Source organism: Salarias fasciatus, chromosome 23 (genome assembly GCF_902148845.1).
Source record: "Salarias fasciatus chromosome 23, fSalaFa1.1, whole genome shotgun sequence".
In the NCBI taxonomy this organism is placed as follows: Eukaryota; Metazoa; Chordata; class Actinopteri; order Blenniiformes; family Blenniidae; genus Salarias; species Salarias fasciatus.
This window is the reverse complement of record NC_043766.1, coordinates 21,193,969-21,265,907: the sequence shown is the minus strand read 5'-3', so window position 1 is coordinate 21,265,907 and position 71,939 is coordinate 21,193,969. Positions and strand designations below refer to the sequence as shown.

General features: G+C 40.8%; 4 protein-coding genes across 4 annotated transcripts; 2 read left to right on the top strand and 2 right to left on the bottom strand.

Annotated features, from left to right (window-relative positions):
* Positions 1-21,777: 21,777 nt before the first annotated feature.
* tmem59l (transmembrane protein 59-like) lies at positions 21,778-35,450 on the bottom strand. The gene is made up of 8 exons (XM_030083262.1): positions 35,195-35,450; positions 33,752-33,857; positions 32,764-32,858; positions 32,478-32,630; positions 26,949-27,054; positions 26,692-26,806; positions 24,710-24,827; positions 21,778-23,288 (listed from the first exon to the last, which is right to left on the bottom strand). Exons 1-8 carry the CDS (start codon positions 35,357-35,359, stop codon positions 23,130-23,132), a joined length of 1,017 nt encoding a protein of 338 aa, XP_029939122.1. The 5' UTR covers positions 35,360-35,450; the 3' UTR covers positions 21,778-23,129.
* Positions 35,451-41,572: 6,122 nt separating this feature from the next.
* On the top strand, positions 41,573-53,268 carry crlf1b (cytokine receptor-like factor 1b). The gene is made up of 8 exons (XM_030083463.1): positions 41,573-41,638; positions 44,573-44,851; positions 45,494-45,623; positions 45,858-46,030; positions 47,835-47,992; positions 48,999-49,167; positions 51,979-52,164; positions 53,047-53,268. The coding sequence occupies exons 1-8, from the start codon at positions 41,578-41,580 to the stop codon at positions 53,061-53,063; spliced, it is 1,173 nt and encodes a 390-aa protein (XP_029939323.1). The 5' UTR covers positions 41,573-41,577; the 3' UTR covers positions 53,064-53,268.
* Positions 53,269-53,672: 404 nt separating this feature from the next.
* Positions 53,673-60,504, bottom strand: rex1bd (required for excision 1-B domain containing). Its single transcript, XM_030084021.1, has 5 exons — positions 60,371-60,504; positions 59,885-59,967; positions 55,357-55,561; positions 54,382-54,470; positions 53,673-54,144 (listed from the first exon to the last, which is right to left on the bottom strand). Exons 1-5 carry the CDS (start codon positions 60,407-60,409, stop codon positions 54,072-54,074), a joined length of 489 nt encoding a protein of 162 aa, XP_029939881.1. The 5' UTR covers positions 60,410-60,504; the 3' UTR covers positions 53,673-54,071.
* A 3,689-nt stretch (positions 60,505-64,193) lies between these two features.
* On the top strand, positions 64,194-67,388 carry fam78bb (family with sequence similarity 78 member Bb). The gene is made up of 2 exons (XM_030082495.1): positions 64,194-64,615; positions 66,827-67,388. Exons 1-2 carry the CDS (start codon positions 64,239-64,241, stop codon positions 67,347-67,349), a joined length of 900 nt encoding a protein of 299 aa, XP_029938355.1. The 5' UTR covers positions 64,194-64,238; the 3' UTR covers positions 67,350-67,388.
* Positions 67,389-71,939: the final 4,551 nt, after the last annotated feature.

Here is a 71,939-nt window from a genome sequence, read left to right as displayed (position 1 = left end):
GGTTGTCTTATTTATTTATATTTTTTTTATTACTGTATTCTTTCCTTTTTTTCCCTTTCCCTTTTTAGCTGTTTTAAGGCTTGAAGGTTGCTTCCATATTTGATCTTTTGTACGTACACAAATCAACACTCACCGATGGCGATAGTTTAAGGCATTCACAGACCACAGTAGCATATTCGCGTTTGGTGTTTTACCTGAAAACCCCTTCAACAGAGATTCTAGGACAAGGTGCTGGCTCTAGCTAAACCAAATCCTTGAAAACTATTAGTTTACTCAGTTTCCATGTTTACATTACCACCCAATGACTCCAGCTCTGACTGTTTATTGCAAACCACCTTAAAAAAAAGAAAACTGCTTGCCTCTGTCACTGATTTAATTTTATTTAATGAAAAGCTACAATAGCTACCTATATGTCCAACAAAGCACAAATTGACCAATATCACCAATTTCCAATGTTGTGTGCCTTGGTAACCACACCTTGAGTTGAACTGGTCAATTTAGCTGTTTCGTCAGATTTTATCAAGCCATGAAATTTTTGCAGGTCACCACATTTGTGCTGATTTCACTGCAGTCCATCGATCTTGGATGACACACTCCAGTTACATCTTCCTGAAATCACCCTGGCGTCCCATCACCATTGGCCAAGTCACAAGGAACGGACCAGCTCCAGGAAGTGTTTCTTGATAACATCATAGCTTATTCAGCCCACACAGCCATTCCTGTCATTAATTAGGCTTCAAAACAGAGCAGAATAAAATAGAATAGAGGCCACTGAAAAACACTATGCATTTTTAACATAATTCACCTAAGTGATTATACTGTCATGCTAAGTGGGACATTACAATGGTGGCATATTTTGGAAAGGAACCAAATGTTCTCTGTGCATGTGTCATCACAAGCTCTCATCACATTATGATTATATCAGCTGAGGGATCATGCCAAGCTGCTGTAATATAAACCCTGTGCTGTGCCTTGTTCAAACACCACAGTTCATTAATAAACTTGAGCATTGTACTTGTTCTTGATTTTGTGTGTGTGTGTGTGTGTGTGTGTGTGTGTGTGTGTGTGTGTGTGTGTGTGTGTGTGTGTGTGTGTGTGTGTGTGTTTGGAACCGTTTCTGGGGAAACAGTAGAGAGGATTACTAAGTCTGCAGACTGTCTGAGGAAATGCATAAACAATGTTGTTTAAATGTGTTGCTCTGTCCCCAACTGCCCACATCTGACTGCAAAACAGGATTGCTGACATGCTCATGTGTGTATTTTACTGTCTGCTGAAAAGACTCTTCCCTTGTTTTGTCTTGCTATCGCTATTAATTGTACCATGAAGATGCTATATAAATAAAATGTTGCAGCCAGGATCAAATTCAAATCTCTCCTCCTGGCTTACAAATCGCTTACAAGAACGGCTCCGGCCTACCTGGATTCCCTGATCCAGGTCTACTCTCCTTCACGCCCTCTTCGCTCTGCACGTGAGAGACGTCTGGTGCTTCCAGCCCAGCACAGCTCTAAATCTCTTGCCAGACTCTTCTCCTCTGTTGTTCCCAAATGGTGGAACGAACTACCTAACTCGGTGCGTTCCGCCGAGTCTCTTTCTACTTTCAAGAGACAATTGAAGACTCAATTGTTCAGAGAACACCTAGGGACTTAAGCCGACCCCATGTTTGGGGAAGAATAGGTCAGGTGTTCTAAAACCCAACACTTATGTACCACTGACTAAGTTGACACACACACACACACACACACACAAAAAAAAAAAAAAAAAGGGGGGGGTAGTGGCTCCTCTTCTGCAACTTGATGGCAACTCCCTTGACCAATCGCACTTGAAGCAATTGAAGCATTTACTAATGGTTTCTTTCTTTCTTATGTCTGTATTCTTGCTTGTGTTGTACGTCGCTTTGGACAAAAGCGTCTGCTAAATGAAATTGTAGAATTGTAGAATTGTAGAAAATGTGATTGGTTTATTGGTTGAAAACAGACTCTCTGGTATTTGTCCCAAACCTCAAGCCTGCAACCTAATAAAAACTTAAAATACTGGATGCATTTAGTAGATTTCTTTTGTTTATTCAACTATATGCACTATATTTAGTTCAGTATGAACTTCAATATGAAGATTCCCTGGATTAACACTTCATTAAGCCGCATTCAGCACAGTTTGATTAACATGTTTACTATTTTTATAAGATTCTGCAAAAAAAAAAAAGAAAAAAAGAAGTAGTTGAACCCTATGTCTATCATGTTGTTTACTGCAGGGAAAAGGTCAACTAACTACCATCAGGTTTTCGGTCTTCACCCTGACAGGGCCTCTTCATCCCCCGCCCCCTGTTCTTACACACAAACGCACTAAATCTCTCTTTCGTCGTCTCTCTCACACATAAATACATGGACGTGCATGTACCACTCACAAACACATTCAGAAAAATGCTCTAACACCTATTGTGCACACAATCTGCAAGTTTATGCAAAAACACACACACACACACACACACACACACACACACACACACACACACACACACACACACACACACACACACACACACGCACATTCCTACCCACTCTTTCGAGACGGTATGTGAAGAAACCACAGGCAGGGAGAGGTAGAGAAGACTGGGCCTCCGCTCTTACTGATTACAGCAAAAGAGAAGAGAAGCACCAAAGCTGCTGACAGCTCCACTCACTCACAATAACCTGTACAAGAGAACACGTATAGGAAAAATACATACCTAGATGGACACATATATGCATACTAAGAAAAAATGCATTTTTATTCCTGCTTCGTATGTACTGATGCACACTTCGGAAAATGCATTTTCCAAAGATGTTTCGAGAGAAGGATGGAGTTAACTCGGGCTACTGACACACCCCAATGTCCTCAGAGGCAAAGCCAGCATATGCGCACCATTCACACAAACATAAACATACGTGCACGCTTTCACAATACAAAAACAATATTCGACTTGAAACATACTCTGCATAAGTCGCACCATTACTTAAGTCCAGTGTAAAGGGCAGACCAGTCTGAATGAGTCATATCGCTCCCAAATTCATCTAACAGGTCAATAATTGATTATTTGTTTCATTCTGAATGAATTGATTTATTGCTTATTCTTCAAAATATAGGTAAATGTTGCAAAAAAATGTTCACTGGTGGTCTGGGTCCTGAGCCTAATGTCTCATTTTTGCTCAACTGAATATTTCACGGCCAAATTCATTCCAGCAATTACCACAGATATCTATGATAGTCAAGAAATTGGAATGTGTTCTCCTCCTCATTGAGATGAGCCAATTGAATAGTTTTGGCAATCTGATTAGGATTCCCCGAGACATGGCCAACTGGGAGGAGGCCTTGAGCCGAGAACCTGCTGGAGAAATTTTATCTCTCAGTTGGTCTTGGAGCCGTTTTTGGTTTCATTATATGACAAGGCTGAAGAGGGATGTCTGGGTTTCTTTGATTTTCTTTGGACGGACGGACAGACGGACGGGTGGATGGATGGATAGATGGACAGGTAGATGGAAGCCATAATGTGCAAACAGTTTATGGGATGCGGCTGTTCATTTCATTAGTAAATGACAAAACATTTCTCTGTAAATCGATATAGGCCATGCAGTTGTCGGTATGGAGAGTGATATTGATGATATCTTCTTGTTAGTCACAAATTGCACCTAGAAATTGGAGTAGAGGTGGGTTGTAGTCATGTGGGACCAGTACAGTCCAGGTCTCAAGGTTGTCCTGTCCTCAGACTATTTCACAAAGCACTGCTTCAAAAAAAAAAAACAACAATTTTTCAAACAGATATTGAAATATAAACTTCACTTGGTTTGTGAACATCTTTATGATACATTCACAATATCTCTTCAATTCATTCCAACGTATCTGTAACGCAATCAAATTAAACAAAATGTTTCTGTTGTTATTTACATGTCAGCAATACTTTTATTTAAAGTATCTTTTAAGGCTTCAGTGGTTTATTATGTCACGCATTACTGTCTTGATGAGCATCACAAAATCTGCTGAAGTTAGAGAAAAGAGAGTTTACAGCCCAAATTAAGACCATTCAGCTTTGAAACATCTGTTATTAGAGACTTGACTATCAGCTGTGGTGACCCACACTCACACACACACACACACACACACACACACACACACACACACACACACACACACACAGACGCGCATGCACGCACACATGTAGGCACGCACGCACGCACACGCACACGCACACGCGCGCACACGCGCACACACACACACACACACACACACACACGGATGGATGGATGCATATTTAAAGGTTTTAACATTTACATATTTAAATAAATAAATCTGTGGAATTTATAGCTCTCACTCTGCTATTAACTGTCCAAACTATTCAGTATTGTTTGACTGAATGAAACATCCGTTTTCTTGGGAAATGTATTGCTCCTGCTGTTGTTTCAGCCTCGATATTTTGGAAATTGATATTTATTCTATTTTTGGGTCATTTCCTGTCAACAAAATTGAGAAATATAATTAATTCGTTATAGAAATGTACTCCAATTTTCTTAATTTACAAATAAATCAGACAATAGGCAACCACCTCATAGCACTGACACCTCATGATATGGATTCTGCCATGCCTGCGACAGTGTGCTATGGCATCTAGATCTACGGTGTTTGAGACAGATCATCTAAGAAAATTTCGTTTGTGTAATTCCAGACATGGAAGCACCCCCCCACCCCACCCCCATTCCTTCCCCTTCTCTGGGAGGTCATCGGTCACTGAAGGGGGGTGAACAGCCCTCTCACATAGACTGCCTTCGCCATCGTGTCATCTGCACTCTATTAAAGTGAAATAATTAAGCACAGTTTTTCATAAAAAACAATTGTTTTTGTTTGTTTATTTTTCGTTTCAGATTATTTGTAAATATGGTTAATGCGTGTCAGAGAGGCCCTTTGGAAATGTTTACAAATCGATTCACAAATCTTCCCACACGGCTAGTGGGACTGGTTAGCGACCGGCGTGTAGCAGTAAACTGGTGAGCGGCTGTAGAGAGTGCCCGTGTGGCTGTCTGGGTATTACGTCATTCCAACTGCAGTGACCACTCACCAGATCACCAATCTCTTTACCCGTGCAAGTGATCTTGCGGTCGGCGCCAGCAATCCGTTCCCCAATTTTTCAGTCACATCGCAAAGTGTTGCATTTATGAATGCTCGTGCTTTCTGGGTTGCGGTAGCTTGAAGTCCTTGATACTGCGAGAAAAATTTGCAGCTGTAAAGTCAATATCACAATCAATTACCATGTGATCAAAGTTCCAATTGTGAAACGCGCATGAAGCATGAACAGGTGATGGATGTGTGGTATACTGTCCGCCAGAGATTATACGCTCCAACCTCAAATCAAGCCAACACAGACTGATAAAGCATGGTCATGTTTAGTTTTGGTCCTACTGGAGAAAGTTAATTATGCTTTTCTGGTTTTCAACCCTGGTTTTTGCTCTTAAAACTCACAGAGTGACGTACCTTAATGCTTTTAGTGCTCCCACTGTTGTACAAACATTTAAACTGGCTCCCCTTCTTCCTCACCTCTCCAACCTCTTAAACTCCTGTTCTAACACCCATGTGTTTATGAAGCCAGTCTCACACACATTCTCATGTATAACACACAAATCTCTTGTGTGCTGTGCAAGGCATGTCTCACACATGGCCGTGCGCCTGCACACACACACACACACACACACACGCACGCACGCACGCACGCACGCACGCACGCACGCACGCACGCATACACGCACACACCATGCAATTCCCAACAACTTTACAGTACAACTTCCTTTATATTACTAAACCAATGAAATCTGGGAATAAGATATGTGGAGAGCCATTTCTACTCAGTATTTTCTCCCGGTTAGACCACAACACTAACAGAAAACTTTTTCCTCTGACATTTCTTTCATGTGGGCTGATGGGGAGTAATATAAAGAGGAGACCAGAAATTATGTATTTGTATTTGTTTTGTTGGGCAGCTGCGGTGTGGTTGGCAGAGTGATTGTCTCACAATTGGGAGGTTGTTGGTGGAATTCCCATCTCCCTCTGTCCAAGTGTCAGTGTCCTTGAGCAAGGCTCCAAACCCCAAACTCCTCTCAGTGGAGAGCGCCTTGCATGGCCAACACCTCCACTGGTGTGTGAATGTGAGAGTAAATGGGTGAATGTGATCAACAGAGTAAAGCACTTTGGGCTCTGCTCAAGCAGTGTAAAAAGTGCTATGTAAATGTAGTCCATTTACCATTTGTTTTAGTGATTTTCTTACTTATTAAGAAATGCTGATTTTAGTGTTAAGTGTGTATACTGCTTGGTGTTGGGGTAAGTAGCGTATTGGTTTAATTTTCAGTATAGTGATTTAAGGTATTTAATCTTTTAGCTAGTATCACACCAAGTAATGAAACTGTTACTTTAATGTTTATTGTTGTTCTTCAATATTCTGCCGTATTGTAAAACTTCAACTTGCTTTTCAAACTTGTGTTATGCTGTTTCATGGAAATAATTTGATTTATCATCACTCGATCAAGAATTAATTTGGGGGACAGGAGAAAAAGGGATTTGAGTTATTAATATATCAAAGTTAACTGAGCAAAAGAAGAGGAAGTTATCCAGAAAACTGAACTTAATTCTCACTACAACATTTTTGTGTTGAACGCTCATTGGACAGAATTTCAGCAGCTTGCCTTTTGACCTATTACTTCAATAAAGAGCATAAAAGCAAAATCAGCCTCATTGTTAAGAAATGGATTTGTGGGCAGATGAAAGATTCAGCCTTGCAATGTTTACCACAAGACAATGCATCTCAGATGTTTCAGAACAAAGTAACTAATGATGTATAGCGAACTGTGTGATGACCACCAAAGTAAAGAAATACATCAACTTTTTCAAAGCTGAGAACTTCAAGGTTAACAGAGCAATGTAGAGCAACTTTTTGTAGACTTTTTGAATAGTAAGGAGATGCATGGTTCAACCTCTCTGAAAATTAATAATGACAATCAAAATTCAAACATTTTCCTCCTAAATCAGTAATGTAGGCATGGAGTTTTACTTATTGGTACTCAGTGTTATTCAAAATTCAAAATAACTTTTTTTGTGTGTTATAAATGGATCAAGCTTAATCTAACCTGATGAACAGCACAGCATGCTGAAAGCACAAATGAGGTAAAACATTAAAAAATTTATACCAATTACTTACAATGTAACTTTTAAATAAGAAAAAAAAAGGACTTAAAAGATACAAGTTTTATTTTCCTAATAATTACAAAAGTAGTTTCGGTTTTTACATTTAATGTGTGAAGTGCTTTGTGGTGTAGTCTAGAAATAAAAACGGCATTTGATTGCAATGTTGAATCTGTATTGATTGAATGTAATGTAATTGAATTGTCATGTCAACACCCTGACTCTGGTATTCAATGAACTGATTTTTAATATTATTAAATTATAGTGTTTTTTTTTTTATAATCAAAAAATGTCCTCACTCTGACCTAAGCAAGAACCTACGAGAGAGAGAGAGAGAGAGAGAGAGAGAGAGAGAGAGAGAGAGAGAACAATATCCTCTTGAGGATCCATGTGTCCCAATAAAATCTGCTCCAGACAGGAATCTCTTCATCCAGCTGCCTGACAGGCAACCAAAACCAGAGCCCATGTCTCAGGGCTTTATGTGTTTCTGGGTTTTCCACATACATGCTGGAGTGTCTTTGTAACTGTTGTAAGTGTATGTGGTGTTCACCAATATCAAGGCTAGGCCCTAATTTCTGCACGCACCAGGATATCTGTTCGTCTGTTTTGTTGTCTCTCCTCAACTCCAAATGTCCTTGTATTTATTCTGTTTGTTTTATTCTCTCATTGACTTTTAAAAGAGCCTAATTGTACGTACACACAACAACTCTTAGAACAACAGACATGACTTCACCTTTCGTTTGTCATCAATACAGATTAGGTTTAGCAAAAACTGAAGATCATTGAGTCTTCTTCTTCTTCTTTTTTTTTTTTTTTAGCACTGAGAAAATGGCTTAATTAGAGAGCTCAACATCTAGTGTCATCTGCATTTCTGTGTGCTTTGTGTGAGAAAGGTATTCAGAAGCTAGGCATCATTCTGGGAAATGTGACTGAAAAAATAGCTCTGCTCATTGCTTTCCCATCGCTCATGCATGCCACCATTTGCATGTATATTGCAGACAGAGAAATGCATATGGTTGAGAGGTTTCTAAACTCCCAAACCCTATCTCCCACCTTCATTTTTCTTTCTCCCTCTTTCGCTTAGCTCCACATCACTTCACCACCAGCCATCACAAAATCTTTGCAAAAATCTTTCCATCACCATTTTGACTGATATCTTTTTTCCTTTTGTCTGAAATACATTAACGTACGCTTCTCTACCCTTTCCTTCTCTTTCTCTCTCTCTCTTTTTATTTTTTGTTGCTTTCTTGCTTGCCTAATTTCTCTTTCTTTTGCTCCTCTAATGCAGCTTTTGTCATGAGCCCTGTCTCTTTTTTATTAGCAGTCCAGAAAGCGTGACATTTATGTGAACTGCTTTTGGAGGTTCTCGTCTCTATTGTCTATCGGGAGCTGCAGAACCGTCGGCACTGTTTCTCCACACAGGGTCAGCTCTTACCCCGTGTCTCCATTCATAATTCTCATATCAGCCAGCAATGAAACTTCACATCTGCATATCTTCAAATCAACGATCCTTGCCTTTTAATAATACGGGAAATTGCTAGTCTAGGTAGCTGCTTTGAAATGAATATTCTTCATCAACATTAGTTGAGTTCATTAAATCTGAACAAGTAAAGGAAGAAAACATTCTGTTAACTGTTGTTTATTGAAAATATTGAATGTCATTTACAAGTGACAATGATGTTACATTTTTTCATGTACACTTTGCCTGCAGCACAAATGAATTCATACAATCTCACACATGCACACAAACACCCACTCCTTTCACGTGTGCATCACAACGGTGAGTGCTGTCTCTAATGACCACAAAACATTTCCCCACCTACCTCCAAGTCTCCTCCAGAAAACAACCTGGAAACTAATTGAGTGTGTGCGTGTGCGTGTGTGTGTGTGCGTATGTGCATGCATGCATGCGTGCATGTGTGTGTGCACTGGGCGCATGAGCACAGGCTTGCATTAACAGACTCGGCTCCTGGCTGATCTGTTTAAAGACACAGCAGCCACTCTGATTACTGTCTCCATAGCCAGACATAAATAATGGGATTTAGCTCAATTAGGATCCTCTTGAGGTGTAAAATAAGTGGAGAGGCTACAGTTAGCCTCTGGTAATCCACACAGCCTCTGCTTGGCCTGCTAGTGGATTACAACCCCAGGGTCACTGTTTATCCTTTACGTAAACTTGCTGCTGTGTGCAGTGCTTAGGCTACAGAGCAGAACAGACAACTCCTGGGCCGATAGCATCTGATCTCTCCACTCCTTGATGAACAACAGGACACTCTGGCTTTCACCTTCCCCCAGCAGCAGTACCATCACTGCCAATGCCTCATCCATCTTCAGCTCTTACTTTGGATCACTATCTACACGGCTGAGACACGGGGAGAGGAAGGGCAATCCAATCTCGGCCGTATCTGCTGGGAAATGGTGATGGTGCCGCAACCGCCGCCCCATGTAGTGGGTGGCAGGCGGTGGCTTACATGTGTGTAGCACCACAAAGGAAGTCCCAGACATGAAAGAAGACCTCTGTAATCCAAATAAAAGTTTTACACAGAGATCTAGCAACACTGACGTAAAGAAAACCAGATATTACGTCAGCTTTGTTTTTTTACACGTCAATCAAACAAAGATCGCAAAATCCCTCACGAACAGATAGCATGCTTTCTGTAATCAGAGGAACAACAAGTAACACAAGAGGATCTACTTTAATTCCTGCTACAGCAGCTCTTCCCGCCACACAGAGGTCACTGAAGCCCTGTGGGTGTCCCTGCTGCTGGCTTACAATTTGCCGTCATACCATATTCATACCTTTATTACGAAATGGCAATCTGTAATAGTGTCCTTCTTCTTTACCACTTTGTCCAACTCCAGGTCGCAGAGGACTGGAGCTATCCATTCATCCATCCAATCTCCGATACTGCTTCATCTTGTTGTTCGGGGTCGTGGGGCGCTCTAGCCGATCACAGTAAACCAAGGTTGAGGGCAAGATACACCTGGACATGTTGAGAGCCCCCAAAAGACAAACACAGAGAGACAAGACGACCGCACATACTCACACTCATACTACGGACAGTGGATATTTGAAATTATAAACCAACATTACCTTGAAGGTTCAAGCAAACAAACAAAAAAAGGAAGACAGAACCAAACTTTTCATAACAAAGCTGGACTCTGGTATGTTTTCCTTTAAATGACCGTCTGCACTGGTCTTCTCTAAAGTTAAGTCTATAGATCAAGTTTTCATACCTTGTGTAAATGGAATTACATTACTAATTTTTCAGAAGAATATTTGTCTTCCACTGCAATCCAGCTGAATGACATCGTAGATGTATAAACAAAGCATACTAAGTTATTTCTTAACTGTTTCCCCTATTGGGAAGTTTGAGATAATCCACAGAAAATCCCAAAATAAAGTAACAAAATCAATCAACCAATCAATAATACAGCTTGTAAGTGGTACACTGAGCGCTGTTGTGTAACTCGCTAGTTAATACTGTAAACTCTCCAAGTTCCTTGATTTGATTTGGTGTATTTATTTGAGCAACAGCTCAAAATAACAGAACATAAATACAATATAGAATCATAATGTTTTTGCTCAAATGGAGTAGAAAGAAGTAAAAAAAAAAATAAAAATTATAAAGCCCTGCCGCACTTCTTTCTCATTTATAAAATCATGCCATTATTGCTATACAATACTGTCACAAATACAACTTCAAATGTAAGTGTATGCATGTACAATAACAATTAAGCAGCTGAATTTCCTAGTACTCTTACATATGTAAACAATCATCGTGAATTAAACATAAAATGCACGCTGTCAGATAAAAAGGTTTGCCTATATTACAAGCTATTAGTAATTATAGAGTAGGTGTGTATTTGCCATTGAATACCAACACATGCATACCACCAGTTGGCAGATAGTATAACATTTATTTAAACTTTTAATGTTCCTTGCATCAATTATTATTTACCAGTCACACACATGTACATGCATACAGCTGTATGCATGTATGCGAATACCAGTTGACAGAAAAATAATGCTTTACTGAAAATATCCTAAAAATGAACTTTTCAGGATCTTAGCCACTGTTATTATTAGGCGTGCGTATGTCCATGCATACAGACACATGCATGTGCATATGCATACCACCACAAGACAAATACATAGAAATATTTACTTATGTGAACATTTAGGATTTTTAACAACAGCTCTTATTAGGCGTGCAAATGTCCATGCATACAATACCTGCATGTGCACATGTACACCACCAAGGAACAAATAATCAGATAAGGCCAACATGTAGGGAACAGAACATAGGATTACTCTTTACAATGCCACAGAAATGGGGATTTATGTGACAATTAAAGCTTAGTATTATTTAAAATTTTCTTATACTTGCTCATCATTAGCATATTTTTCAAACATTATTTTTGTACATAACCTAAAGTGATTTAGATCAGTGCACTGTTTTAGATTATCCTCCAGACTGTTCCACAATGTTACTGGACAGTGTGATATACATTTTTTTTTTTTAATGTAGTATGAGAACAATGTTTATTAAAGTTTAATTTTCTCTTCAGTTGTATCCTCTTTCCCAATCCCAAATCACCCATCTCCAAACATTTTTTGGATATTTAATGCAAGTATATTTTGACTTGCTTTGAACTGTATTTGAATAGTCTTCAATTCCACATAATCTCTAAATTTCGACATATCTGATTGTAGAAACAGAGTATTCATATTATCTCTGTATCTAGCTGTGTGGGCAGTTCTAATAGCCTTTTTCTGTAGTCTAGAGACCAATGCATCTGTGTTGCTTTTGAGAGTGTTGCCCCAAACTTCTGCACAATAACTGAGATAGGCATAATGAGTGAACAATAAATGGTTTAAAGAGCTTTCTTGTTTGGAAAATATTTAACTTCCCCCATTAGGGACACATTTTTTGCAATCTTGGTTTGAACTTTGGTGATATGCGGCTTCCAACTGACTCTGTGGTCGAGAGTAACACATAAATGTATACTTGTAAACTTTCAATCACAGTATTATCAATTTTAATCTGAACATCGGTACTAACCCCACACTTTCCAGAAATCATCAACTTGGTTTTAACTACATTCACGGATAATTTATTCTTATCAAACCATTGTTTTAAGTTACCCATCGTTAGTCTTGATCACAGGTTGTTGTAAGTTCTACCCAGAGCTTATTATAGTGGTGTCATCAGCAAAAAATAACAAGCCTCTGAAGTTAAATATAAGTTATAAATGTACAGAAAAAATAGTTTAGGTCCAACGAGAGACCCCTGCAGGACTCCACAGGTAATGGTTTTGCAGATACCAATACTCACCAATCTGTTCATACTGTTTTCTGTCTGTTAGATGGGGTTTTACCCATATAAAAGGCAATTCCATGGATTGCGTTTGCTTCCATTTTTCATAATAAAATGTAGAGGTTCATCATATACAAAGCTTTTTTCAGATCTATGAAAATTCCAGTAGAGTGTTTTTTTCTTATTGAAGTTATTTGAGATTTCTTCTGTGAGTGCAAATAAGGTTAACAAGGTCAATCTGTCATTTCTAAATCCATATTGGTTGTCTTTTAGTATTTTGTTTTTCTCAAAGAATGTTTCGAGTCGATAAGCAAATAATTTTTCCAGGATTTTTGAGAACTGTGATAAGATTGATATGGATCTATAATTAGAAATATTGTATTTCGTTTTGTTTTTGTGTGTGCTTTTGCAATTTTCGTTTGATCAGGGAATTTGCCATTCAAAAAGAATAGGTTGTATATGTGTGACAAAGGTTTCTCAAAGGCATTAATGCCATTTTTGATTATAATATCAAGATCTGGAGGATTTTTTTGTTTGTTTTTATATTAAATTATATTATGAATATTTCTTTTTCAGTTAATGCTACAAGAAAATAATTTGGTTTTGTAGGGAGACAATCATTCTTCCAATCTATGCTTGATGGTACGGTAGTGGCTGCCAGTTTGGGACTAATATCTCCAAAAAATGTTTTGGATATTTACAATAACCTCCATATCATCCACTTTTCTGCTATTATGAATAAAGTTGGTTGGAAAAGAACTGTAGTTTGATTCCTTTGGGGTCACATTATTGATAAAACTCCATAGACCTTCATGTTGTTTCATCTCTTTATTGTCCATTAACACAAGCCCGTCACTTGTCTGTACCATTGTTCTTGAGCCTGGTTCTGGAGGAGGTTTCCTCCCTGATTGAGGGAGGTCGTTGGCTCCAGCTTCTCAACAATGATTCCCTCAGATATTCTTATTGAACAAATTACAATGTTTGATCCCTTTAGGCAACTTTTTTTCTGTGCAATGTCCCCCACCAAAAAAAAGGTAAGAAATAAATTACTTTAACTTACAAGTCGACAGTTAAGTAAACAGGTTTTCTTTCAGCACCACAGTGTAATACACGTATTGACAACGCTTGGAGTTAGTTACTGTCCTGTAAACGATAGTGAAAGATGAGCAAAGAGCTAGAAAGGGTAACCAAACATTCCGATGATAACACATCATATTTTCACACAATTCCATAAATCATTAGAAAGCAGGCTGTTGTGTTTTCTTTCTTCACAGGGTGACTGACAGTTACAAGGCTTTGTAGGTGAAAAGGGCCGCAAGCTTCTCATCAGAGTTTTGAGAAGGCATCGGGCAGTTTGTGATTGAGACTGCAGGCTTGCATAGAGAGGCAGGAATGTCTCCCAGGAGGTGTGGTCTGTCTGTCTGTCTGCCTGTCTATATGTCTCTTAGTCTTTTGGGCTCCCATTTTATGGCGTGTTGGTGAGGCAGACACAGATATAGTTTCACTCTGCTTGGCAGAGCCAGGCCCCGGCGCTGACAGCAGGTTTTATTTGATGTGGACGTCCCGTGTTGGGTTTCAGAGCTGGCTTCAACATATGATCTCAATTATGACCAGAGAAGGAACGCATGCTGCTGTATGACTGGCGACTCCAGGCAGACAGGAGAGGGGGGTGGAGGAAGAGATGGAGGGAGGCCAACAGATGGAGAGTGATGTGCAAGGAGGGAGAAATATAGAGATGGAGAGACTAATTGATCAGGTGGGAAAAATGAGAATAAAGATCGGAATTAAATTAAAAGAAAATTCATAAGAATACATTGAAATGGATGCAAGTGAATAAGTGTGAAAACAGAAAAGGATGTGCTGTGAAGAATCAGGATTTCAATGACTTTCAGACTTTGCTTCTATTAACGTTCAGGCAGACTGTGTCTCATAAAATGTTCTAATTTGCTCCCATTGTCCAGTACCTCACAGATAAATACAGTTCAGGAGAAAATATATCACAGAGCGTTCAACACAGAACTTGCTTTGTTATTTTACAATCCATGGTCAGTGGTTCAATTTGATTTCAAGGTCTTACATTTAGTGCGTAACAGATGTTGATGACACCAAGGAAATACATATATGCAGATTACAAGTTTACATCTTCCCACATAGACATCATGTACCATCTGTTCATTTATTACATAAAGACAGCGTCATTAATACTGTTGGCATTATTGTCGCTTTTCCATGTTGAACATGGACTTGAAAAACACATAGATGCTCTCAGAAATTCAACTGGTTTCGCCAATGTAGTTTTACAAAATGAAGAAAATGAATCCATAAATTATGGGCTAGAAAATAAAAAAGAGCAGATTGGCTTAATTTAACAGTTATTTTGTTTCGATTCATATGTACATTTACATTTTTTCGATGTGATATATTTAGGCTCATTTTCTATTTAAACTTCACATTTAAAATTAGATTCACTGTACTGAAAATGAGCAGGTTGTAAGAGAATTACATTTCATACAAAAAACAAAACCACAAGGATACAAGTTGCTAATCTGATTCAGTATACAGCTCTACTTAATTATATGTTGACACAACAATGAGATGTTGCTAAACTGCTCTATGCACAGCCCTTTAAAATCTGGAATATGTTTGCCTAATGAATTCAAGGTGTTAGATGGCTTTTTTAAGTGAGAAAAATTAATTACACACAAAGATTTACATAGCATCTGCTGTTAAAGGTCATAAAGGTAAGTGACTTAAAGTGGCAAACTGGGGTTTTGTTCAACAGATTTAATAATTATAGGTAAGGAGGATATCTAATAAGTTCACTAGAAAATTTTACTTTCAGAAAATAACAACCACTGTTTAATGAAACATTCCTAACTCACAACAAATAATTTCCAATTTCTGATGAGAAATTGAGTTGTTGATGATATTATCTTCAGTGGTCTGACAATAGGCTTTGATATCAGGAAGTGAAGCCTCTTAAATAACATTAATTCTGAGATATATTAATCGGATATTGAGCAGAATGGTTGATTGCGGTTACCTCTCACACATCAAGGAAGAGACTTCCAGTTTGCTTGTTCTTTCTGTGTGCACACTTTGTTTTCTGGCTATTCTCACATACATATTGTAAAGCCAATGCTTGCTGGATTACTCAAAATTACCTGTAGGTGTAAAAGTGAGAGTATATTATCCATCGCGCTGCTGTCCTGTTGGAGGTAACAAATTCCAGAATGTCACATTAATTAGGTAATATTTTCTTCTTCTTTGATGAGTGTATTTTTTCCGGTATTCAACTTTCCTTAAATGATTACTCAGAGAAATGCAGTTTTCAGTTTTCAAACACCATAAGTTGTGATCAAGTACATACAAATACATGAATTCAGTGCTTTTGATTTGGATTTTTGTGGCCAAAATATTTATATAAATGTTCATTCTCTAAGCAATGACAACTTCCTTCTTACACACACGCGCGCACACACACCACACACACACACACACACACACACACACACACACACACACACACACACACACACGTAATACTACTTTGTCTGAATGAAGTATTTTGATATTCAGCAATAAATATTGTTCATAGATAAATTGAATCACACCTGTTCTATTCATAACACAACTAATTACAGTAAATAATTTAGAGAAAAAGGGTTTTGCTATTTTAGTTGAGTTTTTCTGGCAAAAACTATTAACTGTCGTACCTAATCATAATTTTGCAGCATGTCTTCCACCTCTGATATTAGATTAGTGTAATTTGCACACACTCCAATTTATTTGTGAATGTGTGAGAGTGATTACTGTCTCTATTGGTCCAGTGATGGAATGGGTGTACGCTGCCATCGCCCAATTCTTAGCTGGAATAGGATCCATTTCTTGTGACCTCTGTTTGGAGAAAGTGCGTCTAGACCATAAATGGATAGATAATATGCTATGACTTCTGGGAGCCTGAAATTTAATTCAGACACCAAAAACTAATTTCACAGCATTATATGTGTAATTGTGCATTTACATCATGTTACTTCATCCAAGTGAAACAGATCTCTTGTAATCCTTCACAAACTTCCTTGTCATATGTTTATTTTCCCATATCTTAATTATAACTTGGTCCAACTTTGCCACAAATGTTTTTTTTTTTTTTTTAATAAACAGAGGAAGGGAAATAATATTTATTGAATTCAACTGTTTATGGAGGTCTCTCTCGCTCTTCTTTTATATTGAGACTGCACACTATTTTTTAATTCCTTCTTATCGGCCAGAGGCTTTAGTTATTTACTTAAAAATGGACTAATTTCTTATTCCAGCGGAGGGGGGGCAGGCCGCTGACTTGAACAGCTGCTTCATGACCCAAAAAACTGTCAGTCTTTCCCTGGAATAAATTGTGGAATATTCCATTTTGGACCGCGGGGGTGGACTCAGCAGGAACGTGCTGCAGCTCCACCTCAGCCGCTGTGTTTTTTACATCCCAGTTAAGCAAGCGTGTTTTTTCGTCCGTGTCAAGATGAATGGCGCAAACCGTTGGGGGAGCACCAGGAGTTTCGTGCCCTACCGGAGGTGGCGTTAGCTGCCGTGTCCCCCCTCACGCCTCTGAGAGCAGGGCTTCGTGTAGGCTCATAGTAGAATCAATTCACAGAGAGGGCAGCTTGAAACCGGCCGCTCATGCCTGTGCGCTTAGTTTGGAGAGAGTGGCGTGTCGGGCAGCTTGGAGTTTAATAGTCCGCGTAGCATCCGTGCTGTATGTACATGTCTGTCTCCCCATGTGTACGTGCATGGCTAGTGCGGCAGTAAAAGACCGAGAGACAGAGCAAGACACAGGCAGGGAGAGAGGAGGGGGTAATGTGGTCGGAATTTTAATCTGACATGTTGTTCAAGCTTTCCGTTAAATCTTTGTTTTAGGCGCCGCGGAGGCTTATGACAGATGTGCTGGTGAAAGTTGCAGTTGGTGGATGTCTTGAAGCTTCCGTCTGTCTGTGGCGTTGAGCGTGGATTTTAAAACAAAAGCGACTGACAGAGATGAAGAAGAGTGCCTTCTTGAGTTCCCTCTCCTCCTTCAGCACACACACACACACACACACACGCACACAAACTTCATGTCAAAGCTGGTCTTACACAGCGTCACAGTGACTGACACTTGTCACACATACTTGGCGTGACTCCAAGTTGACAGGTGTCGTACCTAGGTCCTTCTGTTCGTGATCCTTTCACTTCAAAAGGTCTTCCACCAGTCAAAATGCAAATTCCAGAGACACAATTAACCACCCAGTAGTAAAAAAATTCCAAGAACAATGTTATATCTTTGGAATTGGTTGAATTAGAAGTGCCTACCTAAAGTGTAAGTTAAAACTGTGTCACCTGTAATATTAATATTGCAAAAAGCAATTTACACTTTCCCATTAAAACCATTTCTACCGCCATTAGTGCAGCTTTATTTAGCTTCTCATCTCCAGGTCACTTCCTTAGCACAGGGTATGTGGAAAGGATTACTTTACATTTTCATCATTTTCTGAGAGTGTAATATTTGAGATAAATTATTCACAAATATACACTACAATAGAGTGTCCAATCAATCCACCTTGATGAACTCCCCCTCTCCTTCTCCTAAAAGTCTCTGGCTGCCGCTCCTGTCTCATTATTCTGTTCATTTCCACAGTGTCTTGTATGCATGTGTGTGTGTGTGTGTGTGTGTGTGTGTGTGTGTGTGTGTGTGTGTGTGTGTGTGTGTGTGTGTGTGTGTGTGTGTGTGTGTGTGTGTGTGTGTGTGTGTGTTGGCTTGTTTAATGCACTGCAGGTTGGCTCCTGCAGCAGGTCTGGCCAGATAAGAGCAGCACACAGCTTTTCTGCTGGGAGGGAGAGCGAGAGAGGAACATTGCCTCTTCACTCACATAAACCATTAAATTGTAATAATGGGACTACCGGCTCTCAAACCTGGTTCCATAGCGCCCCCTTAGGGTGATTAACTGAACGACAACCCGGCTTCTGAGGACCGTACGTGATGCGTTTGAGCATCCTTTGGAGATCAATGATACTAACAAGTGTTTGAGGTTGAATGCAGCTTGCAAAAGGTGAAGATGATCAGAAAAAGGCTAAAAGACGATTTTTTTTAAACTGTTGTTTTGATGAAATCTGTGATTTTCAGTTTCCCTTGAGACACTAAGGAAATTTTGCTTGATTTGCTTGATAATGTAATACCTTCTTGAGTTTCAGAAAAAAACAATAATTTTGCATTGTTCTATCATAATTATGATGATATGAGGGAGGAGTAGGCTTTGAGACTGCTTTGTGAAAACAGAATATCAGGAACTTCAGTTTCAGGTCTGAGGTTGAAAATTATATAAATGCATTGTGTGGAGCTGCCACCACTTAACAGTATGATCAGATGGTTGTTCCTGAAAAGCTGGACCAAGGCCCAGAATTGCAGGATGGTCATCCACACATTGTGCTCACAGAACAGTTAGACCTTTCTCTTTGGTTCATAAATGTGGAGTTTTGTGAAGCATGTCATCTGGGCCTCAGGTTGTGAACAAGAGCAAATCTATACCATTCCCTTCATCAGCAGATTAAATTGATGGAGGCATCGAAAGAATACAACAACAGAACTTATCTGCATTAAATGAGTCAGTGTTTTAGCTTGATATGATGGAGACACACACAGGAGACCATCCTGCCTCTCTCATTTTCTCTCTCCATTCTGATGCCAATGGGATCCTGTAGTTGCCAAAGCCATTCACTACACACAGAGCGAAGGCCAGTCTGGTCAAGTTACTGAAGTGGTACTACAGCCAGCAATTTTTCTCTCTTTACCTAAAGTGTATAAATGTATGGCAGAGAAATCAGAGCACTAATGCACCCCCTGAATATCTGAATAGTAAGTTAACAAGACATATTTTCACACTGGGCCCAGGCCCACACAATAGTTCATGAAGATGTCCTGGCACGACAAAACAAAAAGTCAGAGGGTATGCATGCTCCAAAATAGTTGCAGGCCCAGTCCTTTTCAATCCTAACAGATCCTTTTTCATGTTGGCATTAAATACATCTTATTTACCTCTAATCCCTTTCAATTCAGCTCGCATTATCTTCCATCACCTGTTGACACACAGGCATGTGTAAATGCAGTGTGTTACATTCACAGACGCAGCACGCGTGGTGACCACCAGCAGCAGCAGCAGCACCACCCACATCAAATTGTATCCTGCCAAAAACATCATGGGGTAGTGTAATGTAACACCCTCATGTGGGTAAGCTCCTTTCCTTTGATTATGTGTCACAGCTGAGGCATGTTTTGATATTTCCTTCTGTCTGTCTGTCTTTCACAGAGCCAAGCAGCATGTTATGCTAATTGGACACACACACACACTGGAAGCTCTGTTGTGTTGCCCTTGTTTATAGCTGTTTGATTATGAATTCATTGTATCTAGTTCTGTTTTTGATGCCATGACAAATTCCCCTTAAGTGAATTCCCCTATCTGCTCTTCTCTCCTCTTTTTCTAACTAAGCTGAAAACCTTCAGCACTCTATTGTTTTTCTGTCCTGCAGGTGAAGGCCGGTATGGTGCATCACCCTCAGCAGTAGTCTGGCCTGCAAAAAATGTGCTCACCTGATGCTCAGAGCACTATCTGTTGTGCATTTTCCATCTTGTTATCATTACTTTTGAAACAAACTTTACGTCTCATTTGTCTTAATAAACAATGTTGGTGACTGTTTGTGTCTTGCACAGTTATTTCTGTTGACATCCTGTCATGTGGCGTTACAGCACAGAGTTTGTCTTCACAAACTTTCTGTGACATGAGCACGGTGAAACAGTGTTAAATAAATAAATAAATAAATAAATAAATAAATAAATAAATAAATAGAAAACCCCATCCTCTCCAAAAATATATGAATGATTTCAGATAAATGAGCATGAGGCTAATTTAAATCCAAAACTGGCTGAGCAGAGAGGATTAAATGCTGCTCATCAAACGTTTTAAGCTTTGCTGCCACCAAGTGGATTAAAACTCATATTACAAAAAGAAGAGTCCGCTCAACTTGAACTTGATACATTTTCTGAAGTCCTGGAGACAGAAGTGGAGCTGTGTGTGTGGCTATTTAACTCTTACTGTTTAATTAAACCTTAACCGTTCTCCTGCTGTGTTGCACTTTAAGACTGCTCAATTAGCAAGTGTTCCACAAATTAAAAATCTTCTTCTTCTTCTTCTTCTTCTTCTTCTTCTTCTTCTTCTTCTTCTTCTTCTTCTTCTTCTTCTTCTTCTTCTTCTTCTTCTTATTATTATTATTATTATTATTATTATTATCAACTCAAACACAAAGGGAGGTAATTTGATTCATCGCTGCATATTCTAGGCGATACTGCCTTCGCCATTATTTGTAAAACCCTGGGTAAGGCCCATATTTTCTTTCTTTTTTGTTTGTTTGTTTGTTTGTTTGTTTTAAACATAGTACATAACAAAATGTTGTAATGAAACATAAAAGAAAAAAAAGAATTCAAAGAATGATCTTTTTTGTTGTTTGTTTTGCACCTTCACTGTCCTGCAAACATCAGGCGTAGATCTCCTTCAAAACAACTGGTCCTCAGATGTGCATTTGGCTGATTCATCAGGATAATCACTGCCTTTCATTTTTGAGGATATGATCTAAAATCACAAATGTGAGTACTGATGATCACATTATCCATTTAAATGTAGGAGTGTTTAGTTAGACTACCTTTTTTTACGTTCTTGCACGTATGCAAGAAAGTAAAAAAGTGTGGTGAGGCTACTGTCTCGACAGTGAATCATTTATTGCAGTGGTCTCCAACCTGAGGTCCGAAAAGGAAAATCAGCCTTTCTTTGAGGCAAACTTTCCTCTCAGAGGGAAAAAAATAAAGATTGACCAATCATATTATCTTTCTGTTCACATAAAATACAAAACATAATATACAATTGATTTATTTACAATGAAAACACTTTATTTATTCATGTTATAAGTATCATTTAGCTGAAAATAAACTGACCAGTAAAAATGAAACAATACAGTTTGAAATTTATATCAGATTCCTTGTGACGTACCATTAGCTGAACCAGAACGAGTGTTGATTGAATGGCTTTTAATTTAGAGTCCTTTCTGTCAGATCACGAGAATACTGTCATTCATCGTTTTACACATTCTAGTCAATGTTATACAGTAAATATGAACACAAAAAAAATCACAAGTCTACAGTAGAGTTGTGCCATACAAGCATGGCAAGCGGTTAGGATAAACTAGCGCAGAGTCCACATGCATGCAAGGTTTATTGTCTACACAGCCTGGATTAAAAGAGAGCGTTACAGGACACCAAAAGCACTGAAAGGGTAACAGAAAATCTTCTCTAATACTGTGCAACTCTGTTCAATAACAAAGGTCTATGTTAAAAGCTTTGCATTACACGTTGTTACAGAGGTTATCCTTCAGTATGTGCTCCTAGGACATACAAAATAGTCAGCTATTAGAAAGCACATGGCACATATAACAGCTAAGAACTCCTTTAAGTGATATGAGAGCAAGAATATAATAATCATAGTACAACAATAGGTGCAATCTTCCTTTTGTGTGTCTCTTTCCAATCTGTGTTACAATGTATTTTTACATACAGAGCAATTACATTTGCATGATGAGTTAACTGTACATGGCACTTCAAAAACACTATTGAACAAATAAATCATGGCAATGACACTGGGGACAATAGAAAACAAAATAAATAAAAAGGTGTTGTCCTTGTTCAGTCTCAACAACAGTGTCCTGTTACAGTTTTAATTCAGCTTGTTTGAATTTGTTCACTGCAAACTCAAGTGTGCTGTTGCTGATGAATCCAAACACAGAGACACAGGAACAGGGCGAAAAGACATGTTGAGCTTGTGTTTCTCTGAAGAGAGTTACTCTACTACACACCTTTTATACAGTCAAAGATGAACAGCACAACTTTCAATTTCAGGAGATTTTCGAGACAGTATTACTACACAGCTCATACTGCTGATTATGTAAACAGACTGTTAAATGCGAGCTACAGTATCTGTTTCCTGCAACACTCGGGAGAGTACTCTCAAAGTATTCAGCTCACTTTCAATTAATCTTCTCTCCACAACTTATTTTTCCAACCCTCTGCTCAGAGCAAGCCACTAATTAATCAAAAATCTCTGTGAGAACAAGGGGAATTTAAACTAACATAAATGCCAGTGTCTGTCTTCTCCTGCCCACACTAGACATGAAAAAATGATATGGAAGCTATAAGCAGTAATTCATCCTCTTGGTTTGTCTCATAGTGCGAATCTGATGCAAGAGCACTATCTCAGGCAACAGCAAAGAGCAGTTCGATCGTTAGAGATAATCTGAAGACACCTGAACTGTTCGATGAAATGAGATGCATAATGGGCATAACTAACGGAAACCCCATCTAACCAACACGAGCCTGATGTTTGGGTTATATTATCTGAAAGGCGGGAGGGTGCCATGCTCCTAAGAATATGTTAAAAACTCTGCTGACTGAGTAAAAGAGATGCATTCTTTAGTTCCTTTCACAGATGGGCCAAAAAGTTTAAAGATGGTTACCCAGGAAAACCAGACAGCAGTTCTTCCGCTGGTCTATTCCTAAACACACGTTTTGTTGAGGTCAACTTTCACTGGCAGCGGCCCTGCTTCCTGGATCTCCTCTGATTGTTTCACGGTGACGGCGATCACAGGGCTCAGGTGGTATGGGTTGACTTTGTGGGCATTGTCCAGAAACTCTTTATCGCCATTGATACTCAGCTGAAAAGATAGACCAAAAAGAAGTGATCAGGTTGAATAAATGAGGCGAACTTGACCCGCAACAATGCGGGTGCTAAGTCTGGTGGATTTCAGGGTATTTTGTCAAAAAACTTGATTAGAACCCTTGAAATGCATCCATGCCTAAAATGTAGTGGCGTAATGCTTTATTCATTTCAAGCTTTCTAAAATCATAACAACATGTCCAGGGTGTAATCATAGACAACGTGGATTGGTTACAGTGTCTCTGCAACCTGGATTTGATGAAGAAGTTTTAAAAAACGGATGGGAAAAATACACGTATCACAGAAAATACCAAATGTCACTATGTCATTCATTTGATGTCTATGTGTTGTGCTGTGAGCATAGGTGAGCTAATAAGCTCTCCAGATAATCCCAGCTTGTAACTTCCCATAAATGAGCTGAAAACTCAACTGAAGCTCAAAAGTGGCATTACTTAAATTGACATAATTGCAGTTTTAACAAAGCGTGGTATTTTCTTTTTCATGTTGCTTTGTCAGCCTCTTTATTCAGTCATCTCTAATCATTATGAAGCACAGCTGGCAACATATCAGGCACAGCAATAATTGGCAGACGGCTGGCTGATTCACTACCTGACCATCATGATTGTGGTGTAACTGCAAACGCATGCTTGCCTAGGGCTTCAATTTAAAGGTTTTCATGTAAAGGCTGCAAATGTTATTTCAGTAACATCTTCAATAATTTCTCAGAATTTACATTAAAGTTACTTTACATTGCGCTCAGTTCTAAAAATGTTTCAATAAAACAAATAAGGGTTTTACTCTCCACTTGTTCCTTTTTCATCATGTTTTTTTTTCTCAAAAATTGAATATTACAAGGAGAAAGACGTGCTCTGAAAAGCCCACTCTTTACCTTCTACCACACGAGTCATGTAAATGTTTGAAATCACTCGAGTGTGGACTGCTTGCAATATGTTTCAGTGATATAAACAGGCGGATGTGTTTTTTAACTGTATGTTTTTACTCAAAGTCAGTGGTCATTATTACTAACAAATAAAATATATAAAAACTGTATTGAAGTACAAAAACAATAGAATACGCAAAGTATCGATGTAATTCAGCAGCTCAAGAGAGGTGGTAAAAAAAGTAAACGAAACAGTCTCAAGAAATGTAGATTAGATAGCCGGTAAGTGTCACTCGAATAAGAGACTTTACATAAAATACACTCTCAATCTGCTGTGAAAGAATAAATTCAAATGAAAGAAATGTAAAAAGTAAAGCATCCTAGATGCTCTTAATGTGAGATGCTGATAAAAACCAGATATAAAAGTAATCCATTGTTCTTCTTTCCTCCTCGGCTATTTTTGTGAGAGAACTGTCAAAACAATCACAGGTCACGTGGTGAGGTGAAGCAGGTGAATTAGTTTGTTCACATGTGCATACCTGAGTTTTGATGTGCTGCTCCGGCGCGGTGACGAGGCTGGCACAGCTGAGCCACAACATGACCATGATGGAGAGGAAGAGACAAGCGGCTAAAATCCACCGTGGGAGGCCTGAACGTCTGGAGGGAGAAAGAGCAGGGTAAAACGATGCTGTGAGATATAAAGTGGAATGGCGTGCGGGCTCGGTATTGAAAATTGACTTAAATGTATATATATATATATATATATGTGTGTGTGTATATATATATATATATATATATATATATATATATATATACATATATATATATATACACACACATATATATATATATATATATATACACACATATATATATATATATATATATTATCAGTAGAATATCCGTCTGCTAATGACAGCTTCAAAGTGCTTTGTGTGTATAGAAATTAGTCATATTCATAGCTTACTTATGATTTCACCCCATTATTTCACTCGAACTGTGATGCTTGGGTGCATTATTCTTTTCTTTGTACTTTCTAATTCCAGGTTTTATTGAAGCTCTGCACAAGTGACTCTTTGCTCTTGAACAGCTCCTCTGACAACTCTGTTGGATGCTTGCTTAAGAAATCTTGCAAAGAGCTCCTGATCACGGCCAGTTTAAAGAAAATCAGAATTAACTCTAGTTTTTTTGATTGTACGTCACACCAGAGAAAGCCAGCTCAACTGTTATGCAGGACTTCTTTCTAAATATTAGCAGAATCCATCTGGTTTCCTTTACTTTATGTGTTCAATTCATATTTCCTGTGCCACTCCACTTTGTTGGACTTAACCTAATTAATGAGGTTTCTTGTTCTGACACTTTATATGTGTGGAATATTTGAGTTGTTGAAAATATCTGGTGAAAAACTTTGTTGCAGTACTTATTCTCCATGAGCCTGTTCAGTGAGTTGAAAGTCTTAAGATGTTACTGTATTGTTGGGAAAAAATATCCAAATATATCAGTTGATCATCCTTGACTTGAACCCACATGGCAACATTTTCAGATTTCAGTTCATTCAATTCAGTCCTAAAATACCAATCACCCATTGATTCTAATATAGTTCAGGAAATTATTAAAAAAAAAAAACAGGAAGTTTGTTGCTTGAGTCAGAAACTTATAGCTTCTTAACTCGCACTATGGATCCAACATGAAACTGACGGGACAGTGAAGAAGAAGAAGACCACAGGTCTTTCCCTCAGCCCTGAAGAGAGTCTAAGACGCTCTCAGTGTAAACTAAAATTGCAAAATATAGGCTCAATGTTTTGTGTTTTTATAGAAAAAAAAATACTATTAACTTCTTTACACAGTAAAGCCAATAATAACAGACAGTCTCATTGGATGCATTTGAAATATGAATGCTTTATACACTTTACTCTTTGGGGAAGTGACTCAGTTTGGAAATCAAATAATTCAGAGTTTTTAACAAAGGTTAATCTGATGTTTCTAAGTGGTGAATGGTTTAGAATTAACACTTGCTCTATTCGATGTGCCTGAGCTTATATGAATTGCTCAGTGTCTGGCTTCATGCATTTAATACGGCCATTTGCTGGAAATACATTAAATATCTTTGACATTTTTTTCTGCTGTTTTTGCATAAATGCACTGTACTACCTAGTTTGCAGAAATGTGAGAGAACCGACACTAAACATTGGTGCCAGTGGTGGCCTCGTGATTGAAGAAGGAGATATCAAATTGCAATTTTTCGTGTTCAAGCCTCACAACCCTCAGCTCACTGCTGTGGGTCCTCCATCAGTTCGGTGAAGCACCGTGATGGGCTGCCCGCTGAATTCTAGAAATAGGGTTAATGCCAAAAAAATGAATTTCCCCGAGGAATTAACAAAGTATGGTTGTTGTTGTTGTTCTTATTATTATTATTAGTCTTGGCAGTGTAGTTGAGAGTGTGGACTGATATGACAGATTGACTCAGTATTAACTCAAAGTTGATTGGCATGTAATTGTAAAAACTGTATCTCCAGCTCACCTTGACATGCAGCCGAGAAAGTCGTGCTCGGCTGTGGGATCTTCTGTGTGCTGGACAGAGTGCTTCCCTTTGCCTGCTGCTTTCGGTGCTCCCTTCTCTCCATGTCCCCTCACACCTGCCACACAGTAAGAAATACAGGCACAGTGCTAATTAGTTTGAGACATTTATTGCAGCAGCATACTGTACATGTGCTGCTATAGATAGGCTGAGAGAAAGTGTGTGAGCGCAGCATGTGAGAATGGTGTCAGTGTTCTGACCGTGGGGTCTCTGGGTGTGGGAGTGGACCTGAGGCCAGGGTTTTTCAGCCACATTGGATCGAGGAGCCTGCAGCTCCGGAAGAGAGTACTCCATCTCTGGCTGGCTCTAAAGGTGATAAAAAAGCAAAGTAAGTACAAATTTCAGTAACCAACAGAAGAAATGTAATTGTGCAGGTTCAGCAGCAGAACTATCAAGTAACCCAAACATATAAACCACAGAGGGGCTCCAACAAAGTATAATCAACAACAAATAATCTAGTCCGACATTTGTCGTTCAGATAATTTCAGATTTCAAACGGTGCATCACAACTTTAAATCATGATCAAGCAGAACCAAGGAGAACTTGAGGGAAATGGTGGCCAGTCAAATATACAAAGTTGTCTGGTTTCCTTTTTGTGGTACCATAGAAATTCAGTCCCTCAAGTTTATCAGCAGGTGAATTTATAAAAATACAGGAGATATAATTTACAAACCATAAATGCAAATTCACACTAGTTACATTTTTGCCTGGCTCCTTAAAAATGTCCAGGTCTTAAAAAAAAACCAATAAGTAATTTTTCATAGTGAATTTTCCTGAAAATAAATATTTTCAATGCAAGTTGCATTACAAAAACCACGAGAAAGTAACTTGACTGAGAAACTGGGAAACATAAGGTATAAAACTCATGGTAGATTCAGTGACGGCTATGAGTCCCCTTTTCCTGTCTCTGCAGGAAAACCATTCAGCAAAGGTTTCTGATTGTTTGTTTCACCCCAACAATGCAGAGTGCAAAATAGATTTTCCATATTTAAATCAAAAATATTTGTTAACTGTTGTCTCAGTCTCATGCAATCATTTGATGGCATTCTATTTTATTCCAGTCTATTTGATTCTATTCTATACAGCCACTCCCATCACTAACGAATAAGACCCTGTGATATTTTGAACTCTTCCGCCTGGGGAAGGCTATCTGCTCCTACCTGAAGAGAGCACACTGTCACTTTGCATCAGAGGATTTGAAGATGTTTCATACTCCTATACTACCTTTATTATAAAAAAAACCCAAAACATCTAAAATATCAAAGTCAAAGACTGATCACTTATGTTTCCCACTAGCGATCTAAAAGTTTTGCATCTACAAAACATTTTCATAAGACTGATACTGGATAAAAGTCTCTAATTTCATTAGAATACTGTACAAAAAGACATGATGTGTGCACCTCAGAACCAAATAAAAAATAAAAAGAAAAAAAGTTTTGTTTGCTCTGTTAACAGAAAGGTCAGTAAAGATAATGCCATGGACAGAACACAGCCAGATGTGTAATCGGACACATCAGCCTGAAAGTTGTAGTTAATGTTGTGTAAATGAACATTTATGATTACTTTAGTTAGTTCTAAAAAGTAGAAATAGCATGCTTCATTTGGAGATTCCAGGATTAAAGGTAAATGTGTTTTCATCTAATCTGAGAACATTTAGTGGATTGTAACTGAATAAAGCCACCTCAAAGTAATCATTTCCATGTTCAATGTGTATCTTTATGCATCAAAATCTGTACGGTAGAACGTTTGGTAATGGAGCACTTCCCTGACAAACAGCTTTTAAAACGACTGCTATGCACACAGGGAGCCTGCCGTCAGCATTTGCACCAATGTGTTTCATTGTATGCGTAGTGTTTCTTGTTCCCCTGGAGAACTCATTAAAAGAGGATTTTGGTTCCCTGCTGCTGACCCTTCCTCCTCCACTACAGCAGCAGATGCAGTCCTTGTGTGACAATGCTACTGCTGGCCTCAGCAACAACACACACACACACACACACACACACACACACACACACACACACACACACACACACACACACTTAAACACCTATTAGAACAGTACACCCACATCCCACTGCAGCAGCATCAACCTCTAAATTATTTATTGATTCTGACACTTAACCGGTTCATTGGCTTCTGAAACCTCTTGTCGTATGTGACACTATAATGTGGGAATGAGGGTTCACCCTCCGCTTCATGCATTACTTCATTCAGGAAGCGAGTGATCTATCAAAGTGATTTTAATCACCGGTGCGAGATAAAGCAGTGCACCATACTGTGGTCACTGCAGAGATATGGCTGGTAAATTGGTTCCCCAAAACAATTACAATCCTTTAAATAAAAGAAAGTTATTCCACAGCTGGCTTCTTTGGCCTGCATGAGCAGCGTCTTCCTACAGAGTTCACTGAAACCAAATGAAGCTCTGCTGCAAAGCCTCCAGAGAAAATAGGGTCAAAGTGAGGGGGAAATCCTTTTTTAATGCAGACTGAAATGATCTAACCATTTAAATGTGTAGAGCCCATTCGACATCTGCCCCACATTATGCTAAAGGTGCTAAAGTTTACAGTGACAAAGAATAGCTAGAGCTAGGAGCGTCTGGAAAAGTCTCAGACAAGAGTTTATTAACCAAATACATTTTCTTCAACACTGTAAAGACATGAAATTGAGTGACAGACAGCGACCAATTAACTATAATGGTACTCTCAAAACGAAGCGACATTGTCTAGGGATGAACAGTTTGTGGGATGCAACTGTTCATTTCATTGGTAAATGAAAGAAAAGAATGATGTCTCAGCATATTGTTAAATATGTGGACCTATAGGTTATACGGCTGTCTGTACAGGTAATGAGATTTATGACCTGGATGTTAGCAATAAGGACAATTCAAGATTTGTAACCTGAGATATATTTATGATTGTTTTTGCCACAAATTGCTTCACAGCATCTAGAAATTGGAGCAGAGGTGGGTTGTAGTCATGTGGGACCAGTACAGTCCAGGTCTCAAGGTCAGGCTGTCCTTAGACTATTTCACAAAGCACTGCTTCAAAAAAATAAAGATAAAACAACAGTTTAAACAGATATTGAAATATAAAAGCTCACTTGGTTTGTAAACATGTTTTAGATGTCTTCTTAATCTGATTTTATATTTATAATATCTCTCCAATTAATTCCAAGTTATCTAGAAAACTGTTAGACTAAGCAAAACTAGCCTGTTGTTATTTACATGTGTATTGATTTTTTGTTTCTTCTTAGGCCCAAGTGATGTATTACGGCACGCATTGAGAACAACACTGTCCTGACGAGCATCACAAAACCTGGTAAAGTTAGAGAAAAGTGAGTTTAAAGCCCTAATCAAAGAACATTCAGCATTGAACTATTTGTTATCAGACTTGACTATCAGCTTTCTGATGTTGAGAGGTACCAATATGACCCCACCCAACCCCACCAACTGCAGCAAGGATGGATGGATGGATGGATGGATGGATGGGAGGACACACTGGTGCTTACTTACTGTGTGATGCAGCTATAAACAAAAGCAACAAGCGGGTCGCTGAGTGTTTTCTTTTACACAGCACAAAACTCTGAGTCACAATCTCTCTTTGTCAATATTTCTCTTTTATTTTCGGGCTTCTTATTTCTTAAAAATTTATCTAGGCTGCATGAAGAAATTCAAGTAGAGATGGCGTTGCAAATTCTCTCCTTGTCTTCGGCATCGCCCCAAGTTCAGTAAGTTCTGCTGGCCGACTCCCTCACCATTACACACCTTTGGATGAGTCCATTAATGTATCCTCTCAAACTGACACACTATCACAAGCTGTGCTGTCAAAGCAACAAGGTGGTAGTGAAACAGGGCTGTTGGGAGGTGAGGGTTGTGCTTTACCCATAATTCCCCAAAATTACAAGTTGTACAGAGAAAACCCCTGGTTGTGACCTAAAAGTGACAAACTCCACCCTTATGAGCAACTGCCACTGGTTTTACAGTACCTGGAGCTGTTCATGTAGTTATTTTCATATAGTATCACATAAATCCACGCACAGGTATTCACAGATGGGAAAATACAATTAGCTGCATGAGGATAATTTGTATGTCTAGCAGGCTTGTCCCCCTCTTGTTATGCTGCCTCCTGAACTTCACTGGACTTTTCCTGAGGTTTCAACTCAGTGGCAGTTTGCCAGCTGTCCACTAAACACAGGCCTGATAGTTTCTTACTGCCCGGTATAAATCTGCACACAAATTATGTTCATGCTAATAGTGAACCCCAGCATATAACTCAGTTTTCTGTCAAACAGAAACCCTTTTATTTGGTTAGCCAGAGTAAATACTGTTATTTCCCATGGAAGCCTTTAATTATGTAGCTAAATTTGACATCAAACATTTGAGAGGGAGATGCAAGGTTTTTATTTTTTTAGGTATCTGGAGGATATGTTAATGTAGTCTGCTGTAATAGCTTAAATGCATAGGAGGCTTAGTGTATCGATTTTGACAAAATGTTCATTAACTTGAGTAGAAAAGTCAAAGCCAGCACACACCACTTCTATCATACCTCTGAATTTACTCTTTCAGTAATAGAAATCGAATGTATCATCTGCATTTGCATCCGTTGAAAGATGCATAGTGTGTGATATTTGTAGGATGCACATATGTTCAAGGCAAACCCCCCCGCACTTATCTAGCCCCTATCCATGGATGGATGGATGGATGGATGGATGGCTGGTTAGATGGCTGGATGGCTGGATGGATGGATGGCTGGATGGATGGATGGATGCATGCATGGATAAGGCTTTTCATTACTGATGGTTGTGAAACAGGTCAGTCTAGGTGTTTATAATAAACTTTAACTTCCAAGTTGCAGACATGTTACAGCAGAATTAGAAATCAAATCGCTTTATTGTTTCTAATGTCCGATCACAGTAACAGGGGAATAAAGATATGGCATGAATACTGTGTTTAATTCTTTGAAAATTTCAAGAGATTACTTATCAGTACTTTTTCTGTCATGTCCAGAACTTTATATCTGGGCATAATTTATTCTCTCTTGAATCTTGCACTGTATTTCCACCTGAGGTAAGTTCACCATGGCGAGTCTTTTCAAGGTTATCAAATATGCATGGTACTGAGGGCAGTAACATAACATAAAAGGACATTCATAAACAATTAATGTGCTATGGGAGAGGAAAAAAATAATTTGTCGCTCTCCAAATTCAGCCCCTTCTTTTCTGTACCTTGCCACGTGCCCTTGCTCACTCAACTTTTACAGATGTACTGATTCTGAGGTCGGACTATGAGATCTGTTGGCAAGGACCCAAAACATGAAGCACCAAAAGGACATGTATTTTACTCTCTTAACACAGAGCAGAGAGTTTAGCACAAAAAATAATCTGTAAAAGTCTGCTGGATGACTTTAACCTGTAGTCAAAAACTTAAAACATGAATTCACATCAGCATTAATATTAGACATATTTTGGCATTATGTGCGTGTGCATTAAAAATGTTGGAAGATCACTACACTACTTTTGCTTCTCTGCTGTGCTTGTTTACATAATAACCTCATACAAAGAAACAAAAGCATCCACAACACTGCCATTCATGTAAAGCTAATGCAGAGGCCAACAGCAAGCAATTATCTTTGTAATATTATGATTTTGGATGAGTTTTGAGATTGCAAACAGGCATTGCTGAGGATCTTTTTGGCCAGTTCAAGACATTCACTTAGTTTCATCAGTCTGACCTGGAAAACCACAACCTTTCCATCGTCGGCTTGCAGGTAGAAGGTCCAGGTGGAGGAGATGAAGCTCTGTGCGGAGCTGACGATGTCATTGCACCAACTGGACACAGCCTCCATCACAGAAGGGGGTTTGGGGCGGAGAGTCATGGCTTTCAGCTGCAGAAAACAAAAAAGTTGCATTCACAATTATTGTTGTGCTTCCATGTGAACACGCTTAGGTGTTCATGACAGAGACTTCAGCATTTGGGCACCCAGTGTCACACAACGAGCGTTAAGTTTGCTTTCTCACCTTCCTCCTCTTGATCTCAGGTTCAGCAGGTTGGCTTGCGCAGCCAGTGCTGCAAGCTTCCTGCTCCAGCAGTTTAATATAGGCCTCCTGACAGGCTGAAGGGAGATAAAGAGAGACAGTTGTGAAGGATGACAGCATAAATGTGACGGTGAAAAAGAGAGGGAGAAGAGAATGAGGTTGACAGTGTAAATGAAGCAGTGAACAAAGGAGGAATGAGCACGAGAGCAGCAGGGTTGGGTATAGAACCCTGCAGACGGCCAGGCAGCAGTGGGGAAGAAATAAACAGATCTGCTCTGTTTATGTGGGAAGAAAGATAAAGATGCAAAGAGAATCGCTGCATCTGCCGGCCCCTACAGAGACAATTCACTCCACGTTGCTGTTATTGAAACAGAGGGCAGCGGGGCATCTGCTGTCTGGATGGCAAATCACATCATTGATTTCCAATACAGGAGTTCAAACAGGCCGAACAGCCTCAAACAACCAGAAAATACCCACTGAGCTTGACAGCTTTCAGGAAAGACTGCAATGTTTACCAGAGCTGTAGTGCTCAAGACTCTGATATCAAACGCTGGCTTCACTAGAACTCCTGTGAAGATAAAAGAATGTGTTTGCAACCTGATTTTGACTTGGAGTCAAAATATTGTTTCTCAATTACATTAAACTATACGTTGATATGATGCATAGTGTGTAATATATGATATGTGTATAAATTATACAGCCTGTGAGTGATGAATATCCATATATTTGTAAAACAAAACTGAATTAAAAACAAGAGCTTCACTGATCTATGTACAACAAATTTAGGCTTAAAGATACCATCCAAACAGATGTTTATTACAATAGTCATAATAAGCTAATGTTAAATGTATACATCACAGACTTTCAGATGTTTGGTTTTTTTTTTTTATGGCTGTAGTGTTTCAAACTTCCAGACCACCAAACTCATTCAAACCAACAGTCCGACAGACAGATTGAGACACTGACTCACCTCCCTGACACTCCTCCCTGCTGGTATTAAAGCCAGCGTTGCCATTGACAAACTGGCAGATGGAGTAGAGGCGACAGCCACGATGACAGGCGTTCATTATGGAGTCCTACCATATACAGAGAGGAGAGAGAGTTAGGGCAGGTGGATGGAGGGGGAGCACAAAATTAGAAGTGTCTATTGTAGTCACAAACCCCCTATAAGCGTGTGGGGAAATATGACAAAGATGGATTCTGACATTTCGTAATGACACGGTGCAGCTGCTACATTATGACCTGTCATAAACTGTTTATAAGCTGCTTTCTGTCACTGCTGAGGAGAGTCGGCGATGATGACCACGATGTACAAAAACTTATGCAGAATAATACGCTGGTGACAGAGGAAGAGTCAAATTACTGTACTTCCCATGACATTATGTCTTAATTTTCTCTGCAAAAATGATGCACATAGCGCCCTCTGGTGATTCTTTTGAGGAGGGGAGAGATTCCCTGACCGCCTCCATGAGCGGTGTATTACGGTCCTGTGCATTTCATCATCTGTCCGGCGCTTCATTGTTTACCCAGAGAGGATGAGCGTTCATCCCGAGCAACGAGGGTGTGTTGTATTTTCAAAATGTTGGCACAGCACTTTTGAGGTTGCTCTCGTGCATAGCGCGACAACCCGACGGAGAAGTCGCTCCTCTCAGTCTTCAAAGCAGGTGACTGTGATCCGCTTTGCAGCTCTGCTCCTGCTGCCCTGCAGGATGTCTGAACCACACCTGAAGGAGGCAGGGAGGAGGAGGAGGAGGAGGAGGGGGAGGAGGACGAGGTGCTGCTGCTCGTGTGGGATGAAAAACATCCCAGATTGGGAGGTCTGGGCAATGCCGTCAACCTCTGAAACTCGTTTAAAGAGAAAAAAACAAACAAATTCCCATCCGCCGACCGCCGCTCTGCTCCGGTCCAGCCTGGCCTTGGCAGAGCAGGTGGATGCTGAGGAAACTGTCATTAGAGTTCCCGATAATCTCGCTGCTCCTCAGACCCTCCAGTGCGCCTCGTCCACACGGTGGGATGCAAATCGGTCAGATATCGTTACTTTTGAATGTAAAGACGGGTCTGGCACGAGGCTGAATAGCCGATACCTCGCTGAACGGGCTGATAGAATGCAGACTGAGAGAGGCTGCATCCATTCCTCGGCCTGATAGTGCCCGGATGCATCCGAGAGGATGCAGCGAAAAATCGCAACGCAAGGACGCAAACACAATGATTTTTATTCGCACGTACATTTGAACGCGTTTTTAAACCAATGCAAAATACATGCGATCATTGTGACGGGTGATGTTTTTTTTTTTTTTTTTTTTTTTGGTGCTGATTTGCAGGCGATAACAGCAGGATGTAGCTGGACGCTCGCTGCACATAATGCGCTTTCTGCAGAAGACATCCCACCCCGCAGCACGCAGGAAGAACTTACTTTAGCAGGGCTTTTGTTTTTGATGGTGAGTTGGCATTGCTTTTTGCAGTAATTGATGTCGCCCAGCTGGTTGTCAAACAAATCCGAGGACGCCGCCGCGAGTCCGGCGAGGAGCACCGGGAGCAGGGCCGAGAAGCCGCACATACTGGCGCCGAGCCGGAGCATCTCAAACCCTGGAGGAGAGGAGCGGAGAGTCGAGCTTCAACCAGCACTGAGCTCCCTTTGTGGCGGCGCGGCTGGTGCGGATGCTGCTGCTGCCTCAGCCCGGATCCTGTCTGCTGCTCCACTCAAGCGCCTCTGGCTGTGGCGTCACCAGCATCATCATCATCATCATCATCATCATGAGCATCACGCACGCGCAGGTCTCCACTCAAGCACGCGCAGACACAACCTGCAGAGCAGCCTTCACTGCAGTGCATAATGTGGCACTAATGCATTCATTAAAAAAATAAATAAATAAAATGTTGCAGTTAATCAAGGGCCGTGTTGGGGGTGACAGATGTCCAGGAGGAGAGGGGTCTTCTGACAGAATATTAACATTTTATCCTCCACCAAAGTTTCAATTATCAGTTCAGTTCAAAGATGCCATTATGTCAGCTTTAACATGGCATTAGTTGAGTAGAAATTTCCCATAAAATATGTCTAAGTAGTGCAGCTCAGTCAGCGAAACATGTTTAAGTGCAAACTGTTATTATTTGATGGCTTTTTGTAAGTTTGTGTAATAAATTGTTTCAACAGGTGATGTAGTTTAAATGACATGTGATGGTGATGATGAGAAAAGGAACAAAAGAATTACTCTTTTTATAACAGATAATGTACTGATCTTCATCAATCAATCAATCAATTTCAATCAATCAATTTATTTTTTTATAGCCCATTATCACAACAACAGTTGCCTCAGAGGGCTTCAAGATGTTACATTGGTCGGTAAATGTAAAAACAGTGAATAAGCATAATGGTAATATGTCAATATTTACAGTAACGAGACAAAACGAAGCAACCACTGCCTTAGACCCTCACATCTGTCAAGAAAAAACTCCAAAAACCCAGTGGGAAAAGAAGAAATCTTGGGGAGAACCACAGTATGGAGGGATCCCTCTCCCAGGGACGGACAGCTTTGGCAACAGCTAGCATGAGACAATAAGAAGTAAAGCCGAGGACAATGTTGAGTACAGTCCGTTGGACGGTCCAGCACAAGAACCACAGATCCCAGCAGTAGAACCGAAGCCAGTCCACGGGCAGGACTGACAGGAGTGTCCTCCCGGTCCGGCCGGAGCTTATTCGTAGGCCCTCGTAATAATGGAGTCAGCAACTGAAACTGGAGAAGACTCCCCCTCGAAGGGGGGCACAACAGGTGAAAAACAATGAACGGACTAAAGGGAATAACATTCAGACATTAGAGGATAGGGCTCAGTGCACCGTACTTCCCACAGCATTCTAGCTCCTAGGGCAGCTTTGTGGATACTTTACTGTTTAAACTAGTATTTAGTTAGTATAGTTTAGTTTAGTTTAGTTTAGTTTAATTTAGTTTGGTTTAGTTTAATTTTGTTTAGTGTAGTTTGGTTTGGTTTAGTTTGGTTTAGTTTAGTTTGGTTTAGTTTAGTTTGGTTTAGTTTGGTTTAGTTTAGTTTGGTTTAGTTTGGTTTAGTTTGGTTTAGTTTAGTTTGGTTAGGTTTACTATAGTTTAGTTTGGTTTACTGTAGTTTGGTTTGGTTTACTTTAGTTTGGTTTGGTTTGGTTTAGTTTAGTTTAGTTTAGAATCCCTAGCTGACCTGATCATAGGCTGCATCGAAGAGAAACGTCTTGAGCCTAACCTTAAATGTGGAGACTGTGTCTGCCTCTTTGACACCACTTGGAAGCTGGTTCCATAAAAATGGTGCCTGATAGCTAAAGGCTCTTCCACCTAGTGTCCATTTAGAGACTCTAGGAGTCACCAGTAACCCTGCATTTTGAGAGCGAAGTGCTCTGATTGGTTGATAAGGCATTAAAGCATCTTGGAGATAGGTTGGAGCCATCCCATTTAGGATTTTGTAGGTGAGGAGAAGGATTTTAAATCTAACTCTAAACTCGACTGGAAGCCAGTGAAGAGATTTTAGAACGGGAGTAATGTGTTCACGTCTTCTAGTTCCAGTTAATAATCTGGCGGCCGCATTTTGAACCAACTGAAAGTTTTTTAATACACTTTTTGGGCAGGCTGCGAGAAGGGAGTTGCAGTAGTCCAATCTAGTAGAAACAAATGCATGGATGAGTTTTTCTGCATCGCTTCTAGGTAGAATGTTTCTTATTTTAGCTATGTTGCGCAAGTGGAAATATGCTGTTTTACAAGCCAGGTTGATGTGTGCTTTAAATGAGATATCCTGATCAAATAAGACCCCGAGGTTCCTCACAGTAGAGGAGGAGGATACACTGATGTTATCTAAGGTGATAATCTGTTTGGATAGACACTCTCTCAGTTTATGGGGGCCTAGTATAATGACCTCTGTTTTGCCAGGATTCAGACGGAGATAGTTCGTAGTCATCCAGGATTTAATTTCTCTGATACAGTCACTGAGTCTGTCTATTTGATTAGTTTGATCAGGTTTCATAGATAAATACAGTTGTGTGTCATCTGCATAGCAATGAAAATTGATATCGTGACTTCTAATTATGTTCCCTAAAGGAGGCATATATAACAGAAATAAATTTGGCCTGAGCACGGACCCATCTTCATCTTCTTTTTAGTCCACATGAAGTTGAAGTTGCAGAGTTAAGACATCCCTGTTCCCTCCAACTTCCTCCATTTCTTTAGTGGAGTTCTCGAAACCCCTCCAAGACCAAAACAGTGGTATAATTTTTCAAGCAGGTCCTGGTCCTCAGGACCTCTTCCTAGTGGCGTGTGCTTGGGAAACCTTGAACGGAGCTGTGGTTCCACTTTGAGGCTCTCCTGGATAGTTGAACTCCTCACTCGATCATGAAGAGTGATGCCACCCTGCAGAGAAAACTCACTTCTGCCGCTGGTGTCTGCTAACACATTCTATCAAAAGTTCATGAATTTTGGTGTAGGTAGGCATGTAGGCCACCCAGTAAACAGAGAGCTTTGTTTTATAGCTCAGATTTTGTTCAACACATCACCTCCGCATTACCATTATGGAGGGTCCAAATCTGCTATGGATCCTACAATTCCTAATCCTATCATTTATGAATAAGATACATAAACTCCTCCACCTGGGAATAACCACCCCTACAATAAGATGAAATCTTTTTCTGTGAGATAACCATGGACAGAATTGAAGGAGCTGATTCGCATCCCAACCAACTGACTGTTCGACTGCATGCTTAAGGGTCTCATGCTGTCAAAAGGACGACGTCATCTGCAAAAAGCAAATATGCTCCTCAGCACATGATGCTTTCTTTACCTCTGCTGCCCCTCAATGCCCTCACAAACAAAAGAGGAGGTAAAGCATGGCCTGGCCAAGTCAGTTAGTACGGGAGTATAGGAATTTGTAGATACTTTTCACTCTGGGAGTCTAAACTGCCGTCATCGACAGCAGCTCCAGTGCCCTATTATGAACCTACAATATAAAAATTAATGACACAAGAATGTTTAAGTATGGGTAAAATAACTAGAGAACAAATTAAACGGTATTATGCTGACATACTAGAATAGAATGATTTACAGTTTTTCTCCATTGATAAGACACTGCCCCTGAAAAAGAGCACACACTTCCTCAAACACAACACCCTATGTTCTTTATTACAACATGATTTGCAAAGAACTGCACTCTTGTGTCAAAAGTGGACAGTTCACCACTGTTTCAGGACCAACACACAGAGGCAAACAGCCATGCACTCTCACATTCACACCTCGGGGCAATTTTACGGTCATCAGTTAACCTGACATGCATGCTTTTGGACCACAGGAGAAAGCCAGAGTATCCAAAGGGAACCCACACACACATGGGTAACATGCAAACTCTACACCGAAAGACCCCAGGTGTTGGCCTGTATTTGAACCCAGGACATTCTTGATGTAAGGCAAGCGTGCTAATCACTGCACCACTGCCATTTTGTGTGTGTGTGTGTGTGTGTGTGTGTGTGTGTGTGTGTGTGTGTGTGTGTGTGTGTGTGTGTGTGTGTGTGTGTGTGTGTGTGTGTGTGTGTGTGTGTGTGTGTGTGTGTGTGTGTGTGTGTGTGTGTGTGTGTGTGTGTGTGTGTGTGTGTGTGTGTGTGTGTGTGTGTGTGTGTGTGTGCATGTGTGTGTGTGTATTTGAAGAGATTGATGTGAGAAGGCAATTTTCAAGCACTCAACGATTCTTTATTACCATAAAGACTGTCAGTGCAAGTTGCAGGTGGGTTAACGAAAGCTGCAGAGCTGCAGGGAATCACCAGTGTCCCCCAGCCTGGTGGTCCTGCTCTTGATCGTCCGCAGCCTCCTGCCTGAGGGGAGGGGGGCAAACAGTGAGTATACCGGGTGGGTACAGTTCTACAAGACGCAGAGTGCCCACTTCCTGCATCTACTGGTGTAAATGTCTGTGGTGGAGGGTCGACTGCTCCCCATCCGCCTGGCAGCCTTCAGCACCCTCTGCAGAGCGTTCCTCTCCCCAGCAGAGCAGCTGTTAGACCACACCCTGATCCAGGAGCCGGGGACCGTCTCCACCGCACACCTGAAGGAACTGCTCACCACTGAGCTCCCAAGTCCAGCAGGCCTCAGCTTCCTGAGTAAACCTAATTATAGCTCTAAAACAAAAGTCGAGCCTTAACCCTCTAAAAGGTCTGTTGAAAGTAAGGACCAGCAAAAATGTTCTCACTTCACAAAAATGTCCTCACTCTGTTGGTTCAATCTGGTCCTCAAAATTGAGTATCTACAAGAATACACACACACATACATGCAGACACACACAGACACCCACACACACCCACACACACATTACAGTCTTGAGTTAAGTACTATCAAGCATAATCATAACAACTTGTATTGTCTTACACAAGTCTGGCATAACCCCCCGAATCAATTGTGAATCAATGTTGTCTGCTTTTGTGCAAATGGAACAAACAACAGATGGAAATGAGAAGCAATTAACAAGACTTCTGCGGGTGGTGACCACAGATTATTTCTCTGTTCTCATGTTGCTGTCCTCAAACCACAGAAGTTGCTCAGGGAGTGGAGCTCATCCAGGACAGCAAGCTGTGGCAAGAAGGCTTTCTGTGTCTGTGGGCCCAGTGTCCAGATCTTGGAGGGGATACCAGGAGACGGGCCAGTATACCAGGAGACATGCAGGGGGCCGTGGGAGTGCAACAACCCTGCAGCAGGACCACTACCGCCTCCTTTGTGAAAGCAGGAACAGGAGTAGCACTGCCACAGCCCTGCAAAATGACCTCCAGCAGGCCTCCATCATGTCTGGTTCTATCCACCGACTCCACGACGGAGCTGACTGATGATTTAATCTACAGCTGGGAGGAAATCCCTCAGGATAACATCAACCGCCTCGTCAGAATGAGAGACGAACATTACTGACACTCACTCTGACTTGTCTTGAGGAATTTCCACGGAAGTTGTATCAGACTTTAATCCTTCATGGATTCAGTAGGTTTGATTTACATTGATAATTTTTTATGTGTTTTCCTCACTATGCAATGAATTAAGGTGTTTTTGTTCAGGCAGCTTACACTGTCCCAAGATGGCAACACTGTTGATGCAAGCTGAGAAGTGGAAGGTGGCATCTTATCACAAAATATATGAATTAAAAGTGGCATCAGTAATATTTTACACACGGCTTCTTTCACAATAAAGCAGATTCCTGCAAATTATTAATAAAGTTCTATTGTAAGGTGAAATTGTATGAATTTAAGTCAGTTTACAAAAGAACTACACATAAACAAGGTGAATGATTCTGCGGTTTTAGATCCACCTAAAGAAACCTCCCTGGCCTCAAATTATTTTTTTTATTTCTTTCTTCGTTTCTTCGGTTTTTTTTTTTTTTTTTTGGTTTTTTTTTTTTTGGTTTTTTGTTTTGTTTTAATGTTGCAGTAGTGTGTGTTTGCTGGCTCCGAGCGTCTGTGGGTGTGTTGCGGGTGTGTCCAGGAGGGGACCTGCTGAGGAGCTCTAATGACTTTGTGCCTGTGGGGAAACAAGGGAGGAGCGAACAGTACGCGAACCTGAATTTTGTTTGGAGCTGCGGAAGACGGAGACGCAGTTTGAGGAAAAGCCTGGTGTTTCCTGAGCCTGCCTGCGGCCGCTTTGCTCTTTCCTCACTTTCACTGAGCAGCAGTCACCGGACAGAGGAGCTGCGCAGTTCCTCCCCAAAGCCAACTTTAACTCTCTCCTTTTGGACTTGGAAAAACCCGAAACCGACTCAAAGAAAAGGGGAGGAGAGAACGAAAAGAGAGCCCCAGCTCACAGAAGCATGAGTCCCCTCACGTTTATGCTCCTTCTGCTTCCATTCGCGCTCTTCTCCTCCTCGACACGTAAGTACCAAAGTCAGCAGACAGGCTGCACTCCAGCTGCTGAGGACAGCAGTATGGGGAGATGGGAGCTGCACAGTTTGTTGTACTTAAGATCATGTCAGTGCATTAAACTCACAGAACTAGTCTGTTGTTAGAAATAACAGAATTTTTAAATTAATAACACAAAAATATGAGTAATCACAGATATTGTCTCTGGATGAATAAGTGTACTGGAGTTCCCAGATGTTCCATTAGAAATCTGCTATAAGTTTGTGTCTGTATGATGCAACAAACCAATGCGTAGCATAAATAAATAAATAAATAAATAAATAAATACATACATACATACATACATAAACACACACATTTCCATCAAAATTAGAGACAGTTTGATCTTAAACCGTATCCACACTGTCAGTTGTGCAGGTTGGGATTCTAACACCATGTGGATAATTTTGCTGTATGTCTCAAATTTAATTTATTAAATTAAGACGCATGCATTGTTATATTTTGCATGTTGCACTGCCCTTAATAATTGTGAAGGATATATCTAGCAGAAATTAAATATAAATATTGAAATTAATTACATTAAGTACTTGTACTCTGAAAAATCTTTTTTGTGAGTAATTGAGCTACTTAAAAAACTCAAAGTTTAATGTGTTCATCCACATTTTGATTAAACCTTATCTGCATTTGCATAGACATTTTTTAAGTAAAAAAAAAAGAAAGAAAATTTGTTCACAAAGAAAGTTTCCATAGAATTTTTGCCCACTTTGCTAAATTTGTGAGACACTTTGCCATGTAGACATTACACACACTTACCTTGAAATTACTGCCAAAAAATGCTACTTAAATACAGATGCAAAATAAAAGAAGCTTACTTGGGAAGAGTACTTTATAACTCTCAGTAACTTCAATATTTCACCAAAGATTACACCAAAGATTTTTATAGATTTTAGATATTTATTCATTTCATTTGTTTATTGTTTCATTCATTGCTTTGTGACTGTGATTTTGTTAAAGCACATCTTTTGCAACATGTATGTACATAATTATATATATGGTTCAGTCATCTGAAAATACGAGCGGCAAACAAACCATCCTTCTGGAGTGTCTGGATTCAAGTTCACCTTGATCGTCTCTATGTAGAGTTTGCATGTTTTCCTGTGAGTTTGTGGGTTTTTTCTGAGTCCTCCTCACAGTCCAAACAGTGTGTTTGTCATTCTGTCCTCGATCTCTGGTGCTCCTTCTGTTTGTGGGAGTTTTGCCTGTTTCTTTATGTTAAGACGGGGTTCTTAAGTTAACTTCAGCACTTGTGTATTTACCAAAATTAGTCTCTCTGTGTGTATGCATGTGTTGTCAATTGTTTACTTTTACAGTGTTTTCCTTATTCACCTTTCAAGTACTTTAAGTTTACATTTACGGTCTGAAAAGTGCTTTGTGAATGAAGATTGAAGTAAATGATGATCATCAGGGAATCAAAATATAAGAGACAACTAACCTCTCATATTGATGTGCATAACCATAGCTCACCAATTATTACACAATTAACCTGGAGATTCTTGCTTTTTTGTTACATTGGGCATGCAGGCAGTCAGAGTGACTTTGTGCCTGATGGTGAATTGGGCTCTAGCCCTGTTAGTCATGGTGTGGCTGATTGGATGAAATAGTGCTCATCAATGCCATTGCTCGAGGGAAATGTGAAAGCTTTGGTGTGCTGAAATTTATGATCACACAATGAAGAAATAAGCTGAAACATAATCATTTTATGTGTGACAGGGAAAACATGCAGAGCATAATGCATGCTGTTGATCATGTTTGCAATTAACATGTTTCGTTAAAAGGTGAAACCTCTGTCCTGATATCATTGATTCGTTTTTAGCTTTGTCCTTTACACTTTGCATGAATTTATCCAGAGGCTAGAAAAGGTGTAGTGGCGCATATGTTAGAGAGTTTATTCACAGTCCACCTGCTGCACGGTTAATAAAAGTCTACATGTTAACTCGCGTATCTGTAAAGAAGGAGGCCAGCGGTAACACTGATGGGTTTCTCATGGGTATCAATCATAAGGGCAAACTTTATGCCTGGGAGGGTCACGGTATGGAAAAGCATTCAAGGATTTTCACAGACAGAACCGAGGCGACCTTTGTGAGTGAGCCCACTGAGGCTCCATAAATCCCCTTCATTACTGGGTCATAAATATATGCTGAGCTGCTGCTGCTCTGCTGTGGTGCATTGTACACACACACACACACACACACACACACACACACACACACACACACACACACACACACACACACACACACCTTTTCTCCAGCCAGAAATTTTGATTTACTTGATTTCTTGTTAGAAATTTTGCAGCTTCTCATCAGGCTGTGTCAGCAAGGTGTTGGTTTCATTGCAGAAAGAAATCGAGCCACTCAGGCACATGAGCCCACAAACAGATGTTTGGTGTCAGAAAATCTAAATAATTAAGTTAAAATGATAACAGGGACTCTGAAACAGTTCAATAATGTTTTCTGACAAAATGACAGGATTCAAATTTTAAACTGCATACTGGAATTTTTTCTTTTCTGAAACCATTTTTTTTTGGTTAAACCTATATCAAGGTCGTCAATGATTTGCCTTAAGGACTAACGGACTGCCCAGGAGAAAGAGGGCCTGAAAAGGGACCACACAGACCATAAAAAAAAAATTACTTTTTCCTGAAATGAGATATTACTGAAGCACCAGCGAGAGATGCTGCAAAGAAACATCAGCACCAAAACCATACTGTGACCATGAGTTTGTAAAACAACAACAACAACAACAACGACAACAACAACAAAACATGCTGACGGCTGCTATTTGCTGGTCTGAGACACCTGGCATGTATCTGGCACCGACCCAGTTCATTGGCATGTAATCTTTCATCTGTGTGTGTTCCTGTGTGTGTGTGTTTCTATCGTCCAGATGTAGCAGTCATCTCTCCTCAGGATCCCATCCTGCTTATTGGCTCTGACCTGACAGCCACTTGCACGCTGAGCCCCAAGCTCGGCCTGCATGCGAGCTCCCTGTACTGGACGCTGAACGGGGCGCGACTCCCCAGCAGCACCTACAGAGTCCTGTCCTCCGATGTCCTGAGCGTCTCCCTGCGCAGCCTCAACGGCTCGCAGCAGCAGTCTGGAGACAACCTGGTGTGTCATGGAGGAGATGGACGAGTCCTGGCCGGCTCTTGCCTCTACGTGGGCAGTAAGTTGAGGCTTTTCAAATGGTTTAATACTGAAAAACCTGTTTTTGTGGGGTTTCACCATTTGCAATTAACAGGTTAGAATAAATTAAAAAACATTTTATATGTAATAATAAGCTGCCAATTTTAATGGTAAATATTCCTAAAATATATACTTTCAACACTATTTATGCTTCTTACTTTTTTTAGCTTGTGTTTGAATTTTCCTAAAGTTTGACCCAAGTCACAAAAAGCCTAAGAATCCTAAATGGAAACGTGAAGAATAAAGTTGTATTTGTTTCATCATTTTAATGCTAAAAACTTGTATATGAAATTTAGATTCATAAATTGGTTTATTTAAAATTTCAGTGATTGATTCAGTGATCAAAAATATTAATCAGACAAATCATTGAGTTTACATGTTGTACCTCTCCAAAAGCTGACAAAGTTGTAACTGCTTTGTTGAATGCTAAAGTAGCCTTTGTTTCATTCATGAAAAAGTAGTTTTATTATCAGAATCGCTTTTTGCTCTTGGTGCTTTTTTCAACTAATCACAGGAGAAGAATAGGCGAAGTCACATTTTCTCACTTCTTCAGCTTTTAGTGTGTGTATTTGAACTTATTCTATTTCGTGACTCTTCAAATGTTTTCTTTTCTCTTGTCCAGCGCCTCCTGAAAAGCCAGTCAATCTGACGTGCTGGTCACGCAACACAAAGGACTTGAGCTGCAGGTGGAGCCTGGGCGGGTTGGGTGAGACCCACATCCAAACCAAATACACCCTGAAGTACAAACTGAGGTGAGCGTCAACAGACCTGCTGCAGCTCGGCGGTGAGCACCCCGTCCAGCATTCGTCAGGTAGATTAGCAAAGATCAGCTAAGTCTTATGTGCACAGCTTCTCATTTTGAACTGTTCCCCACTCAGAGGCTGCGGGAAGCTGTTTTCATTGTGTGCAAACTGACGAAATTAGCCAGAGAGACTTTATAGTACGCAAACAGCAGAGGCTTATTTGGTTAATGTGTTTCTGTTTAGGTGGCACGAGAGAGAGAAGGAGTGTGAAGATTACGGCACCGGGAACCAGAGATACTCCTGTTACATTCCCCACAATATAGCGCTCTTCACGCCATATGAAATCTGGGTTGAAGCGACCAATCAGCTGGGCTCAGCTACATCCGATGTCACCACCCTGGACATCCTTGATGTAGGTGAGTGAGGGAAGCTTGTACGTCAATTTATGGTCCTATCTTTACAAGATATATTCGTTTACATCTCTCTCCTCTTTTTGTTTGCAGCTCTCTGTTGTTTTATATTTGCTGTGCAAATGGCAGGGAGAGAGAGGCTCGTTTTATTTTTACAATTCACCCGATCCAATGCATTTTATCTGCCAACATGGTGGGTTCAGGCTAAAAGAAATTACTTTGTTGTAAAATTTAAGCACATAACAGATTCCTTTCTGGTAATGAGTTCACAAGTTTCTCCGTTTTACGTTGCTGGATGAGACGTTGTCTTGTAAATTGTCCAAATCTCATGCAACACAAAAAGTCTCATGGCTTCTAGTGAAAAGCAGATTTCGAAAGCGGTGTTTGCTATGTGTGTGAGAACATCCTCTCTTTGGATTTATTCTCACTCAGGGAGAGATAATTCTGAGGCTTGGAGTGGGTCGGTGGAGAAGGAGGAGGAGGATCGATGCCATATGCATGATGAACTGCTCTGCTATTACTGTAGAAACAAGAGGTTCTGAGAATTTGCTCCAGCTCTGTTTTGCTCTTTGGTCTCACACCGAACAAATAAGTGCTTCAGCGAGCAAACCGCCTCACAGTGTCAGTGAAGGCCTCAAAGGATGTAGTGAGACAATTACAAACAGGAAGCACTTTAACAAGACATTTAATAAGTTCCTGACTTTCTGTCTTTCATGCCGTTGCCCCCTTTATCTTTCCCTTGGTCTACAAAGCACTCGAGTTGCTTTATTGCAGCAGGTAAATAACATCCTCTCACAGAAAGAACAGACTGGTTTGATCCTGATCTAACGCTCACCAGCCGACTGGACTGCAGGTGAGGAAGAACCAGCAAAGCCGATTCCAAATCTTTATTATTCAGAACATTCATATATCCAGTGTTCAGTCAGGGTCTCTGTAGGCTGGAGCCTGTTCTTGCTGACAAGAGGCAAAAGGAGGAGTTCCCAATCCGTCACGGAGGACACACAGAGACGCATTTACACCGAGACCCAATTTACAGTTATCAATTATCGCAGCAAGCAGGTTCAGAGCTTTGTAACTTAATCCATGTGTGTGTATTGATATTGGTACATGGATAATGTTTCTGCCTTGTGTTTCACAAAAATAACTTTAAATCCCTGGAATAAAATAATGATAAACAATGGCCCTTCTTTTCAGGTAATCAAAGCGCAGTAATGAAATAACTGCTCACTTTGTAAGCCATGCTGGACTAATTAGAAAATAAAATCATACAGCTGGATAATGAGAAATGTGCTTGTCAGTTTCCCTAGTAAGCCTCACTTTGATATTTGGTGGGCAGATTAGAAGAAGTGCTGCTGTGACGTCTGCTCCCTTTGTTTGTGAGCACAATAAAGCGGCACACAAGGCATCCTCCCAGGATTCCATCATAGGCAGCGGCTACTGCACTGTTCTCCGCCAAGCGTCAGTCATATTAAACAAATGTCTAATACTTGAAAACAATGAAAACCGGACATTATCAGGAATTTATAAAATGCTTTCGACGTGTGTGTGTGTGTGTGTGTGTGTGTGTGTGTGTGTGTGTGTGTGTGTGTGTGTGTGTGTGTGTGTGTGTGTGTGTGTGTGTGTGTGTGCGTGCATGCATGTGTGAGTGTGTGTGAGAAAATATGTAGGCAAAAGCCTCTTTTGTGTCAAACGAAGTGCGTGTCTGTTGTTTCTTGATTCACTCCACCATGTGATCTTGTGTTTCTGGCTCACGTCTTCATCCGTCCTCACTATACGGTACGTCTACTAACCCTCGTCCTTGTCTCTTCAGTGACCACAGACCCTCCTGCCAACGTGCAGGTGAGTCGTGTTGGCGACCTCGAGGACCAGCTGACGGTCCGCTGGGCCAGCCCCCCCGAGCTCAAGGACATTCTGTTTAAGGCCAAATATCAGATACGCTACCGGCTGGAGGGCAGCTCGGACTGGAAGGTGCTCCACACATTCAGACACCCAATCCGGCCGACTCTCCTACATTCTTATGCACATCTCTGTGGCGGCTGTAGAAATGTTCTGCTGACTGATCCAATGGAGGATGAAAGTTTCTCCTATTGCATCTCTGGCTTTTAGCTTCTACCTTCATTATAAAGTAAATCTTGCATTAAAAACCTTAACTGCTGCAAGCAGCTGGTAAATTTTAAAACCAGGCTTTGATCCAAAAGTGCAGAAGTGGAGCTTTTAGAAACTGTTCCTCTTTCAAACTGTTTCTTTGATGTTTCCTAGGCAAAGCTTCTTATTATTTCTCCGACGTGTACATACACAGAGCACTTCTTTGAATTCAGGGTTTCCTATTGAATCAGGGGATTAAGCAAATAATATTTAAATGCACTTGAAGCCATTAATATCCAGACTACACTCTAGATGAAAGCAGAACAAAGCTGGAGAAAGTGATTAGAAAATATCCTTCTAATGTGCGCTGCAGACACATATTTATACAAAACAGCGCAAACGATTTAGACACTAAAAATAAAGCCAGGCAGACTTTTAAAGCTATTTCTTAAATAGTCTTTGCCTGTAAATTGGAGCCAGATCCGGTCGTTACATTAGCGGATATTTTTTAAGGTGTTAGGTGGATAGGTCGTTCATGCTTCATTAGTGGATTTAATAACGGTGTCTAGTCTGTCCGCGTTACTCCAGACAGACTCATGAGATCGGGGCTCTGTGGAGGACATACCATCTGTTGCAGCATTAACACTGTTCTTAAGAGCTACGCTAAACGCCATGCTGCAGAATATCTCAGCAAATTTGTGTCTTTTTTTTTTTTTTTTTTTTTGTATTTATACGACCCAGGTCTCAAAATGTACAAGTATTGTATCTAAATATTTCCTGGCATCTGTACCACAACGTTAGCAAACTGTTGTTATTCCTGGTAAAATATGTTCTTCTCTTTTGATACCTCATCGTCCTTAAAAGCATTGTCACATTTACCCTCCTTCAGGTGGTAGACGATGTTGGTAACCTGACGTCATGCCGGCTGGCCGGCCTTCAGCCCGGGACCGTCTATTTTGTTGAGGTGAGGTGCAACCCGGTGGGCATCTTTGGCTCCAGGAAACCGGGCATCTGGAGTGAATGGAGCCACCCGACTGCTGCCTCCACGCCAGGCAGTGGTGAGTTTATACACACTTATCAGGGAACATGGCCACAAACGTGCCAGCAGACACTTGGAGGCAAACAGCTGGGTGTTCACTGGACAGGGACCTTTGGGAAACTTTCTCCAGCCTGACCGGGAAACACTGTATGACTCTATGAGACGTATTTCAATTCTTTTCTTCTGCTGGACCAGTTTACATCACGAGGACCCTCCTATTTTCATTGACGAATTGCTATTACTAATTGTAACTAAATAACACTAATAACCTTCCCAACTAATGTGAAGGGGTGTTGGGATCTCTTCATCCTCTGCCTTCATTCACGGAGTTTCACTGCTTTCCTTTGGCTGACGACGGTCACAATAACACAGAAGATCACAAACAAACAAACAACAAAAACACAAATGAGGTTAGATCATTTAATGATGATATAATGTTCACAAGATGTGACACTGAGAAACGCCAAACAGATTTTACAATTAGACATTCTTTCGTTTAAGTTTTCAAACAAATGCAGCTGATCACATTAATTTTATTTATTCGAGCTTTACAAAGTCACAGAAAGAAACCCACCGAACAGTTAAAGCTCCGGCCCACGTCCTTCCTCTTCCTGACTGCCTCATGGCTTTAATGATCTTTAAATGTTTCCCAAACATCTGTGGTGCCCATAAATCTTGACCATTCGTTTCTTCCTAATAATCAACCTTTCAGTGCCAATTAAGGCCAGAAAAACAATGTTCTTATCCCTGATTCAACATCCTGAACAGGAAGATCCAAACCGCATGTGACCCAGAAGAAACTACACATCAATGGGCTAGATACCTTGATAGAGATCTCCCAGCAGAGGATTAGAGGGAACTGCAAAGAGCCGGGAGGGCATCTGATAGATTTTTGTCATCTGCTTCAAAGATTGATCAAGTTAAAAAGCTGGTTGTCAGTCCGTGGCACACACAGGACCTATAAAGCTTGAGTGGAAGCAGGTTTTGGGAGCAGATAATGAGTTACATAGGTTATGTGGTATTTACTTCCCAGAGGGAGGAAGTCGTTATCGAGCTCTGTTGTTTGCCATAAAGAATTGATTGTGGCAGACAACATTTCCTGACTAAGTCAAATACTCGTATGGCATGTCACCCCTTTAGTTTAGGACATTAAACAAGAAACATATTTGTTCAACAGGAAAACTGTAGCAGTCCCATTTTTCTATTATTGTTGGTACTAGAATGTGATGTTCTATTTTCAGAAGCATTCAGGCTTGCACTCTACATCGAATTTGTCCTATGTTTGTGGCGTTAGCTGAAAAGAAAAGCTTAGATTTGGAAAGAAAACGTAAGTCTTTTGTAATGTATCTGTGTGTGTATATAGGCAGAAGTTTTACAGTCTGGCTCAACACTCTGAGAGAGAGAATTAGCATGCAAATATACTAAGTAGACAGAATGCTTCCTGTATTTATATTCAATGTGTTTTGCCCATCACAGCAAAATTCTAAGTGCCACAATGTGAAAATGACATTGTGCTAAATATCAGTAACACTGATTGAGAAAATCTACAGATACTTGAATAAAAAAAATAGCTATCATTACTTTTCCTTAGATTTACCATAATTCAGTTGTAGTGTGGTTTCATCACAGTGCTTAATATCAACACTTTTTAAAGCAACTACTTTATTCTTCATCCATGAAACCTCTTCTGCTGGATTATTTGATATGCTCTAGACTGGGGCTCTGCAACCTTTATAACCAAAACAGTAATTTTTGTGACTTTCAGCCAAGTCAAGTTGATCCGGAGCCGCAAAGCATATTTAAACTTTGATATGAGGCAGCTTATGAAATGTCATATACAGTTTTGATGCACATGTAAAAAACATATTTTATGATGCATTTATGTAATTATGGTTCAGAGTAGTGAACATTTTATTACATTTACCCTATTTTTGTACTTGATTTTAACAGTTTTGCTTCTATTTTCAAGTATTTTTTGGTTGACAATTTTTTAATTTTGGCTGTTTCTATTGTTTTACCTCCTTTTAAGCAGTTTTGCATGCTTTTTTTCTTCCTTTGGAAAATCCAGACATTTCACAGTTTTTCAAGGCATTCTGTCTGTCTCCCCACTTCTTGTGGTTTTAGCTATTTTGCCTAGTTTTACTTGTACCTTGTTTGAATCCCTTTTAAACCAAGAGTGACGAAACATTTTGAATAGAACCACTGTTTCTGACTTTAATAAAAATAAGTTCAATGTCCATTCAGGTTTCATATTGTGAAGGCTGAGTGGAGCCACTACAGAGGGACTGAAGAGCCACATGTGGCTCCAGAGCCGCAGCTTGAGGACCTCTGCTCTATACGATCGATTCATTTTCCATTTCCCCACTCTTTCAGACATATTTGTTTACTTTATGTATTGCACTAACAACCTGTATTTGTGTTTTGGTATAAATTTCAAACCATCATCATTTTCAGGCTCTTGTATCAAACGAAGATGAAAAGATGTGAAGAACCAGCAGTCTGATTCCTGAGCTTTCTCCTCAAGGAAGTTACTGAAGCACTAACTGAGATTCACTTCTTGACACCATTTCATAACAGCACCTTTGAGCGTCATGTCACTTAAAAAGTAATAAAAAAAAAAAGATAACTGTCTTCTCAAATGTACTTGAAGACTATCTGAAAAGTGCCAGAGTGTGCTGACACATTACATTGTTAGCAGGTTGAAAATAATCCATACACCTGGCTGATTACAGCCTTGATGCTGCCTTCTCATCATCTCTTACTCTTACTTCCTTCACGGGCTCGCTCTCTTCCCTTTGTCTCTCCCCTCCTCCCTGCTTTCTGTTCCCAGAGCGGCTGCAGACTGGCTCATGTGATCCTAAACCCGGTGAGCAGAACTCCACCCTGCGGCGGGAACTCAAGCAGTTCTTTGGATGGGTTCGCAAGCATGCGTACGGCTGCAGTGGCATGTCAATTAAGCTGTACGATCAGTGGAGGGTGTGGCTGCAGAAATCGCAGAGAGTGCGCAACCAGGTAGGTAAGCAGAATCTGTCTCTACATCTCCTTTTGGTTAACTCCGCTAAGCTGTCCTCAAGAGCACGGAGTGCTGCATCAGTGTCCTGTGCTGGATTTCTGACCCTGCCTTTGTCAGGCCATGTGGTCAGCATTTTTATAAACAGAGAGAGGAAAGCTCTCTCTTGAACGGGCTCTGTGAAGTTTCAGTCTGGACTTTATGATCAGGTAAAATGCGGTTTAGACTTTAAAGACCCAGAAGTGGGAGACATAAAAGTAAGATATGCTCTCAGTCAAGCACTCTGATTTTATTACATATTTTAACGAGTGGACTTCTGATCTCCAGCTGATGACCACAACAAAGAAAAATGAACATGTAAATGTAATTAACAGCCTGCCATAATGTGTTCCTTTTGTGTTTTGTTTTGTCTTGGCGTGAGGATCCCCTTTCACTCAGCTAACTCGGGCCAAATGGCACGCACAGCGTCAGGATCTGTGTGCGCTTATGCGACTGTGTGAAGAGTTCAGATCTTTCAGCCACATCCTCTGCAGCTCAGTCCTTGAACTCACAGAAACCTTTCGCCTACCTGACTCGATTAGCTTAGCAGTCTTTGGATTTTTTTTTTTTTTTTTTGTGCATTACAGGGCGTAAGCCGCTGCCTGAATAATGTCTTCTTTCACAACGTGTGACAGGTTGCCATTGATTACCCTGTGAGAAAGGAAGCTGGAGGCTCCAAGAGCTACGCAGAATAAGAAAGAGATGATGCAAAGAGAGAGCGGGGGGATTGAGAAAAAAGTGGCAGCCAGACAGAGTGACTGTGGTGATTACTGGAGATAACGTAGTACTCTTTTGTTTTAACTGTTGCTGAATTACCCATGTACAAACCATCTGCTTTTGTCTTTTCAGATGCTGCGAGACGATAACTCATAGCTGGAGCACTCGGCACGGCTGCTGCGCTTAATTCAGGCACAGCATCAGGAAACACTGACGAATAAGTGGTCCAGAGGGTCCCAGCTGTGCGAGAGGTCCAAGCCACCGCCTGAGGGAGGCTGCAGCGTTTGGTCATACAGGCTGGAGTTTAAGGGGCCTGAGTGGGAGATAATAACTAACGAGACAATGCAACCTTTTTCTTCCCTTTTCATAGTCAAAATCTCTTATATGTATGTGCAGTAACAGAATGTCCAGACATACTGTAACACCTGATTCATTCTAGGAAAGATAAACCTTATTTATCTGAAACACAACTGCAAATCTCATTAAGTGACATTATTTGAAGGCTTGTTGCATCTAGCCATTAGCCCACAGTTCAAAATATATTAATGGAGACTAAAAGTCAAAAATCAAATATGAAGAGGTCATTTTATGTAACAGGAGGTTTTGTTTTAATGTAAATGTACATACTGTCCTGTATCTAGCCAGATTTTTGTAAAACATTGTAATTGCTTATATTTTTGTACTCTGCATATTTAAAGGGATGTTATGTCTAACTTAGCATCTCATTCTGTGTATAATGTAAAAGTCAATAGTTCAAAACCAAATTTATTTCTTTAAATGTCTTTATTATTTAAAAATACATTTTATTCCAGTGAACAAAGATAACTGGATGAAATCCTTCGAGTATTTCAACTTTATTCCATTCCTCAAGAACACATTTGAACCCAACACAAGCAGATTATCTTCTCTCTCTTTTTTGTGTTGAATCATGCAATAACACAAACACACGAGTACAGACAGAAGCACGCCATGCCAGAATGTAAAAGCCCCCCCTAGGTGGGAATAAGACTGCAGCACGGAGCAGGGTGGGGCCAGAGGGGGATCAATAAGTGCAGCTGAGGAGTCCAAGATGGAAGTTGCAGCATACAGAGTCGACCTGTCAGCTCTGCTGTCTGCTGATGTGAGAGGGCGGGAGCAGGCCTTCAGGGACCCAGCCGTCAATCACAATCCTCCGAGTCATATTTAAAATCCTGCATGATCTCGCTCAGAGCCTCTTTGTTCTTGATGATTCTAGACATGGAGAAGACACAGACACGTTTATTTGTGAGCCGCAGCGCTCCTTGAAGGGTTTCTGAGCACTGAAATTAAAGTTTGCTGGTGCTGAATGATGGGCTGTAAAATTAGGAGGAAGCACGTGAACCTCGAAGCAGTTTTGCCGCCAGCAGCAGGTTGAGAGCAAGTGAACGAGTGAACGGGTCAGCAGGGAGCAAAAGCAGTAAACGGGGGAGCGGTAATAGCTGCTCTTACTCGTGCTTGATCTCCTGAATCTTTTCTTGACAGTCCTCATCCTCCGGGTGATCCTGGGCCTGCTGCCTGGCCAGCTGCAGCTTGGCTGTCTGTGGAGAGGGTACTTCAGATAAGATTTATGCAAACCGCACATCAGCAGAGGACAGAGGAGAGGCAGGAGGAAGAACTCTGGGATAATGGGAGCTTTATAAGATTACATGAAGAAAGACTGTTAATATTATGGCAGCCTATAAAACTTCACACAAAAGGACAAAGCATCACTTCTGAAGACCAGCTGTTCAAAATGTGGATGTTCAGGAATGTGGGACGAGCCACAGCAGCTACAGCTTTAAATCAAGGCATGAGTCTGTGACCAGCTCCGGTCACACAAACTTTAATTCTCTGACTTTCAGAAGAGTCACATGAACCGACAGAAATGATTCATGTTCAACTAAAAAAATGTTCACGGGTCAATGTTGAAGCACAACACACAGATTAAATCCACCACTGTATGTTTTAGAAATATATAAAGCTCAACACCATGTTCAACGGACTTCTTAAAGTGAAAGAGGGAAAATCTGGTTTAAACTACAGAACAGCTATGAAGTGTTTCACAGACAAACTCTGCCTCCTTATGGTGAAACAGCAGAATTGTTGAGCACGACAAAGAAGATGTACAGTTCTGCTCTTGAATTTACATACTCTGGCAGAAGCAACGATTTGTTGGCCATTTTTCAGAGAATAAGACTGAAAACAAAATGAAAACATTTTTCACTCATGGTTAGTGTTTGAGTTAAGACATTTATTAGCAAACATTCTCAGAGCTGTCAAAAAGTTTAAAGTTTCTCCTCTTATTCATAAAAAGGCTTCTTTTTTCAATCAACATTAATTTCATCATACCAGCACACAGCCAAAGTAGGAAGGACATCTGCATAATTTATTCATTCTTGAATACTCCTGTTGTCCTCTCAACACAAAACAAATGTGTTTACCTACCAGCTCAAGTTTTTGTTTTTCTTTGCTCTGAAGTTTTTCAATGTGCTCGGAGAGGTCTGTTCTGTCAAAGTCATGGTGCAGGCGCCCCTTAATCTCCAGTACTTCCTTGGAGATGCCACAGAAAGCCTGCGTTATCTCGTGGACCAGCTGTCTGTAGTGGTCGAAGTCATACTGAGGGCCTGTCCTCAAGTAGGCCTCGTGTCCTCTGGAAGGCAGTCAGCAACCAAAACGAGAAGAAAAAGAAGAAAGAAATACTCTTTGAGGTACAGAACTCAGTCTTTTGCATGTGTAATTTAATGACGTGACCCTGAAAACAGGAGGTAAAACGTGAGTGTGAGAACAGAGACAGGAGGAATGAAATGGAACAACTTAAAGTGGATAATGTGTGCACGCTCTCATGCAGTGATTCGATAACTTTGAGGCTGATCCGTCATATTGATGTCTTGGTCCAGCCAGAACAGCTTCAGTGGACCTTAGACCTGAATTGCAATATGTCTTTCCTTCTACAGTTAAAATTGAATATCTTTCAACAAATTATACCCCAAGTTTTAAGACAGTATTGGGAAAAACAGTTAAACACAGTTCAACATCTCCAACACAGTGTTGCAGTGAAATCTGTTCATAACACCCTTCATGTGTTTGATGAAAGCTTGTGCAGCAGAACGAATTCACATCAACAGGATTTCATCTGCGTTATCCAGCTTGTAGGGTTTCCTACTTGTTAAACAGCTTAGCTTTAGTAAGTAAAGCAGGTAAATATTTAGAAAACACAAGATAGAAATGTAGAAAGACAGTAATGATTTCAACATATAACCGGATTTGAACATCAATCAATCTTTATTTAGAGAGCACCTTTCATATTCATAAAAAAACAACGCAGAGTGCATTATATATGGTCAACGAAAATGTTCACCAGCAAATATTACTTGTATTCACTTAAAGCCCCAAGTTGAAAAACTTAAAGGTTTAATATACCGCAGCTACAATAAAAATATAATTGTTTAAGTCTTTTTCCTCTCTGACAACAGATGAGAAAAAGATTTGTGTGTTCAACATTTTAACAGAACAAATGTGAAATAAAATGTATCACTGCATTTAGAAAATTTAATAGCACTGAAAGATAATTGCTTTGGCAGATATTTAAAAATACAATGTAATTAGCCAAGATTGGTGGGGAAACGTGCTTATTTTCTCGGGGGAATAGATGACCTTTTTATATGGGGAAAAAAAATAACTTATCTATAAACACTGGCCATGTAGACAGTTTTAGAATGTGTGGCAGTTTCAGAACATTTGATAGTTTTAGAATGTTTGACAGAGGGCTGGGTGATACATCTAGATACATCTAAATTTACGACAGATCAGCATTTTTCAAGAATCTGATAAAAAAATTACAACATTGCTTCTGTTGATATAGCTCTTTACATTAAAATATTAGTTTTGAGAGTCGCCATGTGTCCCGCACCCCTTAAATTCAAAGGGACTATTGAAGACAGACTGACTGTGGTCGTGAAACCATGACATCGACCATCTGCAAGACTCTCACCGTACGACATAAGATTACAGGTTCTAAACTACAACTGAAGATACGGCCACAACTGTGTTTCCTTCATCTGAGACAGACAAACTTGCACAGTGTGTAGCTGCCTGTAAAAGTGCAGCATGCTGATGTGATGAAGAGACATGCTGACCTAAAACTACCCTGTAATTTAATAAACTATAATGTATGGTCTTCATGACATATGGATCAGCCACTGGGCACATACAGAAGCACCCACACAGTGAGTGCTTTGTCAGACCTGAAAAATAAATAAGTTGCCAAGACGGAGAAAGTGGCGACAAAAAAGATGGCTCGGCACAAAGGAGACAGCCAGATATTGAGCGAGCTCACTTGTGAAGTGACAGCCCTGGAAGAGGCCCTACAAAAAAAAAAAAACGCAGCCATCGAGGCCATAAACCCTGAGGAAAGAGTTAAGTGAATAGGACAAAGATGCCAACACTTGCATCTGCGAAATGAGGACCTCGCTCGCTAAAGAACTTGCCAAGAGTAACAGCTACTGGTCAAGCCGCTGCAAGTTCAGAGAGAGACAGATGGCTGCCCACAAAAAAAAAAAAAAAAAAAAAAAAAAAAAAGCACTGCAGGGAAATGCAGACCATCACGAGCACCCTGCACTCCAGAGAAAAGACTGCAAACTGCAAAACAGTGCTTAGTGAAATCACTACAAAGGCTGCAAACCAAAAGTCATAGTCACCTGAATGCCAGCGCACTGTTACAATATGACGAGAAAACATTTGCTGACGTTATCCAACAGTGGATGAAATGTTGGGACATCAGTGAGAAGGAGGTGGCTGCTATAAAGGCAGAACTGCAGAAGAAACAGGAGCATAACATCAGAATGCTCACTTTGGAAGTAAACGCAATGAAAGAGCCGCTGAAAACTGCCAGGCCCATGGTCCAAAACCACAGTTCCAGAACAAGAAAAATTCTGCTCATGAGATGAAGAAACATGCTGATAAAACAATTGTTCAAGTCAAAGAACAATGGAAAAAGAAAAGAAAAAGCAGAGACAAGGAGGTACTGTGGAAATTAAAAAAAAAAAAAGCCTGATAAATGAACTCAAGCATAAAATCAGCCAACTCAGTTCAGAGGTGGCCATCCTGAAAAAGAGCCTAAAAGTTCATGAGAATCAAGCTGCATATTGTACAATAGAAATAAATGAAAAGGACAAAAAAATCAGTGAGATGAAGAAACATCAAGAAAATACCGTCGCTGAAAGGAATGAACACTGGACAAAGATCCTGGACACTAAATAGAAGGACATGGCCATGGAGGAGGACGGTCTGTGTAAACACCATGGGAAGAAAATGAGCCAGCTCACACAGGAGATTACCATGTTGAAGAATAAACTTCAGGATCAACAGATGGGAAACTTCAAGTAGAAAAATCAGGCTTAAGGCTCAGAAGGAACAACTGAGAAAGACCATCAATTTCTGTGAGTCAACACTCACTGAGTCCCTGGAGGAGTTAGGAGAGGACAGCTCAAGAAACTGCAGGCAAACAGGACCAGTTCAATGAAAAACTGAGACCAATGCACAACAACACGGCCAAATGAGAGACAAGATTCCAAACCTTAAACAACCAGCTTTGATCTGAAACCACCGCTGAGAAATACTATTTCTCAAGAGAGAGGAGGTGCTGAAGACGTTTAAAGAAGCAGAGGAGATATCAATTACCCAAGAGGAGGAACATCTCAAGAAAAAAAAAAAAAAACAGGGGGGGGGGGGGGGGGGGGGGGCATACTGGACACCCAGGTCTTAATCAACAGGGTCGTTGAAGTGGATGAGTTCTCCAAGGCAAATGATCGCAGTAAGGCCCAAAAGGAGAAAGCCAAAATGAAAGTCCAGAATGAAGCTGCCAAGAAACTAAGAAAGAGGGGTGGAAAGTGAGGAGAAACTTGAGGAGGACAAAGATTCAGAGAAGAAGTGAAGGGGGAGTTGGCAGTTGAGGGAAAAACCTAAGAAAAAGAAGGCCCCACAAGCTATCCCACCCCTTCCCAACATGTTCCTCTTACCCTGCATCACCACCCCAGAAAATTAGGTGAAATCATGTTTAAAAAAAAAAAAAAGGGGGGGGGGGGGGGGGGGGGGCAGCAGAGAAGTGCAGCGCTCATCACTGTCACCTCATAACACTAATGAGCAGCAGCCAGTGTATTTTCATGTTCTTACTGTGCTTGCATGGGATTTCCTCCAGGTGCTCTGGTTTCCTCCCACAGTATAAATCCAAGCAGATTCCAAATTACAATTTGTCTCTTTAAGTTAATTAGGTCATTATCATAATTGCAATTGATTAAATTAAATAAATTCACCCATCAAAATTAATTACAACTGGATGTAGGAAGTGTATTTCAACCTAAGCGTTTGGTTGGACATATCTTGGTTACAGTGCCTCTTATAGTTCCTCTTTCCTCTAGCTGTGGGTCACAATATCAATTGTGTCATGAGCCAACTTTGTCTGGGTCACAAAAAGTACAATAGAACATATGATATGATTCTTTAAAGACTTTTCCAAACCAAACAGATTTACAACTTTCGGGGGTTGGGAAAGTTACAACTCGGTGATCAATAACTTACTCAAGCATCCACAAAATTAATGTGCCAGATTACTTTGTTACTTTCAGATTAATTCAATATCGAATTAGTAAAGACAAGAGAGTAAAGGAGATTTGTCACTTGCTGATGCATTTCATTCAAAAAAGTGATTTAACTTGAACTGAGACACTGAAGGTCCAATTTATTCTTAAATCAGGTGTCAATATACTCCAACAAGGAAAAATCTAAACAAAGAGCTTCTAAATTACCTTTTTGAAAGCTTAGTGAAGTCAAGGTGAAGGACTGAACATCAGCAATAACAAAAATAACAAAAATAACAAAAACTGTCACCTCCTGTCAGAATCTGCTCAGTTTTCTCTTCTGTGTGTGTGGGCCAACATTCAGCTGAGTTCAGGTGAGTGTTCAGGTGCAAACTTACTCTTCAAAGAGCCGGTAGGTCTCTACCCGCTCAGACTGAAGATGATAAAACCTCTGGATCAGAGCTTTAAAGTCGGTGGGGACCTGAAGAACAGTGTGTGTGTGTGTGTGTGTGTGTGTGTGTGTGTGTGTGTGTGTGTGTGTGTGTGTGTGTGTGAGAGAGAGAGAGAGAGAGAGAGAGAGAGAGAGAGAGAGAGAGAGAGAGAGAGAGAGAGAGAGAGAGAGAGAGAGAGAGAGAGAGAGACACTCAGAGAAAGAATAAAATAAGTCACAAAATATGTTTAAATAAAGGGTTAAGTCATAATACAGATTAATGGCATATTGATGTAATTCAAATCAAACACTCAATTCCTACAGAAAAGGATCTGTGGAATAACTGCAGACTAAAGTTGCTGGCGCGATGCTCTTAGCGTTAGCCAGATGTTAGCCTAGCTCATGTTTAAGTGTCAGCGTCGCAGCTCGAGGACGTGAATCATCTAATACTCACCATGGTGGTCTGCTGGGGGGCGCAGTCGTTGAGTTTCATCGCTTTACGAAGGGAACATGATTGTGTTTCTTGAAGTTAACGCGTTTTGCCTCCTCACCTGATTCAGCAACACGCTCACCGATCAGGAAGTGACGTCATGACGCGGCATGACAGTCAATTCTCTTCAAAATAAAGGGATTTATTCAGCGCGTCCTGCAACTTTTATTATGTAACATATCCGCTGAAATGTATATATTGAATTTTCGTGTTAATTGGGATTTCGTGTTAATTGGGAAATTTTTTTTCTTTTAAACGTTTCATTCCTGTATGTTCCTGTAGAATGTATCAGCAGACAAATATAAAGCTGGTCCTGATCATTATGTGAAACGAGGCCCATACTCTCTCTCTCTCTCTCTCTCTGTCTGTCTGTCTCCCTCTTTTACCGCGTGCGCAAGCGCGTGTGTAACAAAGATCACTGTCTCACCACCAGTATCTGTATCATCCTCAAAATCCCGGATCATCACGTCGAATGAGAGTTCTCCTGTTTCACAGAGTATCTTGCCTGTCCCCAGGGCTGCACACATCTGGAATGAAACTTCATGCTGTTCTGGGATCTGCTGCAGACACTCTCCAAGTTTAGGGGTCACTGCCCCGAGTGATCCTACTACTGCAGGCATCCTTAGCACATCGATATTACCAAAAAGAGGAGGAGTATTAAACATCCCAATATGACTGCTGTTCATAATTGTCTCTGGATTGCACTGTTTTAGTAACGTTAATCCAATAGGGACTCCTGAGCACAGCAGTGAATGTCACCTCACTGTATCACCATCAAAGCATCCGAGCCATAATGCCAGTTTATAAAAACCTGTGCAAAGCTGTACAGTAGTTCAACTGAAGGATTTGGGGGGATTTTACTGTATCATTTTGCATTAGTGATCATTTTGTCTGGTTTTAAGACTGTGCTTGTTTTTCTTTCAGCTTGTTTAGGTTTAATAAAGAAGTCAATCAATCAATCAATCAATCAATCAATCAATCAATCAATCAATCAATCAATCACTTTTTATTTACTTTTACTACAAAGAACACAGCAGAGTAAAAACTTAAAAACTATGTGATGGTCACCTATCTACTCAACTCCTGCCACTGTACATGGCTGATGGAAAAGTGAAGATACACAGAGTAAAAGTAATGAGAGTGGATGAGTTCAACTAACTGGCATCCAGAGCATTCGACATGGGTGAAAAGGGTGAAGAAGAGAGAGCTGGAAGGATGGAGTGGTTGATAGAGAGTGTTAGTGGCAATGTGCGACAGAATCATAGCAGTAAGGGTGAAAGAGAAGCATCTAAGACCTTGTGATGTTCAGTTTATAGACAGGGTTCACTGTCAGGAGACTGAACTTGAGGGGGGGGGGGATGAAGATGTTAGTAGGAAAGATTAAAAGTGAGTCATAGCTGTAATGTGAAGATAAAGCTGAATGGACCAGGGTGAAATGGTTTTGACCTATGCTGATTAGGATGAATTGGACAGCAGATGTTGAAGACTGACATTCTAGCTAAGAGCTCAGAGAGCATTCATGGATGTATTGGCAGAAGACATTGAGATGGTTGTATTACACTAACAAGATAAGATATAGAGGGGATATCAATATGTGATATGAGAATTCCTGAAGGGAACTGCCAGTATGATGAAGAAGAAAACACATTAATAAATGCAAAACATATATTCCTTCTTTGATATTTGTAATTAGCTAGCATTTTGAACAAAATGTGACAATTGGGTTTATTTAGAATATTATTCCTGCAGAAAAAGTTCAAAAGTAAAAGAGCAATTGTGATACACATGTGGGATGGAGGAGGACCATATGTACCTTCTAACATGCTTCAAAACAAAAAAATATAAAATAGAGCCAGATTTAGCTCAATTTCAGATCAGCAATACTACCCTGTTTATGATGTTCAGAGCTGTGCAGCTCAAATTTTGTTTTCTCTAGAACTTTGTTTGACTTTCTTACACTGGAAGAGAGATCTTTGATCTTAATGCAGGAAACTCTCAATGGAAATTACCAAATAAAAACTTTTGTAAATACAAATGTTCAATTGTCATCTGGGAAGAACCATTGAAGCATGCCCATAAGCGATAAGTTATGGCTACACGCCATCTGCTGCTTTTCATTCACTGTTTTTCATTGAGCACAGTCATTGTAGTCATCCATGGGTGATCCAGAATTTCTGGATGGAGACATTTACCATGGCCATCATTGTTTTATTTTACACCAAAATCACAATTTTGGTTGTTTTTTTCATAATGCAAAGTTAATTGCACCCTAAGTATCCATGATGCATGCTTTGTTGCTCGCACAATGGAAATTAATTTTAAAGAGTAAAAGCTTTGAACCATAGAACTGTGCTTATATGTGGTAGGTTCACATTGCAATGTATATAAAATGTGTAAAGATGAATTGGCTTCGACAAACATCTATCCTTTGGTAAAATACATATTAGTGTTATTATTATTGCATTTCCATCACCAATTCTCTCTCTCTCAAAAAAAAAAAAAAACAAAACAAACAAAAAAAAAAACTAAGTGACAAAAAAGAAAACCCAACAACTTGACAGTCATGAATAATGAACTTCCACTTCACCTTTTTAGTCCATGGAGAGCAGCTAAGCCCAACACACCAAATTACTACTATTGGGAACAGTCTTTTTTTTAACTTAAGATGTACTACAGTTTTTAAGTATAATGTTTATAAGTAAGTTCATGCTGGATGATGCTGTATAAGCATGATCACTTGAACTGTCTTGTCCATTGTGCTTGTTGAAACTTCTTGCATGCTGCCCCGCAGCCCTGATTTGGACCTCTGCTGAATTGGACCGTTCTCCGGTCAGCTGGAGGCTTTGGTGGCCCTCCTCTGCCTTGGCGTTTGTGGGATTAGAAACCATTATTTCAACATGGAGGAGAGGGGTCGTAAAGCTACTACTGTGCAGACGCGGGCACTCCCACGCCTCCAGTCTCCCTCTGCCGTTCATTGGTCCATTCAGCATCTTCAGCACCACGCAGGCTGAACAGCGACACTCCGCCGGGCCGCTCTCTCCAAACCGGGATGCCGCGCCGGCGCCTACTATGCACAACCCGACTACTATGGCTCCATTTACCGGATGTTTTTCACCTGCCGCCGTTGGTTCGTCAGTCTGAAACAACGCGCCCGCAATCGGATTATCTGTAGACCGTTGCTCGCTCGGTTTGCTCCGGAACATCTCGTCCCCGGCGTCTTCTATCTGGGCGAGAGAGAGGAGGCAGCTTCCACCGCCGCGGATGTTCGGATTGGCGGTCCCGGGTTGTCTCACCGTGTCTCCCTCCCGTCGAGTCGACAGGCATGACGGACTCTGAAAACGCGGCCGCTCGGGTTACAGGCAGCGCCAGCAGCAGCAGCCCCCCATGCCCAGTGCCGCATCAACCAGCGCCGCCGCCGCACGACCAGCGGGTCCCCCTGCCGGCGCCCCGGTGCCCCCTGGTCCCCCGACGCCTCTCGTGACATGACAGCGCGGGGCAGAAAGACAAGGATCAAAGCTTTCGGGCAGGAGTGCAGACGGGAGTGTGCAGGTTGGAGTGGGGGGAGACACACAGCCATACCTGCATCAGAAATCCATGTGATTCATCGGTACCTGGCACTGGGCTGTTTCTGCCTGTGTGGGGAGTTCGGAGCTCAGTGTGACACACGGCGACGTCTCTGCAGCCGGCTGATGCGCTCACACACCGGCTGGGCGGAACCGGGATCCTGGGCTGCCCTGCTCTGACCCCCCCTCTCACTGAAGCCTTACGCTCTTCTGACTGGAGGCCCCTTGGAGTGGTAGCAGCACCCACCTCTGCCTTACATTGTCATCTGATGCACGGCCACATTAGGTTGACACTGGTCGAGTCCCAGCCCGCAGTGCTGCTCCCCGGGCCCGCCAGGCTCACTTGGCTGCTCCTGACCATCACCTTCACCTGCACGGCCATGGGGTGCATCCAGAGCATAGCCTGCAACAAGTCGCGCATCAAGCGCGAGAACATCGTGGTGTACGACCTGTCCGCCACCATAGACCACTGTCCGACTGTCATCGAGGAAAACTCGCCCATAGTTCTCCGATACAAGACACCCTATTTCAAAGCCTCGGCGCGGATCCTGATGCCCCCCATCCCGCGTAATGAGACATGGGTGGTGGGCTGGATCCAGGCGTGCACGCAGATGGAGTTTTACAACACGTACGGAGACGTCGGCATGTGAGTTCACGCCACTTGTCACCCGCACGCCCTTTGCGAGATCACAGAAATTCAGGGGCAGCAGGCTGCGTGCAGGTGCGTGTGCACGCCGGCGTGTCAACGCTGCTCATGTGCCACGCACGCCGGTGCACGCAGCAGGTTAACTGTGCTTGTCGGCCTCCTTCATTCAAACGCCCACCGACAGATTCTGTTCCTGTGACTCTGGCACCCAAATAGAAAAGCTGCTATTAGAGGAGCTAAACAACAGTTGCTCACAGACACACACACGCACGCACAAAGTGTGCACATGCATTATCTCTAAGGATTATCGGATGGGGTGTTCATTCCTGCTGTGTTTGGGGTGGGAGTGGGTGTCAGAGTGAAGAGGGGATTGGGGTTGAGGTTGATGGTATATAATAACAGACAGATAGAGGGATGGACGGAATAAGGGGGACACTAAATGACAGCACTGAGCATAACAGAGAGATGATGATAATCCACTCTCCAGACACCACCGACAAGCTGCTGCTCACTGTGGTTTTGTGTCTGGAGATTTATCACCTAGTTTGCCTCTCAACTTTTTACACCTTGAATACATTTAAAAAAATATTTGGATTCAGGCACAGATTCTGGTAATTTGCTTATCAACTCAATGACAAGAAAAAGTACTCTTGATTTGAAAAAAAAAAAAAACTTTCAAAAACTTTTCTCATAATACGCTTTGAGGATTTGTTGCTTGTTTATCACATTTTATTGCATTTTCAAATGCCTCAAAACCTAATTTCTCAAACAAATAAGATCAACACTCACTGGTAGCTCATTTTGTGAACAAAATTACATGAAGAACAGAAATCACTCTTTAAAAAAACCTTGGGCTCTAACAGTGGACATCAAAAGTTTTGCAAATTTATTCAGATTGTACTCACACTCAGTAAAATCAGTTTTGAAAGTATTCATGTAAGTATCAGTGCAACTGCTTTTACAGAAATTGCATGGGCATGAAATATACTCAAGGATCGACTCATGTCTGCCCTCAGTTCAGAAGAGACAAAGTAGTGCAAATGTGTGCAGTCAGATGCAACCAAATGTGAAAACTAATTACTGTAGAGCCAGTTTGCCAGTTTTGAACTCATAAAGACAAACAATCAGAGATATTCTATTTAAAATTTACTGAAAAGAAAAAAGCATGACTGCACTAAATCAGAAAAAATAATCATTACATTTAATTGCAGGGTCCAAGCCGCTTTGGCCCTAAGCAAAACATGATTTTTGGACCCCTCCTGTCAATAATATTGATCATTCATCATTCACACACCTGCAATAAATTAATTTCTTGTTCGTTGTAACGAATACACTTGTAAAACTCTTGTGAGACTTCAGATTGTAATCCACAGTGATAAAGGCAAACCAGAAGAATCTTACAGTGACTATTTGGCAGAAGTCAGCAACCCTCCGTACTGACCACACAGAGGAGTAATGAAGCCTCAAAGAGCTGCACAGTGGCAGCAGTGTTGTTTACAGCATCCTTTCATATAACATCAAACTTAAAGTTGAACAAAATCTGAGCAGAAAACTGTAGAAATGGGGAGAAAAACATTGTACAATAAATAAACTATGGTACTGTAATCCAAACACTGGACTTTTCTTTATGTCCATCAATACTCCATCTTCTTAGAAGCTGCGTTTGCTTGTAGAAACAAAGTCATTCATTACAGCAATGAACGAAATCATGTGGAACTAAAGAGAAAAATCTGTAGCACATAGGCGACACTCAACCAGTTGGATTAAAACGTCAAGGATATTTAGGGACTTTGTTAACTTAAGGAACATTACCTTTATCTTGCCATTTTTCTCCTCTTCCTATTTCGCTCTGTTTTGTTTGCATTACTCTGCACGGCACACAGCAGCCTGCTGCAGCTCTGAGCGGAGAATCACTACACCAGCAGAGATGTGTTTGCATAATATTGGGTTTTGTGCAATGGCATAACTTTGATAATACATGAATCATAACTCAAACATGCAAAATATTGTCATCTAATTTTAACAATGAAAGCAAAAACCTTTTTTTTTTCCGTGAACTGCTCTTTGGGGCCCCATGGTGACTGGAGCCTTAAGCAGAAGCTTTGTTCACTTATGCCTCACTTATACCGTCTTAATTCAGGCGTTGTTTGATTGCATGGTGTGCAGCTGTGCAGATGTTTCTCCAGTCTCATGCTCTTGGTCCCTCCTCAGGTCGAGCTGGGAGCTGCCGCAGCTACGGGAGGGCCTGGTGAGGGCCATCAGTGACTCAGATGGCGTGAGCTACCCCTGGTATGGAAACACCACGGAAACCGTCACCATAGTCGGTCCCACGTCGAAGCCATCCCGCTTCATCGTCAGCATGAATGACAACTTTTACCCTAGCGTGACCTGGGCTGTGCCGGTCAGCGAATCGAACACACCCTTACTGACTAACATCAAGAGGGACCAGAGCTTCACCACCTGGCTGGTGGCGCTCAACACAACATCCAGGGAAAAGATCCTGCTCCACACCATCAAGTGGCGGATGAGGGTTGACATTGCAGTGGACCCTTCCCTGCCGTTGGGTTCCAGGGCCAGGCTGGTGGGCAGAGTGCATCAGGACCAGCCACGTGTGCTGACCCGCATGGAGCCCATCCCTCTTAACGCTATGGGAAGGCCGAATGCAAACGATGCGCAGGTTCTGATGTGGAGGCCGCGACGAGGCCCCCCACTTGTTGTCATACCGTCCAAGTAGAGCTCTGAGAGCATTTGGCCGACTGTTCTTTAAGGATATGTCACACCACAAGACAACTGGATGAAAAACAAAAGGAGACAAACAGAGACGTGCAAACTGGCTGAGACTTGTATTTACTGTTAATGGCACAAATCAGAGTTGCAGTGTTTTTGTTGTAAACTCTCAAGGGGACGACTGCCTTAATTCCCCACCGCTGCCTTTGGTGATCCAGAAAGTGTGTTAGCTCCCGCATTTGGTGCTGTTGAGCTATCGGTGGTGCAGGCCCAAACCCAACACGTCAGCAAAGTGTTGTGCATCTTTGACAAAAATAAAATGCCATCAGTGCTGGAATCTAACACGAATCCGTAGTGTAGCTCTTCAGGCCCAGAGAGAAGAGTTCAAGCCTAAAGACAGACATTTAAAAAGTGATTTTCAGCCTTAATGAAGACCTAAACATAGCCTGCTCTGTACTGTATACTAAAGTGCTGTGTAAGAGTTTAACCAAGGAGAAGTGTTAATGTCTATGTTACGAACTGGTCAGAGGACGACAGCACCGCTGTGGGGTTTATACGTTACCAAGAGACGTGACCATAAAACCAACTTGACGATGTGAGTGTGGCTGTGCAGGCAATCGTGTGTGTGTGTGTGTGTGTGTGTGTGTGTGTGTGTGTGTGTGTGTGTGTGTGTGTGTGTGTGTGTGTGTGTGTGTGTGTTGGTATGTTTTCTACAATGGAGACCCAGGGTCTGGTCCAGGCTTGCTGCTGTGTTACACCAGACTGCCTCACGGACTGATACACCAGGGGCCTCATCTGTGACTATCACACATTGTACGGTTGTTTGTAAAGATTATCAATATACATGCATCCTCAGAGCTACTTTTATTTTGACAAATCTCCAGAGGTATTGAAATAGCACCTCGGATTTGGTCATGTACACATACACTCTGCAGAGGGATTTTATTTAAAACCACAAACGGCCACAGAGCCGCTCCCTCCCTGCCTTTTGAAAGCCAGAGATGCCTGTGCTGATGACAGCCTTCTGAAATGAAACATGGTTTTTTTCTATCCAGTGTCCCATCTAATCATTTTTTTTTTGTGAGGTGAAAAAGAAATAAGGTTATTTAAATGTATGAGATATACAACTGTATCTGCCTTCAGGGTGTGCAAGAGACAAAATGTCTTTAACTTCTCAGAATAAAGAGAGAGGGAGAGAGAGGGAGCTTTGCCTTCAGGCTATCCAGTGGATCACATCACACAGTTTACAAAAAAAACAGTCTTTTCAAGGATGAAAATGCAAGGAGAGGGATTTTCTTTGAAAAGCCACTTTTGAAGTTGTGGGATGAATAGTTAAAATTTACTGATAAAATTGAAATTAAGCTTTACTTTCAACACATTTGGCTTTTTTCTAAAAGAATATTTAATTTGTCAGTCATCTTCTCAGTTGCATTTTTAATTCGAATTCCGTTGTTGCCTACAACGTTCGGACGCGACAAAGCAAAAGCAACAGTGACAACAGAAGAGAATGAGTATCAGGTCGTTTCAGTGGGCCGAGCTGAGAAAGGGTTTTACTGAAAAGTCCAACAAGAAACACACTGGAAGCAGGAGCCTGCATCTGGGGAGCCATGTGTGAGTCGTCTCATTCAGCGCCTCGCTAATGACATTCAAATAAACAGTGACATCAGTTTTAATTGTACAGCACGGTCAATCCTCTTTTACAGGGACTTTTATCATGTAGATCAATGTGACAGCTGAGACACAGACAGCAAGTTCCATTATTCTACCGAAACACTTCCGGCTGTGCACCTGCCTCAGTCCTTTTATCGAAGGTGTTGGTTTGGTACCCAGCCATAAGCAACATTTCATTAATGCATCATAAATTGTACTTACTGTATATTACATCACTAAATCATCAGATTATTAAGCAGCATAAAATAAAGTCTAATGGTGAATGATATTTTGCAGCCCCAGATAAACTGTGAGCAAAAGTGGCGCTTTTGGTGGTGAAGGCTGCTGACTCCTGCTGCCCCAGTGTCACTTATTTGTGACAGAAAAACGTGTCAGAAAGTTCCCTAGAAAACACAACTGAAACAGCCGTTAACTAACTTCTGTTGTGACTTTTGTGTTTGTGCTGGTGGCACTGAAGATTTAAATTTTTACTTCATTTCATCTTTAGTTTGAGCATTTCATTGCTATTCTCTCAACAAATAAAGAAGAAAATCCTTATCCTGGTATTGTTTCTCCTATATGAGGCCCTAACATGCCCTAATGTCATAGTTCAGCACATTAGAGTCCTAATATTAGGTAGAAACAGACGAGCACCTCTGAGGCTGACGAGAGACTCTGTCATTCATAGTTATTGAATAAAATGCTTCATTCAAGAATTAATTGATCACCAAAGTAATTACAAGTTATCCTCAGGGTGACATAAAGGCTGTCACCAAGTTAATTGACAATCTCTTCACAAGTAGAAGGATGTTTCATGGAACAACGGAAATATGGAACAAATCTGGTCCCATCAGAGACTGAATTAATAATAACAGTCATTTTAAAATGCAAAATAATTTTCACTTACATAGAATTTGAAAGTGAAATGTTTTGACAAGAAAGTAAATGTAATCATGAAAGTAATTTCAACTTCAGGTTCCTTTAAATTAATTTGCAGATTCTCAGTCCTGATATCTGCTTAACCATGAAGGAGTAAACAAGCATATATTCAAACCCAGGACTTGTGAGTCTTTCTGAATGGCTTTGGTAGAAGTGGTAGAGCATTTAACTTCAACTCTGTATCAGTTGATGCCTCTATATTCTAAATTGTATATTCCAAATGTAATTAATAACTATGTGTGTCTGTAAAGACGGTACTGCGTTTGACATGCAGTGTAGAGGACCACTTTAACAACATTCACCTGACTCGAATACAGAAACCCCTTCTGCAGAATTATTAAATTTAAATGTTTCATTGCTTCAAAATTCTAAGGTCAGTAAAGATTTAGAGCAATGACAGACATGGCCTGCACGAGGCTATTGTGCTTTGGAAAAGAGGATGTAAGAGGCAATAAAACTGAGATAAAACTGGAGATAAAAAAGCTGCAATTGATAACTGCTTACAACTGCTCACAGTTTGCAATTACACTTTAGTGTTGAGTGAAAATTCAGCTTCATGTGGCACACAACTTGTTCTACACAGAACTGTAGATGGCATGGCGGCATTGGTGGGAAAATCCCTTTAATTGCTTTTTCAGTATTTGGTTTACAAAACAGACGATCGTGCCGATATGTTTTTGTATTGTGCTTATAACCGCACCGTCACGACTGGAAAGACAAACCAGAGCAGCACATTTCACGTTCACTGGTAGGAAATGCTGTGTTGCTTTCCAGGCAGGTCTGTTTGCCCCAGCACACAGTGGGCCAGTGAAATAAATAAGTAGATAAAAAAAACACACACACACACACACACACACACACACACACACACACACACACACACACACACACAGCTCAGAATGAACTGCTGAGCTGGTCCAAATGAGACACAAATGAAGAGAGATGGATGATATAACTGCATTATCTTTTTACCCGTGCTGCTCAATACTCTTGGTGCAAGCCGAACGAGCCTTCACAGACGCGTGCACACACACACACACACACCTCATCTAGAGCCATGACCACCAGGAAGGACTGTTGTGCCTGTGTACTGTAAGCCCTGACACACACACATCACACCGAAGGAAGGAAAATGGAAAAGCTGCCTATTGTAGCCGTGTCACAGAAGCAGTTCGTGATGCATCCGCGGGTCGACACTGACAATCAAGGCAAACACCTCGAACAGCACTTTCTAACTGACGAGTGGCGCAGGAGATCTTCACCACACTGGGGATGTTATTCAGAAAATTAGGCTTTTTCTTTTTTTTGCGATATAAAGTGGGAACTTCCCAGTTAAGATTAAAATGTTTATACTTGACTACGAGGTCACCCGGTCTACCGTTTATGTGTATCAGGGCCTCAAGTGTCTTTAACAGTAACAGCTGTGCCTGTGAACTGGAGGGCAGCGCAGGACAGGGCCCTTTACCCTGAGTTTGACCCGTCAGCTCCGACTCGTCCTGCGGACCCAGTCTGACACAGTGATTGTCTCGAAATGACCGAGTGATGGTGTTTTACAGTGTTACAATATGACCGATGTGAAACTCTGCCGTGGTACAGTCCTTTGTCTCTGACTGTCTGGCTTTTGCATGCAGTGTTTTTAAACTCATTAAAACAAATGCCAAAAAATATCCGAGTGTGAATTTATCCAACATTCTGTGTGGTTTAGTGTAGTGAGGTGAAATCACATCATGGCTGAGGTGTAAATGAGCTGAAGTCAATTAAAAAACACACACAGAAAAAAGCAGATGGAGGTGTGAAAGCTTGAAATAGGTCTGAAATGCTGTTAAATTATTTTCATTGCACAGGTGCATCTCAAACAGTTAGAATATCATTGAAAAGTTAATGTCGACAATAAACTCGAGCAGTAAGTCCTCTGATCGTTCCATGGTCATCCCGAAAACCTTTAAGATGTATAAAATCGTATATGTTCTTTATAATCTAAGCCTGTCAGAGAAGTAAAAAATACAGT

Excerpts from the sequence above, each read along its gene's own strand:
- rex1bd (XM_030084021.1), bottom strand. The coding sequence starts at position 60,409 with ATGAAACTCAACGACTGCGCCCCCCAGCAGACCACCATG. Across the intron at positions 59,968-60,370 it reads CCCCCCAGCAGACCACCATG|GTCCCCACCGACTTTAAAGC; the intron begins GTGAGTATTAGA and ends ACTGTTCTTCAG. Across the intron at positions 54,471-55,356 it reads AAAAACAAAAACTTGAGCTG|ACAGCCAAGCTGCAGCTGGC; the intron begins GTAGGTAAACAC and ends CCCTCTCCACAG.
- fam78bb (XM_030082495.1), top strand. The coding sequence starts at position 64,239 with ATGCACGGCCACATTAGGTTGACACTGGTCGAGTCCCAGCCCGCAGTG. Across the intron at positions 64,616-66,826 it reads ACGTACGGAGACGTCGGCAT|GTCGAGCTGGGAGCTGCCGC; the intron begins GTGAGTTCACGC and ends GTCCCTCCTCAG.
- tmem59l (XM_030083262.1), bottom strand. The coding sequence starts at position 35,359 with ATGCTCCGGCTCGGCGCCAGTATGTGCGGCTTCTCGGCCCTGCTCCCG. Across the intron at positions 33,858-35,194 it reads AAAACAAAAGCCCTGCTAAA|GACTCCATAATGAACGCCTG; the intron begins GTAAGTTCTTCC and ends TGTATATGGTAG. Across the intron at positions 32,631-32,763 it reads CTGAGATCAAGAGGAGGAAG|CTGAAAGCCATGACTCTCCG; the intron begins GTGAGAAAGCAA and ends TGTTTTCTGCAG.
- crlf1b (XM_030083463.1), top strand. The coding sequence starts at position 41,578 with ATGAGTCCCCTCACGTTTATGCTCCTTCTGCTTCCATTCGCGCTCTTC. Across the intron at positions 41,639-44,572 it reads GCTCTTCTCCTCCTCGACAC|ATGTAGCAGTCATCTCTCCT; the intron begins GTAAGTACCAAA and ends TCTATCGTCCAG. Across the intron at positions 45,624-45,857 it reads ACCCTGAAGTACAAACTGAG|GTGGCACGAGAGAGAGAAGG; the intron begins GTGAGCGTCAAC and ends GTTTCTGTTTAG.